The following is a 72,089-nucleotide window of genomic DNA, read 5'->3' as shown; positions in this document are numbered from 1 at the left end:
TGATTTCCTCTTTGATTTCTTCAGTGATCTCTTGGTTATTTAGTAGTATATTGTTTAGCCTCCTTGTGTTTGTATTTTTTACAGATATTTTCCTGTAATTGTTATCTTGTCTCATAGCGTTGTGGTCGGAAAAGACACTTGATACGATTTCAGTTTTCTTAAATTTACCAAGGCTTGATTTGTGACCCAAGATACGATCTATCCTGGAGAATGTTCCATGAGCATTTGAGAAAAATGTGTATTCTGTTGTGTTTGGATGGAATGTCCTATAAATATCAATTAAGTCCATCTTATTTAATGTATCATTTAAAGCTTGTGTTTCCTTATTTATTTTCATTTTGGATGATCTGTCCATTGGTGAAAGTGGGGTGTTAAAGTCCCCTACTATGAATGTGTTACTGTCGATTTCCCCTTTTATGGCTGTTAGTATTTGCCTTATGTATTGAGGTGCTCCTATGTTGGGTGCATAATATTTACAATTGTTATATCTTCTTGGATCGATCCCTTGATCATTATGTACTGTCCTTCTTTGTCTCTTCTAGTAGTCTTTATTTTAAAGTCTATTTTGTCTGATATGAGAATTGCTACTCCAGCTTTCTTTTGGTTTCCATTTGCATGGAATATCTTTTTCCATCCCCTTACTTTCAGTCTGTATGTGTCTCTAGGTCTGAAGTGGGTCTCTTGTAGACAGCATATATATGGGTCTTGTTTTTATATCCATTCAGCCAATCTGTGTCTTTTGGTGGTAACATTTAGTCCATTTACATTTAAGGTAATTATCGATACGTATGTTCCTATTCCCATTTTCTTAGTTGTTTTGGGTTCGTTATTGTAGATCTTTTCTTTCTGTTGTGTTTCTTGCCTAGAGAAGTTCCTTTAGCATTTGTTGTAAAGCTGGTTTGGTGGTGCTGAACTCTCTCAGCTTTTGCTTGTCTGTAAACGTTTTAATTTCTCCCTCAAATCTGAATGAGATCCTTGCTGGGTAGAGTAATCTTGGTTGCAGTTTTTTCTCCTTCATCACTTTAAATATGTCCTGCCACTCCCTTCTGGCTTGCAGAGTTTCTGTTGAAAGATCAGCTGTTAACCTTATGGGGATTCCCTTGTGTGTTATTTGTTGTTTTTCCCTTGCTGCTTTTAATATGTTTTCTTTGTATTTAATTTTTGACAGTTTGATTAATATGTGTCTTGGCATATTTCTCCTTGGATTTATTCTGTATGGGACTCTCTGTGCCTCCTGGACTTGATTAACTATTTCCTTTCCCATAATAGGGAAGTTTTCAACTATAATCTCTCCAAATATTTTCTCAGTCCCTTTCTTTTTCTCTTCTTCTTCTGGAACCCCTATAATTCGAATGTTGGTGCGTTTAATGTTGTCCCAGAGGTCTCTGAGACTGTCCTCAGTCCTTTTCATTCTTTTTTCTTTCTTCTGCTCTTCGGTAGTTATTTCCACTATTTTATCTTCCACGTCACTTATCCGTTCTTCTGCCTCAGTTATTCTGCTATTGATCCCATCTAGAGTATTTTAAATTTCATTTATTGTGTTGTTCATCATTGCTTGTTTCATCTTTAGTTCTTCTAGGTCCTTGTTAAATGTTTCTTGCATTTTGTCTATTCTATTTCCAAGATTTTGGATCGTCTTTACTATCATTATTCTGAATTGTTTTTCAGGTAGACTGCCTATTTCCTCTTCATTTGTTAGGTCTGGTGGGTTTTTATCTTGCTCCTTCACCTGCTGTGTGTTTCTCTGTCTTCTCATTTTGCCTATCTTACTGTGTTTGGGGTCTCCTTTTTGCAGGCTGCAGGTTCGTAGTTCCCTTTGTTTTTGTTGTCTGTCCCCAGTGGCTAATGTTGGCTCAGTGGGTTGTGTAGGCCTCCTGGTGGAGGGGACTAGTGCCTGTGTTCTGGTGGATGAGGCTGGATCTTGTCTTTCTGGTGGGCAGGTCCACGTCTGGTGGTGTGTTTTGGGGTGTCTGTGGACTTATTATGATTTTAGGCAGCCTCTCTGGTAATGGGTGGGGTTGTGTTCCTGTCTTGCTAGTTGTTTGGCATAGGGTTTCCAGCACTGTAGCTTGCTGGTCATTGAGTGAAGCTGGGTGCTGGTGTTGAGATGGAGATCTCTGGGAGATTTTCACCATTTGATATTATGTGGAGCTAGGAGGTCTCTTGTGGACCAGTGTCCTGAAGTTGGCTCTCCCACCTCAGAGGCACAGCACCGACTCCTGGCTGCAACACCAAGAGCCTTTCATGCACACGGCTCGGAATAAAAGGGAGGAAAAGTAGAAAGAAAGAATTAGTAGAAGTAGAAAGAAAGAAAGAAAGAAAGAGGGAGGGAGGGAGGAAGGAGGGAAGGAAGGAAAAAAAGAAAGAAAGAAGATAAAGTCAAATAAAATAAAGTATGATAAAATATAATGAAGTTATTAAAATAGAAAATAATTATTAAGAAAAAAAAAACAAAAAAATGGACAGATAGAACCCTGGGACAAATGGTGGAAGCAAAGCTATACAGACAAAATGTCACACAGAAGCATACACATACACACTCACAAAAAGAGGAAAAGGGGAAAAAATCATAAATCTTGCTCTCAAAGTCTACCTCCTCAATTTAGGATGATTCGTTTTCTAAAGGAGGGAAGGAAGGAAAGAAAGAAAGAAACAAGATAAAGTAAAATAAAGTAGGATAAAATAAAATAAAGTTATTAAAATAAAAAATAATTTTGAAGGAAAAAATTAAAAAAAAAACAAAAAAACGGATGGATAGAACCCTAGGACAAATGGTGGAAGCAAAGCTGTACAGACAAAATCTCACACAGAATCATACACATACACACTCACAAAAAGAGGAAAAGGGGAAAAAATCATAAATCTTGCTCTCCAAGTCCACCTCCTCAACTTGGGATGATTCGTTGTCTATTCATGTATTCCACAGATGCAGGGTACATCAAGTTGATTGTGGAGCTTTAATCCGCCGCTTCTGAGGGTGCTGGGAGAGATTTCCCTTTTTCTTCTTTGTTCTCACAGCTCCCGGGTCTCAGCTTTGGATTTGGCCCCGCCTCTGCGTGTACGTTGCTGGAGGGCATCTGTTCTTCGCTCAGACAGGACTGGGTTAAAGGAGCCGCTTCAGGGACTCTGGCTCAGTCAGGCTGGGGGGAGGGAGGGGTACGGAGGCGGGGCGAGCCTGCGGCGGCAGAGGGCGGCGTGACGTTGCAGCAGCCCGAGGCGCGCCGTGCGTTCTCCTGGGTAAGTTGTCCCTGGCTCTCGGGACCCCGGCAGTGGCGGGCTGCACAGGCTCCCCGGAAAGGGGGCGTGGACAGTGACCTGCGCTCGCACACAGGCCTCTTGGCGGCGGCAGCAGCAGCCCCAGTGTCCCACGCCCGTCTCTGGGGTCCGCGCTTTTAACCGCGGCTCGCGCCCGCCTTGAAGCCCCTTTAAGCAGCGCTCTTAATCCCCTCTCCTCGTGCACCAGGAAACAAAGAGGGAAGAAAAAGTCTCTTGCCTCTTCGGCAGGTCCAGACTTTTACCCCGGACTCCCTCCCGGCTAGCCGTGGCACACTAACCCCCTTCAGGCTATGTTCACGCCGCCAACCCCAGTCCTCTCCCTGCGCTCCGACCGAAGCCGGAGCCTCAGCTCCCAGCCCCCGCCCGCCCCGGCAGGCGAGCAGAGAAGCCTCTCGGGCTGGTGAGTGCCGGTCGGCACCGATCCTCTGTGCGGGAATCTCTGCGCTTTGCCCTGTCCAGGTATGTGGGGAGTTTCTTGCCTTTTGGGAGGTCTGAGGTCTTCTGCCAGCGTTCAGTAGGTGTTCTGTAGGAGTTGTTCCACGTGTAGATGTATTTCTGGTGTATCTGTGGGGAGGAAGGTGATCTCTGCGTCTTACTCTTCCTCCATCTTCCCCGGAAGTCTCACTTTTTCATCCATCCACAAGAATATGATCTCCGAGACTTCTGTCTTGTTCGTGGCTGTAACTGTTGTGCCCAGAGCAGCGCCAATCACAAGTCTCTAAATCCACTGTATTTCACTCCAAAGCTTTCTTCCAGTTCCCTCCTCTTGACTCCTTTCTCTTTTATTTGAAGGGGCCCAAATTGGAGCATGATTGTAAACGTCAAATTTCAAGCAAATAGTTCTGGAGGGGATGAGTCTGAAATCAAGGTATTGGCAGGGCCGTGCTCTCTCACAAGACCTCCTTGTTTCTGGTGGCTGCTGGCAATCCTTGATGTTCTTTGGCTTGTAGATGGATCAGTCCAATTTCCGCCTTAATCTTCACAAGGCCTTCTCTCTGTGTCTGTGTTCATATATCCCTCTTCCTCAAGTCACCTTTGCCAGCAGAAGCCTTCTTTCTCTGCTAGGTTCTTGACAAGTGCTACTTCACTTAATCTTTATTCAGCTTCAAGAGGAAGATGGTATTATGCCCATTTTGCCGGTGGAAAGACTGAGAGTCAGAGTGAGGTTGGAGAGCAGGAAGTGCTCTTGGCAAAACTCTGAAGAAGGTGTTATTTTTCTGATTTGTGCCTTCCTCTCTGAGACCATCATCTCTGGGTTTCCAGTGTTGTTCTGCCATGACAGCTCAGGGCAGTCTCAGAAGAACCCCCATATCTTAGGCTAGCTTTCCCCAGCAGTGGGCGATATAGTAGTCCTTTTTCTAACTTTTATTTTCATGAAAACTTACCCACTCTTGGTTCCATTCATTCAGCATCCTGTCTCTTTGAAAGCTAATCTAATAAATGAATTCCAGGTAGAATGCTGATGGCTTAAGGTGGATTCTCTTGTGTAAAATTATAATCTCTCCAGAATGTTCTGTACTTTGGCTGTTAAAGTCCAGAGTTGAAATGACAGGTCTGAGCCACTTGGTCACCACGGACCAGAATGGGGAAATAATTCTTGTTCTTCAATTTAGAGCACAGTGATTTTAATCTATGGATGTGAGTACTGTCAGAACCTGGGCTGCTGTGGTTCAGACTGCAGGAATGGTGTTTTCATTTCAGGTAAGGTGCAGAGGACGGCTGGTGGTAGAAGGTGTCAGACCATCTGTGTGGTTACCTCTGACCCATATGAGCTGCTTTTCCTCCTCTGCCTGCTTTCTTTTTCTAGTATGAGGGTGAGGTGATGCCTTTATGCCACATTGTTTTTCTTTTTCTTTTTTTTTTTCCTTTGAAATCCTTTTTAAGAAATGGAGTATAGTTAATTTACAATGTTGTGTTTAGTTTCAGTTGTACAGCAGAGTGATTCAGTTATACATAGACGTATATTCAATGGGAGACATAGGAAGTATTTCCCCTCGCAGTACACCCTATGGAGAGTGTAAATGCAGTCCTTCCCATAGATGCTCCACTGCCCCTGCTGGTTTGGAAACTAATCTCAGTTGTGCAGCTGGTGGTCAAATCCGTATCTCCCACCTGAGTCCCGAACATGCCACAGTCCTTTGAGTTCTACCTCCACGTCCCACCTGCATGTGGCACAGGGGATGCTGGATTTCTTCCAAGAGGAGGGGTGCCTGGGGCCTCCTCATATGCCTTTATGCTGGTTGCTACTTGCAGATTTCTTTCTAATAAGCACAGATTACCTGACACCTGCACCGTATGCTAACAACTAATTAGAGCATAACCAAAATATTGCAGAACTGTGCAGCTCCCCAGGTGGAAAGCCCAGGCTTAAATCCTCTTTCTGTTATAATTTCAGTGGTGCGTGCAGTGGATTTTATGAAGGCCTTTTGTTTAAGTATCACATCCCAGCTAGGCCCCTAATGCTATTCCGGCCCTCAGCATCTTCAGCATGCTAAGTTCTGGGAGGGGTCTGACAGGGGAGAATTGCTTCTGATTGTTGAATACTGATTTGGCTGCTGCTTGGAAAGGGCAGTGACAGGCCTAAGGTCACCTGAGGGCTAAGGGTAGAGTTCCCTCCTTGTCTGCACATGGGCTGCTCATCGACCCTTGGATTATCACCCCCTCAGGGAGGATCTCCATCACCATCTGTCCAGCAACCAAGAGGCTCCCTGCCCATCATTCCCTAGTCAACCCCAGTGGATTTCCTTCCTAGCACTTCACAATTTACAACCATGTATTGGTTTACTTCCTCTCCCCACCTACCCCCACCAAGATTTCCCCCTCTGTTTATTTAGCCAGCAGATTCTTCATTGAGTGTGTACTGTGGGCCAGGCACCACTCTTGGGACTGGGGATATAAAAGTGAACAAGCTAGAGAAAGTCCTACCTTCATTGAGCTTACATTATAGCAGGGGACGGGGAAGAAAATAAACGAAACATAGTATGTGAGGGAATGGAGGAAAATAGGCAAGGTTGAGGCTGTGACAGGGGTATAGGCTGCTCTGTTGGGTAGGGTGATAGGTCGGGGGAGCTTCTTGGATAGGGTGACATTTGAGCAGAGACCTAAATAAAGTGAGAACAAAAGCCATCCAATGTGCTTTACTCTCCACTCTTCCCAGGTCCTGGCCCAGTACCTGGCCCAGAAAAGGGGCTCCATAAATACTTGTGATTGTGAAATGAACAAATGAAGGAATAACTGAGTGCATGGGGAAGAATGGAATCTAGATCTGTAGCTTTTCTCCTTGTGTTGTATTAGCTTCCCCAGGGTGGGCATCAGGCCAATTTGCTCTCAGAAGCCCCTCTGGCTCTCCTGATGCCAGGGCAACATTGTGAGAGGGAGGCTGATGGGAAACAGAGCTTTGGACTCATGGCTGAATGACCTGAATTTTGTTTCCATGGCAATTGACCAAACCTTTGCCTTAGTGTCTTCATCGGTGAAATGGAGGAGGTAGTTTGACTACGGATTTCGTGCAGTGTTTTATGAATATAGAAGAAATAAGAAATGAAGAAATAAGCCACATACGTGTACAAATGTGGAATTAAATAATACCAAGGTCCCTAGTTGAGACCTTGCATTGTATTTTCATTTAATTGTTTTAACAACCCCATGATACTGGAACCATGGGAAGATGTAGCTCTGAACGTTACTTAAGTAACTTGCTCAAGGTAATATATTAGTAATTGGAAGGGCTAAGGATTCAAACTCAGTACTGTTTTATTCTGGAGCCTGGGTTTTTAGCATCTTTTGAGACTCCCTTCTCTCCCTGGAAATTTCTGTATGAGGCCTTACTCTTTGTAGCTCATTCTCCATTGCTTTGATAGAAAGACTCTCTTTAAGTAAAATTCATCAGTAGTGTCCATTAATGATTTACTAAGAACATTAATGAAGTGAAGGAATGCCGGCATGAATTTTCTCCTGGCATCATGCCTAAGTGCTTCTCCAGCTTATTTGATTTACTAATACAAGTATTTATGGAATGGAAAAGGCTTCCCGTGACACATTCATAAAATACAGAGAGCAGATCACGTACCATTATGATGCTTGAAAGACTGCCATTGGGAAGGATGAAGCGCTTGAAATCTGCTCTCCCACCTCCCTTCCCCAACCTTTCTAACTCAGCCTCTGATGTAGGGACACCATCTGCTACCTCTTTTGCTCATATTGAAAGCTTAGTGAATGCTTGATTCCCTTTCCATCATTATTAATGTGCGTTCAATATTTAGACAGTATTTTGTCACCAGTTTAGGAGTTAGGTCTCAACCCACCGTGTGATCTGAGAAGAAGACAGACTGAACCCCTGTCTGCAAGAGAGAAAACTGAGATTAGTGATGTCTTTGTTTCTTGAAGAGTGGTCTGTGGACCTTGCAAGGCTGAATGCATTGAACAGCTTGTGAAAATAAAGATTCCTGGGTCCCAATGCATACCCGTGGAGAATCGGAATCTCTGTGGGTGGGGACCCCCCACAGAGCATTTAAAACAAATTCCCCAGGTGATTTTAATGTTCAATAAAGTTTAAGAATGTAATTTTACATCTCATACCAATATGCATGTTCGAAGTCTTTAACAGAGGATCCCAAGGGTTGATTCTGAACCATGTCCAGAAAGAAGGACCAGAGCTGTGAGAGGGACTCAGGCCCCAAGTGTCTGGGCATCTGTTTAAGGAATGTATGGTGTGTACCCTGGAGAAGGGAAGCCTTTGCTTCTTTAAATATTTGAAGGGTTGCCACATGGGAAAGATTAGACTTACTCTCTGTAGCTCTAGGGATCAGAGCTAGGACCAGCGAGTTGGTGGAAGTTATAGTCAAGCAAGTTGCAGCTCATCATGAGCAGGAACTCGCCAACACTCAGAATAGCCCAAGAATAGAAAAGGTTGCTTCTGGGTGTGGCGTGTTCCCTGTCAGTCACTGGAGATGTGAAAGTTGAACACGACTGGGTTGATAAAGTATTCACGTACAGAAAAAGGTTAGACTTTAAGAAGGTACTTTCGAATGCTGACATTTTATTGTTTTATAATTCCTTTCCTCTCTTTTCAAAAGTTGTCATAATGGGTGTGTGTATGTGTGTGGCTGTATGTGTGTATATATGTATGTGCAAGGTTATGTGTGTGCTCGTGGGTGTGCTTTAAGAGGAATTATGATTTACTTTGGGAAAAAATAGAAGCTAATTTATTCATTATTCAAGAAATGTTCTTTGGGTGCCTCCTAGGTGCCAATTTCTGTGCTAGGCATTGGTGATCCAGAATTGCCTGAGAACACAGTCTGGTCCAGAAGGAGGTCTTTGTCTAGTGGAGGGAGCTGACTAATAAACAGAAAATGATAATGACCTGTGGTGAATGCAATGAGGGCAGCAGGTACAGGGCATTTGGAAACACCAGAAGGAGCCCTTACCTAGCCTGTGGACATGAGGGGTGGAAAAGAGGGGTTAGGGAAGGATTCCTGGATGGAATGGGTATGATTCGGACTATTGAAGTGGTCTGTGGAGGTCAAACAGAGGGGAAGAGAATGAGCAAAGGCACTGGAGCAAAGAATCATTGGGAAATGAGTAGAAATGCTGAGAAGTCTGTGCTTTTGGCGAGAAAAGCATGAGTCTCTATGGGTATGAGATGAGGCTGAGTGTAGAGGTCCCAGATCACCAACAGCCCTGTGTTCCATGTTGGGAAATGTGGCCTTTTTCTTGTAGGAGGTTGGGGTTCCTTGAAAATTTTAAAGCAATAGAGTGGTACAGACTAACCTTCTCATAAATAAGATCACTCTGGGATATTTTGGAGTTGTCTTATTAACGTGACCTGATGTTGAGCAGATGTTGGGATGGCATTTGTCATCTCATTGGCTGATAATCATGGTCACCGTGGAGCAATATCAAAAAGGCCTGTGAGGAATTCCCTGGTGGTCCAGTGGTTAGGACTCCGTGCTTCCATTGCAGGGAGCAAAAGTTTGGTCCCTGGTCTGGGAACTAGGATCCTGCATGACATGAGGTGGGACCCCCCCCACAAAAAAGGCCTGTGAGACATAGAAAACAAACTTATAGTTACCAAGGGGAAGAGGGATAGGGATAAATTGGGAATTTGGGATTAACAGACACACACTACTATATATAAAATAGATAAACAACAGGGACCTACTGTGTAGTGCAGGGAACTCTATTCAGTATCTCGTAATAAACTATAAATAGAAAATAATCTGGAAAAAAAATATGTGTAACTGAATCACTTTGCTACACACCTGAAACTAATACAACATTGTAAATCAACTACGCTTAAAAAAAGGGGGGGGCCCTGTGAAACTCAGAAGGCACAAATACTGTTGTTGCACAGACTCTCCTTATCATGGGGACCTCTTCACAGTGTTAGTTCTGACTTTCTGCCATGCTTCCCCATGGTACCACTAATGACCCAGTGTCTCTCTCATTAAGGGAGACCATTTACTAACCTTGAATGCAGACCTATAAAAACAGGGAACAGGGGTAATATCCTCAGCATGTTTTTTTTCCCCCTAATTCCAAGCACTTGATTGGTATCTACAGATATACTGGTGCCCAGAATACACATGAACATTTTGCTTTAGTATTCCATACCTCCCTGCCAATGCACAGGAAAAAGACCATACTTTAAAATGTATTCCAAATACTTTTTCTTTAAGTCTCCAGTATGTCATATGGACGTAGTGGGATTGAACAATTAACTGAGAGGTTTAGAAATATTGCAGATTTGCTATAGACTCCATTTGTGTTGGCTCCCTGTTTGTACACAAACATCTCTTTCAACGCCGACAGAGAAAACATACGTATGGTAGCAATTCTGTTTGTTTTGCTTATCAGTAAGTGACACGCTTGTTGCAAGTAAATAAGTATGACAAAAGACCAAATTTTTCCTGCTTCTTTTTGCTTGTGGAGGTGTTTTATCATGTTGCTAAGTTACCACTGCTGAAGGATTCTACTTTGGGGAATGGAAGTTATTTTAAAACATCTAACGAACATCCTACCAGCGACCTTCTTTGCACTTTAGTGAGGGTCTGCAGTGGGCTGAAGAAGATAGATATATGAAGAAAGAACCCAAAAAGTCTCGGAGACAAACTCCACTGAAACATAAAAAGCATTCTAATTACAATACATAGGTGAAAACTGGAGTATATCACCAAGGAAAAGAGTCAGGTTAGGAAGTATTTAACCAATAAATTGTCAGGTGTCCTCTTGTAAATCTCATACAGTAGACTAGAATAAAGACAAGGAATGGTACTCTTCCTCCAAGAGCAAATGGTGATTACTCAAATGCTTGCTGAGGCTCTTGCCTCTTGCCTCTTTGCTGCTGGACCATTTCCTGCTGAGGTGTTTATGTTTCCAGAGATGTATTCGTTCCTTTACCAAATAATTATCAAGCTGGACACTAGGGGTATGGCCATAACAAGACAGATGTGGCCCATTCCCTCATAGAGTACACTTTCTGTTCCTGCTAGGTCACTCTTGTATTTATCAGGATTCTGTCTGTGCAAGTGACAGAAACCCACATTATACTGGTATAAGTGAAAAGAGAATGAATTTGCTCCAGAAACTGCGAAGGCCAGGGGTAGAAGGTGGATTCAGGCATGGCTGGGTTCTTTGGCTCAAATGGTGTTAGGGAAGCTGTCTTTTTCCTTTGTCCTCTTGTCTTTACGCCCCTATGTTTGTGAGTTCATTCTGTCATACCACAGACTGGATTATTCCATATAGCCTTGGAAGATGGTTGCTAACAGACCCTGGTGGGCATGGTCCCACACACAGGAACCCCACACAGAAAGAGAACTTATCTTTTTTAATGGATATCTATTAACCTTAGAAAGGGACTCTGATTGGCTCTGCTCAGACCATGTGCTCATCCCTGAACCAATCAAAGCAAGCCATGATTGGCCAGGCCTGTTGCTTGGGGTGGGAGATGATGGGTGGCAGGAGCAGCTGGGTCTGTGCAAGATACAGTAGCTGGAGAGAAAAACGTATTGAGTGACTAAAAGCCACAGAACTTTATGACCTAACTGAACTAGTCAACGTAGAAAGCTCAAGAGCCCTTTAAACTCTATTCTGGTTCACCTAAACCAGTGCCTGCCAGACACAGCCCTCCCTGTTTCCTCTTTCTTCGGTCACGCACAAATAAAAGTGACTTCCTAGGAAGAGGGGCCTCCTGGCTTATCAGGGGAAGAAGACTGGGACCTCTTCATTCTTCCCCTCAGAAGTTCCAGCCTAGATAACTGTGGCTCCATTACTTTTTCTTGACTCATAACAGGACAGATAAAAGCTGATGAAGCTACCACAAGTTTGGCAAGACACAAACACAAATGGTGTCACCTTCAAGTGACCCATACTCCCTAAACTGCAATTTTGTACCATGAGTCATAGTAGGTAATAGGGAGTACAAATAAGCAAGAAAATTGGTCCCTTTTCCTCAGTGAGCTTACAATCAATTTAAAGAGAAAAGATACACATAAAAGTCCAACAATGAGGGCTTCCCTGGTGGCGCAGTGGTTGAGAGTCCGCCTGCCGATGCAGGGGACATGAGTTCGTGCCCCGGTCCGGGAGGATCCCACATGCCGTGGAGCGGCTGGGCCCGTGAGCCATGGCTGCTGAGCCTGTGCGTCCGGAGCCCGGAGCCTGTGCTCTGCAATGGGAGGGGCCACAACAGTGAGAGGCCCGTGTACTGCAAAAAAAAAAAAAAAAAAAAAAAAGTCCAACAATGAACTCAAGAACATGATAAATGTATTTGTGAGCATTCAGTGATGATAAAACAATGGACTGAATTATTATCATCATAGAATAGAACGATAAAGAATTAGGGGCCAACTGAAAATGTTTCTAAGAGTTTTTATGGCCTTCTTTGGCTGGAGTTATGCCTTTGGTCATTAGGAAGGCTTTCTGGAAAAGGTGGAACTTAAAGTGGGTCTTTTTGTTGTTGTTGTTCTCTTTCTTTTTTTGGCAGCCTGTGCAGCTTGTAGGGATCTTAGCAGCTTGTGGGATCTTAGTTCCCCGACCAAGGATTGAACCCAGGCCCTTGGCAGTGAAAGCACGGAGTCCTAACCACTGGACCGCCAAGGGAATGCCTTAAAGTGGCTCTTAAGAGATAAGCTAAAGAGATTACATGCAGAGGGTAGAATTCTTCCCTTGTGCTGGTTGTGATTTGCTCAGCTTCCTCTTAGATGAGCTTTGTGTTAGGATGCTGCTGCTTCTTACTGCTGATAAAGGTCCCTGGCGAGATGTGAAGAAGCTTAGCCTCTTCTGCAAGAGAAAGGAGCTTACAAACGTTGGAGACTAGAGGGGTATTTGGAACACTTACCATAAATGTATGATCTGCACACGTAAAGATTATGAAAGGAAACTGGTATCTTTTGGGGGCCATTTCTGGCCTTTGAAGTTGATATTAACAAGATAATGATTTCCTTCCAAACTTGTGGAATCAGGGATGCCAGAGCTACTTCCTACAAGAATGACACCTGACAGGTGAACTGATAGTTGACCATTTATGAAGTACCAGGTTGCCTCCCTATTAACCCAAACTGTCCTAAGGGTATATATCCCAATGGAGAAACTGGGCTTATATGGAAATCATCTGAAGGATAACAGCTATCTTTCAGACTTTTAATTTTTTCCTCAAAGTTCCTATATCTTCCAAACTAGATTTTCATAATCTCTGGGTCTTACCACACCTTTCTGATATTGGGGTCCAAGCTGTGCTGAGGGAGTCTGCTTCCTCGAGCTGTTCCGGCGTGGTGCATGCGATGGTCTGAGCCTGCGCTAGGGGTGGGTGGCAGTAGCTGGGGTGCAGGAGAGCTGCCTATTGCCAGGCAGTGATCCAGCTCTTGGGTGATGTGCAGCCCCACGGCTTGCTCCTCCGGGCTTGTGGGAGAACTCCTACTCTGTTCTGATTCAGGGCGGAACCTCTTGGAGAGAGGCTTCCTTCCTTGTGGGAGGTATCAGAACAGTCTTGAAATGCAGGCTTTTTCCTCTGAAAAGGCTCCTTCCTTAGAAGAATGACTGGAAGTAAATCTGAGAGAAGCACCAGAGACAAGTTCGGAGAAGAGACATCCTAGTCTTGACACCATCTTGAAGTAGATGTGAATCCTGGCTCTTCCAATAATGAGCTATGTCCTTGGGTAAAATAAATGGCCTTCCCTCTGAGTCTTGGTTTCTTCAGGTGTAAATTGGGATTAATAATACCCACTTACCAGCTCAAATAAGGTAATTAGAATGATATAATCAAAGCTGTTAATGTCCATTCTTTGTACCATATGTTGCTGTAGGGGCTTTAGTCCTGTAATCCTTCTGTTCATAGGGTTATTATTATCGTAACTATCTTTTTTCTTTTTTTTCGTGGTACGCGGGCGTCTCACTGCTGTGGTCTCTCCCGTTGCGGAGCACAGGCTCCAGACGCACAGGCTCAGTGACCATGGCTCACGGGCCCAGCCACTCCACGGCATGTGGGATCTTCCCAGACCGGGGCACGAACCCGTGTCCCCTGCATCGGCAGGCGGACTCTCAACCACTGCACCACCTGGGAAGCCTGTAACTATCTTATAGATAAGGAAACTGAGAATCAAAGGAGTTAAACAACTTGTTCGAGACCACACAGGTGGTAAAAGGCAGAACCCGCTTTCTAATCAGGGCAGTCTCACCCCAAAAGTAGTACTCCTAACCACTACCCAATGCCCCATAGCATCTGGCCCGGAGTGCAAACTCCATAAATGATACAATGAGTGGCGTTTGGGGTAAAGGCTGTGGAGAGGCTAGCTGGTCATGAAAATGAGTGAGATGTTGGGTGAGCTTTGGTACTGGGGCATGAGGTAGGCAGGGAGCAACCCCCAACACCCCCTGCTTTCCTACTCCAGGGAGACCCCTCGTTGCTGTGACTGGTCATACCCACAGTGCCCAATATGAGGCAAAGACAGCCTTTTCTAAAGGCTTTGGATCCCATTACAGCTTTGTTTGGCTGAGATAAGTGCAGGGGCTTTCTACAGTGGAACCCATCAAAGGAGAGTTGGTTTCTGAGGAATTAATGGCAATTCCCTTAGCATTCCACTGGCATCAGCCTGAACATTGTTCATCCCCAGCAGATTATCATTAACTGGGTGAGCAGGGAGACAGAAATGGCCTCTGATCCCTAATTTATTAACTTCTCCAGGATGAAGGAATGGGAGTGAGCTGAGGAGCTTGAATTTACTTTGAGGGATTTGGGGCAGAAAGCCCAGTGCTGGTACCATGACCCTGATCTAAATAGAGAGATTAATGACTTCTGGTCTCAACAAGGTTTAGGATGAGAATTTTCTGAGACCCATAATTTTTATTACATTTTTCTTCTTTTTTCAGTTCTGGGTTTTCCCTCGCCTCCTCTCAGAAATCTTTCCCATAATAAAAATCTCTTAAGTGTGTGTTTCTTCCCTTCCAACTGGGGTGTTTGGGGGATACTGGTTTTCCAGTAGCCAGGAGCCATTTTTTCCAATAGTAGATGTAACTTCTGACACTTTATACTTCTCTACATTGTCTTCATACCACTCTACCATCCATCCTTGTTGTTTAAAATGGCCTCCAGCTTTGGGCTGCCAGGAGGTAGTTTTGATACCTAAAATAATGATTATGAGGCTTTAACGCTGGTAGACTTAGGTTTGAATGCCAGACTAGGCACTTGCTTTCTTTTTTCAAAAATTAATTAACTAATTAATTATTTTGGCCACGTTGGGTCTTTGTTGCTGTGCATGGGCTTTCTCTAGTTGTGGTGAGTGGGGGCTACTCTTTGTTGCGGTGCACGGGCTTCTCATTGCAGTGGCTTCTCTTGCTGTGGAGCATGGGCTCTAGGAGTGTGGGCTTCAGTAGTTGTGGCACATGGGCTCAGTAGTTGTGGCTCGTGGGCTCTAGAATGCAGGTTAGTAGTTGTGGCTCATGGGCTTAGTTGCTCCACAGCATGTGGGATCTTCCTGGACCAGGGCTCGAAACCATGTCCCCTGCATTGGCAGGCAGATTCTTAACCACTGCAGCACCAGGGAAGTCCAGGCACTTTCTAGCTGGGTGGTCATAAACAAGCTATTTAACTTCTCTGAGGACTGATGTCTTCACTGGTAAATGGGGATGATCTTAACTGCTGCACTGGGCTGCAGTGTGGATTAGGTGTGATCCTGTGTGAGTTCCTGTCTACATCATTGCTGGTGCTGCATGTCTGCTTATTTATTCTCCATTTTTCCTCCTTAGAAAAGAGAAAGAGGGACTCTCATGCCCAGATGCAAAGGGGAATCCTGACTGCAGCCCAGTGTTAACATGGCACTTAAGGAGTGAGCACCAGCTAACACCTTTTAGCTGGCTGTCCTCTGAAGGCACAATTTAGGCTGGCCTGCAAGAGCCTGCTGGCTTCAGCTCTGGTTAATGGGCTCCAGGTATTAAGATATCTTTTCATAGCAGCAGCAAAAACTCCTTGAAGCCGACCTACCAGGCATGACTTGTAGAGACGTGGGCTGCTGGTGTCTCTTCCCTCAGCCTCCTTATGCACTTGAATTCCCTCCATAGTCACCTCTGCAGTGTCCTTTCATGAGGTCAAGGTGATTCATGGATGGATCCTTACCTGTAGCCGCTTCTGTATCCCTTTGTTCTGCTCCTACTGGCCCTGCTCTCCGCTGAAGATAACAGGCTTGTGTTTGAGTGATAAGCTCTGAAGTCAAACTGTTGGGCTTGACACGGGATTTAATTTGGCATGTTTTAAGATTTTATGTAAATGGAATCATACTATATGAATTGTTGTACAGTTTGCTTTCGTTGTTTCACGCCATGCTCTTGAGGCTCATTCGTGTTGTAACTTTAACTCCTTTTCCCCATTCTATAGGTCTTCACATTGTGAGTAGATCACAAACGATCAGCTCTATAGTTGATAGACATTTAGGTTGTTTCCTGATTTTTTCATTACTATAACCAGTGCTGCTATAAATATATATTGAATGCTGGTGTACATTTGCAAGACTTTTTTAAGAGCAAGTACCTGAAGTAGAAACTTGGAAATTGCTGGGTCATGGAGTATGCCCATTTTCAAGCTTGTTACTAAACAGTTCAACAGTTCAAGTTTAACGCCAAATAATTTCTTTTCTTTTTTTAATGTCTTTATTGGAGTATAATTGCTTTACAATGGTGTGTTAGTTTCTGCTTTATAAGAAAGTGAATCAGCTATACGTATACACATATCCCCATATCTCCTCCTTCTTATGCCAAATAATTTCTTAAAGTGATTATAATAATCCACTTCCATTAGCAGTGCATAAATATTCCATTGTTCTACATTCTTGTGACCACTTGGTATTCCTAGACTTTTTTCCCCCTCCCATTCTGAATTGTGAATTAGTATCTCAGGATTTCATTTGGTTTGCATTTCAGTGGTTTGCATTTCTCCAATTTCTAACAAGAATGAGCATCTTTTTGTGTATTTATTTGCCATTTGGATTTTCTTTTTGTAAAGTGCCTGTTCAAGACTTTTGGCCATTTTTAAATTTGTTTTTTTTATGTTTTCCTGTTGTTTTCAGGATATCTTTATATATTTTGTATACTTGATTTTTGTTGTTGTCGTTATGTCGATTGCAAATAGCTTCTCCACATTTGTGGCTTGTCTTTTCACTCTCTTGATGGTGCCTGTTAATGAAGAGACGTTGTTAATTTTAACACAATCTACAAGAGATGAAATTTAGGCTTAGAGTCTTTAAGTGGAAGGTCTTGTGGAAGGTCTTTTTTTGTTTTTAATTTTATTTATTTTTTATACAGCAGGTTCCTATTAGTTATCCATTTTATACATATTAGTGCATACGTGTCAATCCCAATCTCCCAATTCATCCCACAACCACCAACCCCACCACCACTTTCCACCCTTGGTGTCCATACATTTGTTCTCTACATCTGTGTCTCTATTTCTGCCCTGCAAACTGGTTCATCTGTACCATGTTCCTAGGCTCCACATATATGCGTTAATATACGATATTTGTTTTTCTCTTTCTGACTTACTTCACTGTGTATGACAGTCTCTAGATTCATCCACGTCTCTACAAATGACCCAATTTCGTTCCTTTTTATGGCTGACTAATATTCCATTGTATATATGTACCACATCTTCTTTATCCATTCATCTGTCGATGGGCATTTAGGTTGCTTCCATATCCTGGCTATTGTAAATAGTGCTGCAATGAACATTAAGGTGCATGTGTCTTTTTGAATTATGGTTTTCTCTGGGTATATGCCCAGTAGTGGGATTTCTGGGTCATATGATAATTCTATTTTTAGTTTTTTAAGGAACCTCCATACTGTTCTCCATAGTGACTGTATCAAGTTACATTCCCACCAACAGTGCAAGAGGGTTCCCTTTTCTCCACACCCTCTCCAACATTTGTTGTTTGTAGATTTTCTGATGATGTTCATTCTAACTGGTGTGAGATGATACCTCATTGTAGTTTTGATTTGCATTTCTCTACTAATTAGTGATGTTGAGCAGCTTTTCATGTGCTTCTTGGCCATCTGTATGTCTTCTTTGGAGAAATGTCTGTTTAGCTCTTCTGCCCATTTTTGGATTGGGTTGTTTGTTTTTTTAGTATTGAGCTGCATGAGCTGTTTATATATTTTGGAGATTAATCCTTTGTCTATTGATTCATTTGCAAATATTTTCTCCCATTCTGAGGGTTGTCTTTTCATCTTGATTGTAGTATCCTTTTCTTTGCAAAAGCTTTTAAGTTTCATTAGGTCCCATTTGTTTATTTTTGTTTTTATTTCCATTACTCTAGGAGGTGGATCAAAAAAGATCTTGCTGTGATGTATGTCAAAGAGTGTTCTTCCTGTGTCTTCCTTTAAGAGTTTTATAGTGTCTGGCCTTACACTTAGGTCTTTAATCCATTTTGAGTTTATTTTTGTGTATGGTGTTAGGGAGTGTTCTAATTTCATTCTTTTACATGTAGCTGTCCAGTTTTCCCGGCACCACTTATTGAAGAGACTGTCTTTTCTCCATTGTATATCCTTGCCTCCTTTGTCATAGATTAGTTGACCATAAATGTGTGGGTTTATCTCTGGACTTTCATCCTGTTCCATTGATCTATATTTCTGTTTTTGTGCCAGTGCTATATTGTCTTGATGACTGTAGCTTTGTAATATAGTCTGAAGTCAGGGAGTCTGATTCCTCCAGCTCCGTTTTTTTCCCTCAATACTCCTTTGGCTATTCGGGAACTTTTGTGTCTCCATACAAATTTTAAGATTTTTTGCTCTAGTTCTGTAAAAATGCCACTGGTAATTTGATAGGGATTGCATTGAGTCTGTAGATTGCTTTAGGTAGTATAATCATTTTCACCATATTGATTCTTCCAGTCCGAGAACACAGTATATCTCTCCATCTGTTTGTGTCATCTTTGATTTCTTTCATCATTGTCTTACAGTTTTCTGCATATAGATCTTCTGTCTCCTTAGGTAGTTTTATTCCTAGGTATTTTATTCTTTTGGTTGTCATGGTAAATGGGAGGGTTTCCTTAATTTCTCTTTCAGATTTTTCATCATTAGTGTATAGAAATACAAGAGATTTCTGTGTATTAATTTTGTATCCTGCTACTTTACCAGATTCATTGATTAGCTCTAGTAGTTTTCTGGTAGCATCTTTAGGATTCTCTATGTATAGCATCATGTCATCTGCAAACAGTGACAGTTTTACTTCTTCTTTTCCAATTTGTATTCCTTTTATTTCTTTTTCTTCTCTGATTGCTGTGACTAGGACTTCCAAAACTATGTTGAATAATAGTGGTGAGAGTGGACATCCTTGTCTTGTTCCTGATCTTAGAGGAAATGCTTTCAGTTTTTCACCATTGAGAATGATGTTGGCTGTGGGTTTGTCATTTATGGCCTTTATTATGTTGAGGTAGGTTCCCTCTATGCCCACTTTCTGGAGAGTTTTTATCATAAATGGGTGTTGAATTTTGTCAAAAGCTTTTTCTGCATCTATTGAGATGATCATATGTTTGTTTTTTTAATAAATTTATTTATATTTGGCTGTGTTGGGTCTTTGTTCCTGTGCAGGTTTTCTCTAGTTGTGGCAAGTGAGGGCTACTCATTGTGGTGTGTGGGCTTCTTATTGGCTTCTCTTGTTGTGGAGCATGGGCTCTAGGTATGTGGGCTTCAGTAGTTGTGGCATGTGGGCTCAGTAGTTGTGGCTCATGTGCACTGCAGTGCAGGCTCAGTAGTTGTGGTGCATGGGCTTAGTTGCTATGTGTCATGTGGGATCTTCCCGAACCAGGGCTCAAACCCGTGTCCCCTGCATTAGCAGGCATATTCTTAACCACTGTGCCACCAGGGAAGTCCCGATCCTATGGTTTTTATTCTTCAATGTGTTACTATGGTGTGTCACATTGATTGATTTGCGTATACTGAAGAATCCTTGCATCCTTGGGATAAATCCCACTTGATGTTGGTGTATGATCCTTTTAATGTGTTGTTGGATTCTGTTTGCTAGTATTATGTTGAGGGGTTTTGCATCTATATTCATCAGTGATATTGGTCTGTTCTTTTCTTTTTTTGTAGTATCTTTGTCTGGTTTTGGTATCAGGGTGATGGTGGCCTCATAGAGTGAGTTTGGGAGTGTTCCTTCCTCTGCAGTTTTTTGGAAGAGTTTGAGAAGGATAGGTGTTAACTCTCTCCAAATGATTGGTAGAATTCTCCTGTGAAGCCATCTGGTCCTGGGCTTTTGTTTGTTGGAAGATTTTTAATCACAGTTTCAATTTCATTACTTGTGATTGGTCTGTTCATATTTTCTATTTCTTCCTGGTTCAGTCTTAGAAGGTTATACCTTTCTAAGAATTTGTCCATTCTTCCAGGTTGTCAATTTTATTGGCGTAGAGTTGCTTGTAGCAGTCCCTTATGTTGCTTTGTATTTCTGTGGTGTCCATTGTAACTTCTCCCTTTTCATTTCTAATTTTATTGATTTGAGTCTTCTCCCTTTTTTCTTGATGAGTCTGGCTAATGGTTTATCAATTTTGTTTATCTTCTCAAAGAAGCAGCTTTTAGTATTATTGATCTTTGCTGTTTTCTTTGTTTCTATTTCATTTATTTCTGCTCTGATCTTTATGATTTCTTTTCTTCTACTAACTTTGGATTTTGTTTCTATTTTCTTTCTCTAGTTCCTTTAGGTGTAAGGTTAGATTGTTTATTTGAGGTTTTTCTTGTTTCTTGAGGTAGGCTTGTATTGCTATAAACTTCCCTCTTAGAACTGCTTTTGCTGCATCCCATAGGTTTTGGATCATCGTGTTTTCATTGTCGTTTGTCTCTATGTATTTTTTGATTTCCTCTTTGATTTCTTCAGTGATCTCTTGGTTATTTAGTAATGTATTGTTTAGCCTCCATGTGTTTGTGTTTTTTACGTTTTTTTTCCCTTTAATTGATTTCTAGTCTCATAACGTTGTGGTGGGAAAAGATGCTTGATATGATTTCAATTTTCTTAAATTTACTGAGGCTTGATTTGTGACCCAAGATGTGATCTATCCTGGAGAACTGTGCACACTTGAGGAGAAAGTGTAATCTGCTGTTTTTGGATGGAATGTCCTATAAATATCAATTAAATCTATCTGGTCTATTGTGTCATTTAAAGCTTGTGTTTCCTTATTAATTTTCTGTTTGGATGATCTGTCCATTGGTGTAAGTGAGGTGTTAAAGTCCCCCACTATTATTGTGTTACTGTTGACTTCCTCTTTTAGAGCTGTTAGCAGTTTCCTTATATATTGAGGTGCTCCTATGTTGGGTGCATATATATTTATAATTGTTATATCTTCTTCTTGGATTGATCCCTTGATCATTATGTACTGTCTTTCCTTGTCTCTTGTAACATTCTTTATTTTAAAGTCTATTTTATCTGATATGAGAATTGCTACTCCAGCTTTCTTTTGATTTCCATTTGCATGGAATATCTTTTTCCATTCCCTCACTTTCAGTCTGTGTGTCCCTAGGTCTGAAGTGGGTCTCTGTAGACAGCATATGTACGGGTCTTGTTTTTGTATCCATTCAGTGAGCCTGTGTCTTCTGGTTGGAACATTTAATTCATTCATGTTTAAGGTAATTATCAATATGTATGTTCCTGTTACCATTTTCTTAATTGTTGTGGGTTTGTCTTTGTGGGTCCTTTTCTTCTCTTGTGTTTCCCATTTAGAGAAGTTCCTTTAGCATTTGTTGTAGAGCTGGTTTGGTGGTGCTGAATTCTCTTAGCTTTTGCTTGTCTGTAAAGCTTGTGATTTCTCCATTGATTCTGAATGAGATCCTTGCTGGGTAGAGTAATCTTGGTTGTAGGGTCTTCCTTTTCATCACTTTAAATATATCATGCCACTACCTTCTGGCTTGTAGAGTTTCTGCTGAGAAATCAGCTGTTAAGCTTATGGGAGTTCCCTTATATGTTATTTGTCATTTTTCCCTTGTTGCTTTCAATAATTTTTCTTTGTCTTTAATTTTCGTTAATTTGATTACTGTGTGTCTCGGCATGTTTCTCCTTGGGTTTATCCTGCCTGGAACTCTCTGTGCCTCCTGGACTTGGGTGGCTTTTTCCTTTCCCATGTTAGGGAAGTTTTTGACTATAATCTCTTCAGATATTTTCTCGGGTCCTTTCTCTCTCTCTTCTCCTTCTGGGACCCCTATAATGTGAATGTTGTTGCATTTAATTTTGTCCCAGAGCTCTCTTAGGCTGTCTTCATTTCTTTTCATTCCTTTTTCTTTATTCTCTTCTGCAGCAGTGAATTCCACCATTCTGTCTTCCAGGTCACCTATCCATTCTCTGCCTCAGTTATTCTGCTATTGATTCCTTCTAGTGTATTTTTCATTTCAGTTATTGTATTGTTCATCTTTGTTTGTTTCCTCTTTAATTCTTTGGTGTTAATTCTTTAATTCTTCTAGGTCTTTGTTAAACACTTCTTGCATCTTCTCGATCTTTGCCTCCATTCTTTTTCTGAGGTCCTGGATCATCTTCATTATCATTATTCTGAATTCTTTTTCTGGAAGGTTGCCTATCTCCACTTCATTTAGTTGTTTTTCTGGGGTTTTATATTGTTCCTTCATCTGGTACAAAGTCCTCTGCCTTTTCATCTTGTCTATCTTTCTGTGAATGTGGTTTTCCTTCCACAGGCTGCAGAATTGTGGAAGGTCTTTTTGTACGTAGTGGCTGAGACAGTTAAACGCCTCTGCAGAAGCTGATCTCTGTCAGATTGCACTGCCTCCAAGCAACAGTGTCTGGAAGAGGATCAGACCTAGAGTAGGAGTTCATGAAAGTTTTGTTAGATTATTCAAAGGTAATTTATTCCCTGCCAGAATTATTGTCCAAATAAAATAAGGAGTTCTTTATGGTAGTAGAATTCAGACGTATCCTTTTCCACTCCTTCGGAAGTCGAACCCCTTTCTTTTCCCCCATGGTGGTGGGATTTTTGTTAAAGCTCTGTTTATATAGCTTACAAACAATTTCAGCCAAATCCAGTTATCACTTGTGTGTCTCTGTGTCTGTGTGTAATCCTGACTGATAACACCCCAGATAAAGAAAAATCAGAGTTGTCTGTCTAAAGGAGCACAAGGAGATTTGGGCATCTGTTCCTTTTAAACTGAGCATATTTTCAGTGTCATAAAACATTTGATACTGAGTTGGTGAATGGAAATACAAAGGAATTAGGAGTGCAATGTTTCAGTGAATATCTCCTTAATCACAGAGAGTGGGACTTCTTAATTTAAATTCCTGATTAGGCGTGTTGTGCGAGGACAGCATCACTCTGATCTCATTAGCTCAAGTGATAATGTGCACTAATTACCCCTCTTTCAAAGTCAGGTGTTCATTTATCACCTACATGAATGAAGTTTTTTTCTCTTCAGCATCAGAGTTAAAAATGAGCTTGGGAAAATGATGGAGATGCTGGGGAGGACTAAGAGATGCGGCAAGTGAAATGGTTTCAGGTTTCCAGTGCCAGGGGCAGAGGCGCCAGACAGTTTATGCTAATGCCAAGCAGGGGAAACCTGACTGATAGGTTTTACCTGTGGCCGAAATAATGCACAACTCTTACACATGTTCTTTCTGTCTAGTAAGTTAGTTTCTCCTTGGCCACTTGGCATAAAAATGTGATAACCAAATGCTAAAGCCTGTGATGCAACTTAACAGTAGGGATTTTGGATCCACTCTACTCGGGTTACCCTGGCCTCCTCTGTTCGTGCACTCGTTTTCTAGCCACTGCAGGCATCTGAGGTTGGAGCCCTAGGGTTTGATGCACCCATGTTAGCAAGGCTGTGTGTGGGATTGAGGAATGGGTGAAGTGGGAATGGAGAATATTTTCTACCCCTTCTAAACATGGAGGGGGGTGGCAGGTGAGGCACCTTTGGGATTCACCTGAATTCTTCTAGAATCCTAGGGTTATGATCTCAAAGGAAGGATTTCTAAATTGGTTTTCTAACACTTACCACCCTCTCCACATAGATTTGAAATCTAGACCAAATTAGAAACCAAAGCTCCTAGGAAAGAAGTTTTTTGCCTGGATCACACTCCCCAAGGTGTTCTTTTCATCATGTGTAGTACATGATGGGAGTATATATTAATACAGTTTCTTTGAGGATAATTTGTCATATCCATTCAAACTAGTTATGCATGCCTATTGACCCAGAAGTCTCACCCCAGAAATATATACTGCAGATTATTTGCATATGATTCAAAGGTATATATCTATACCATCTATATGTATATGCAGATATATATAATCGTATCTATGTCCTCTACATCCCCATGTACATTTCTAGAGAGATCTTTATTACAGCCTTGTTTTTAATAGAAAATAATGGAACCAGTTGTAATACTTATCAGTAGGAGAATGGTTAAATAAAGGTATATCTCCACAGTGAAGTATGATGCAGATACTAACAAGAATGAAAAAGATTTTGAACAGACATGGGAATATGTCCAGAACTGGTTAATTGAGAAAAGCTGGTTGTAGGACTGTACATAGTGTAGTATCCCCTCTGTGTAAAGGAATATATATTTATTAGTGTGTCAGTGGTTCTTTGTGGTTTTCTCCAAGGGAGGGATGGAGTGGAAGCTGGGAGAGAGGCAGTGGAACTTAAACTGTGTAAGTTATACATTTCAGCATCATTTGAAATCTTGCAGCGAGCTGACTTTATGTTGGTCATTGGCAAAAGCAATAACGATAAGGTGCTTGCCGTACACTGCTGTTAAAGATGGGGGTCTGCTCTCAGAATTGCAAAGCAATTGGAAATCATTGCCCTAAGCACATTGAATGGGTCTGGCTCAGTGTTAAAAAATAGCATTCCCTTTAGAACAAGATTGCCCTGACTACTAGATAATATCCTTCAAAGTGTTGTGTTTGTAGCAGATAGAAGGTATAATCTGTACCGACACTGTTTAATGTTAATGTGATCCTGCCACTGTGTTTGCAGTTTAGAGCCTGTGCCTGACTGTGTTCGTCTTTGCAGAGCTTGTAACACAGCTCCAGGACCTATGTGTGGATTCACTGGGTGGAAGCACTAAGATATCCCCCCACCACTTGCCATCTCTTTGTTCATCAAATCACTTTTATTCCTTGCTTCTTTCCTCTCTTCCTCTTTTTATTCTCTCTCCTTTCAGCAAACTTTTACCTAGTGTGAGCCATGCACTGTTCTGGACACAGTGGGAAATGAAGCAACAAATATAACAGAATTCCTGCTTCAAGGAAGGAGTTCATGGTCTACCAGGGAAGATGACCATAAAAGCAGTGGATGATAAAATCTGATAAGGAATAGAGCTTAAAGCCAGATTGTATTAGATGGCCACCAGGGTGGAGTCTTGGCTCTGCTCTGTATATGTGACCTTGACAAGTTACTTAGCATCTCTAAGGCTGTTTATTCATAGGTAATTTGGAAATAATGTTACCTACCTCTTCACAATACTTCCCACGTGAACTAAAGTAAATGGTGCCTTTCTCCTCCTCTCTTTCCTTCCCCTCTTCTTCTCCTTTTCCTTTTAAAATTCAACATCAATAAGATGATCAAAGGATATACAAAGTGCAATGGGGGTAGGAATGCAGGAGCCATGTGGAAAGGTGAGGGAAAATATACAAAGACCCATTCACATAGGGTCTTGGAGGTTGAGCAGGAGGAAATTGCATAATAAGACGGGAAAGTCCGGGCAGGGAACCCTCCCGATAATACACAGAGGCAAGGCGTGGAGTCTTGAAGGTGAGGCCGGGAGGGTGCTTGGGGCCTCATTTGTGAAAGGGGGTGGCTTCCTCCCCTTTTCCTCTTCCATAGGAACCCCATTCCTCCCTGTCTCATGTCTTCTATTCACAAGGCCTCTCAGGAAATGCTTCGATAATAGCTCTTTCCTCTTTAATGTGAGTTGAAATCACTATATTTCATCTCTCATGCATTTTTTGCATGTAAGCCCCATCTGTCATTGTGGAATAAAAGTTATTTTTCCCCTCTTCGAAGAGTTTCTGGCTTCACAGAGCAGGAAGGATTGGTGTCCCCCCTCCCCTTTTTCCCAGGAAAGAGCCTTTCCCACCCACTGAAATCCCATCTCCTAGGCAACTGCCTACAGTGCTGCAGGGAGGAGCCTGACTCTGCCTTTGAACTTACAAGGTCAGGAGAAGTGAAGTCTTACAGGCACATCTCTGCAAGACACATGTTTAAGAAACCCACTAAATCATGGCCCAAATCAGCCTTTCATTAAAATGTAGCGGGGTGAGTACAAGGAGAGGAGGCAGGTAAAAGATGAGAAGGCAGTTGCTGTCTCTCATACGCTGTTCCTCTCACATCCAGTATCCCCCCCATTCATCACTCACCATTGGCTCCATTTTCTTCCTCGTACTGGAATCTAGTTTTACGGTTGGGGTCTGCATAGCTTCCCCCCCGAAGTCACTGCTTGGGAACTCAACAACAAGAGTTATTCTAAGAGCAGAGAAGACACACTGTTACTTCTCCAGTTGGGGATGGAAAGTCAACTTGATTGATGCCCATGGTGAAACTGTGAAGGAAGTGTAACATGTGCTGAGGTGCTTATCAGAGTGGACTCTGGTATTAAAACCGTGCAACTCAGATTGGGACTTGAACCCATAGTCTTTTAATTGAGATCACACAACTGGTCTCAGGACTTAATGAAGCTCAGGTTCTTTTTTATTTAATTTTTTAATTTAATTTATTTATTTTTGGCTGCGTTGGGTCTTCGTTGCTGCGTGCAGGCTTTCTCTAGTTGTGGTGAGTGGGGGCTACTCTTCGTTGAGGTGCGTGGGCTTCTCATTGCAGTGGCTTCTCTTGTTAAGGACCACAGGCTCTAGGCACGTGGGCTTCAGTAGTTGTGGCTCGCGGGCTCTAGAGCACAGGCTCAGTAGTTGTGGCACATGGGCTCAGTTGCTTCGTGGCATGTGGGATCTTCCCAGAGCAGGGCTTGAACCCGAATCCCCTGCATTGGCAGGTGGATTCTTAACCACTGCGCCACCATGGGAGCCCTGAAGCTCAGGTTGTTGATGTGTCCTCACAGAAAGAATTCAGTGAGAGACAAAGTGTTGGGTAAGAAGTGGATTTATTTAGAGAGAAACACATGCTGCAGATACAGTGTGGGCCATCTCACGTGAGAGACCTGGAAATATGGCGTGGTTAGTTTTTATGGGCTGGGTAATTTCATAGGCTAATGAGTGGGAGGATTATTCCAACCGTTTTGTGGAAGTTGCAGGAATTTCCAGGAATTAGGCCACTGCCCACTTTTTGGCGTTTTATGGTCAGCCTCAGAACTGTCAAGGCGCTGGTGGGTGTGTCATTTAGATGCTAGTGTATTACAATGAGTGTATAATGAGGCGCAAGGTCCACTGGAAGTCATGTTTTCTGCCATCTTGGACCTAGTTGGTTCTAAACAGTTTTTGTCATGTCCTATGGCTATCTCATTCTTTTAAAGGTTGTGCCCTGCCCCCTCCCCTCCTTTTTCAGTATCCCACCACCTGGGTTTGAATACTGGCTCTGCCACTTTTCTTAATCCCTCTGTGTCTCAGTTTCCCATCTTGAAATTGGAAATAATGATAGTAATCAAGGGGTGGATATTGATGCCAAAACCCGGCCTCTGTGCACTGGCACCAAATTAAATCTTGGAGACAGTGTTTTGGGTGAAGTAGAAAAAACATAGCTTGGACTTCCTAGGTGACACAGTGGTTGAGAATCCACCTGCCGGACTTCCCTGGTGGCGCAGTGGTTAAGAATCCGCCTGCCAACGCAGGGGACGTGGGTTTGAGCCCTGGTCCTGGAAGATCCCACATGCCACGGAGCAACTAAGCTTGTGAGTCACAACTACTGAACCTGCGCTCTAGAGCCTGCATGCCACAACTACTGAAGCCCGCGTGCCTAGAGGCTGTGCTCCGCAACAAGAGAAGCCACTGCAGTGAGAAGCCTGCGCACTGCAACGAAGAGTAGCCCCTGCTCTCTGCAACTACAGAAAGCCTGTGTGCAGCAATGAAGACCCAACGCAGACAAAAATAAATAAATAAATTTAAAAAAGAAAAGAATAGCTTTATTTCTTTGCCAGGCAAAGTGGGCCACAGCCGGCTAATGCTCTGAAAACTGTGTGTCCCAACCCGGTGTGTGTGGGGGAGGGCGGTTTGTGAGGAGTCTTATAGTCAAGGGGTGGGGTTTCTGATAAGGATCAGGGTGTGTGCAGGGCCCTCATTCCTTCAATCCAGAGATCATCTGGGTCAGATGGTATCGAACTGTGACTTTCTCTCTGGAATGAAGAATGCTTCATCAAATAGTTAGCATCTTCCATTTAGTGGGGGCTTTAGTTCTGCAGAAGAACTCCAAAATATTGCTATGTGTATCCCTTGAGGAAGAACCAGGACTCCGCCCCAAAGCTGCACTATTATTTCTTGGCAGCTCCCCCCTTGTCTCTGCATCCCTTCCCTTCCATGATTAGCAACTGTTTGAACCTGCCCTTTGGAACTCAGGGAAGGTCATGGAGGCTGAATAAAACCTGTTTCCTACAAACAAGAAATGGGGACACAGAAAGGCTTTTGTGCCCAGGAGCCCCACAGGGCCCTGCTTGGTTTCAATATGAAGATTGAAGGAATTACTATGCAAAGTACTTAGCTAGGTACCTGGGACTTGGTAAGTGCTCACTAAGTGTTAGCTTTTGAGAAAATTAATAATGAACATTGACCTTTGACAAAACCTTAGGGTGTATAGATTCCCAAGTGAGCAATCACTGAGACACATGACTACCCATTATTAACAAGAAAGGCAATGAGTGTAGTGGGTGAGCCCCACAGTGCTGAGTGCAAATCCCAGGTTTCTCAGCTCATTCAATCAACACATCTGTACAGTATCCACTATGTGCTCATCACTCCTCTAGGCACTAGGATGGTGAACTATTGGACAAGGTCCCCTTGGTTATAAGACTTGTTATATGACCTTTGTTGCATGCCCTCTCTGTGCTTTACTTACCATATCTGTAAAATGGGACTATCCATTATAGCTGCTTCATAAGGTGTTAGCTATTTTAGTAGTTATTTATTGCTTGGAAAATTGGATCAGAACAGATCTTATATCACTCTGGCTGAATTGAGTTACATATAGGAACAAACACACCAAGCAGAAGATGGGAGTGAAGGATATTTTTCATTCTCTTGGGCTCCCATGGACTACTGTGTTCTCTGATTTTAACCTGATACATCTTATTCATTATATTCATTAATTGCTTGGCAAGTTAGCCTCCTGACCCTGAAAAGCACCAGAGTCTGCCTCAGTGTCCTGTGGTCATCACATCACCCAAACTCCTTTGCCAGTTATGAATTTTAAGACTTTTATGATGCTAGAGAGGTTTTATTTTGCAAATGTTGAAATAACTTGAGGTTTGATCTTGGGTCTCAGGAAAAAAAAGAAGTCTGAACTTTATCCTTCTCTACTTTCTTTCCCTTTTGCATGTTGTTTTGAGCATCCTTACTGTAAACTGTTGGCTTTGTTTCTCCTGCCTCTGTGCTCCCCTGACAGTTTGCTTGTACCTTTACTATAATGCTTACTCCATCTTGCCTTTGATTATATTACCTGTTTGATTTTTGCCTTGCCCACTATTTATAACATTTATAATCTATATAACATATAAATTCATATTTATTGATAATTCACTGTGCCTGAGACACTGCCAAGTGCTTGAGGTGCATTATCCTCTGTTATTATCACCTCCATTTTACAGATGAGGAAATGGAGGTTTAGAAAGATTAAGTTACTTGGCTAAACTCACAAGACTAGTAGGAGGTGAAGTCAGGAAGGAATGCAAAACTCATGCTCTTAATGACTAAACTCTATTGTACTATGAACACAGGGATGGGGACCAAGTTGAACCCTTTTAGCATCCTCCTTAGCTTTGAGCACAGAGATTTGCACAATCTAGAAACTTAATAAAATTTGTTGAATCAAGTTGATTTCCAGCCCGGGTTCTATTCCAAATTTGGGGCATAGTTCTCCATTCATAAACTCGACTATGTATCCAGAAATGTTGTTTGGGGGCTTACTCGCAGATTTTTCATAAGCTTCTAAATGTCTCTTCTTCGTACTAACTTTCACATTGTTTTGGATTATGATATTTTCACGGCTTTTGGCTAGCCCAACCTGGTTCCTTATTCCATTAGGAAGGCCAAATACTCATAGTTTGTGTTCTACTGGAAAAGAGATCTCAGTTCTAGCTGTTCTACACTTCAGTTAAAAGTGCATTTTTGCAAGTTAGTGGTCATGCTTACAGGAATAAGTGGATAAACTTAAAAAATGAGGACTAATGATATAATGATATAGAATATTAGAAATGGGAAGAACTAAGAAAGAAACTTTTAGGATTATCTGGGTTATTCAATTCCCTCAATTTTCAGATGTGAAAACCAAGGACTGGAAGAGAATGGAGTTCTCTGAGGTCTATGGAAGAGCTGCAGTTCATTCTAGGCCAGTTTTAATAATCAAGGTTCCTTCTGACACACCAGGCTTGATGCTTTGTGGATTGTGATTGAGAATCATTGTTATTCAAGTCTTTGATTCATTGCAAGTGAAAAAAAAAAGGAAAAGAAAAAGGAAAAAGAGTACTGCTAACCTTTCTCTTTTCTGTATACTTTTTTTTTAATGACAAATTATGTTTCTCTCTACTCAAGTATATGAATGTCTGTGAATCTCATCTGTTCAAGCAGCAGTGGCTTCATGGCCATGAACAATATGCTAAGAGCTCTTATATTTTTATTTTTCAAGTGAAGGAAACATTTCTTTGGTTCAATGGATTTGGTGGAATTTTGTTGAAGGAACTATAAATTCAACATCAGATTTTTCCTTATGTGTGTTTGGAATTTTATATGTAGGAGGAATTTTTTTTGGTGGTGGGGGGAAGATTTTACTGCTTCTGGATTCCATGTGAAGCCCTTACCTCACTGCTGTGCTTACGCTAGTAATGAACTGGGAGTCAAAAACCCAGCTCTACCACTGTGCAATGATGTGGCTACTGTCCAATGATGTGGTTTTTCTGCTGCCATTGTCCAGTGGTGTGGCTTTTCTGCTGCCACTGTCCATTGGTGTGGCTTTTCCACTGCCACCGTCCAATGGTGTGGCTTTTCCGCTGCCACTGTCCAGTGATGTGGCTGTTCTGCTGCCACTGTCCAATGGTGTGGCTTTTCCGCTGCCACTGTCCAGTGATTTGGCTTTTCTGCTGCCACTGTCCGATAGTGTGGCTTTTCCCACTGTCCAATGATATGGCTATTCCACTGCCACTGTCCAATGGTGTGGCTTTTCCGCTGCCACTGTCCAATGATGTGGCTATTCCACTGCCACTGTCCAATGGTGTGGCTTTTCCGCTGCCACTGTCCAATGATGTGGCTATTCCACTGCCACTGTCCAATGATGTGGCTATTCCACTGTCCAGTGGTGTGGCTTTTCCACTGCCACTGTCTAATGATGTGGCTGTTCCACTGCCACTGTCCAATGGTGTGGCTTTTCCGCTGCCACTGTCCAATGATGTGGTTGTTCCACTGCTACTGTCCAGTGGTGTGGCTTTTCCACATCACATCATCTTCTTAGTCTCAGGGAGGGAGTAGGTCTTCTCATTCTAAATTTGTTAATGTTGACTGATACTTCTTGAAGATAATGGATAAGAAAAGAGGAAGCCGATTAATAGGCCCTAAGGTGGGGTGATCAGTTGCCTATTTGGAAGACCTTTCAGAGGTGGTGGGAATGTTCCTTGTCTGAGGCAGCTTTTCTCCTTATGCTTGAAAATCCAACTCCTAATACTTTATTTCTTTGAATCATGTCATATCCCTTTTATTGCATCTCAAGGAAGGGGAAAATTTTTTTTTCTCTACCCTCTTTATTTTTTTAAATATGTAATAGTTTATAGATTTTTGTTCTTTCTTTATGCTGTAATTAATGAGACCATTCCTACCACAAGTCCATAAATACATTCTCCTATATATATTTTAAAATTTTTATTGGAGTATGGTTGGTTTACAATGTTGTTTTAGCCTCCACTGCACAACAAAATGAATCAGCTGTACACATACAGATATCCCCTCCCTTTTGGACTTCCCTCCTATTTAGGTTATCACAGTGCATTACGTAGAGTTCCCTGTGCTATACAGTATGTTCCCATCAGTTGTCTATTTTATACATAGTATCAATAATATATATGTGTCAATCCCAGTCTCCCAATTACTCCCACACCAGCCCTTTCCCCCTTGGTATCCATATGTTTGTTCTCTACATCTGTGTCTCCATTTCTGCTTTGCAGATAAGATCATCTATACCATTTTTCTAGATTCCACATGTATGCATTATTACACGATATTTGTTTTTCTCTTTCTGGCTTACTTCACTCCGTATGACACTTTCTAGGTCCATCCATGTCTCTATAAATGACCCAATTTCATTCCTTTTTATGGTTGAATAATATTCCATTATATAGATGCACCACATCTTCTTTATCCATTCCTCTGTTGATGGACATTTAGGTTGCTTCCATGTCCTGGCTATTGTAAATAGTGCTGCTATGAATATTGGGGGTGCATGTATTTTTTTGAATCATGGTTTTCTTTGGGTATATGCCCAGTAGTGGGATTGCTGGGTAATAGTAGTTCTATTTTTAGGTTTTTAAGGAACGACCATACTGATTTCCACGGTGGCTTCTCTACCCTCTTTTGTTCAGTCCATGGCAGCCTGCAAATTAAATTGACAAAAGACCAAGACATACAGGAGAGAGGGCATATGAGTTTTATTTGATATTAATATTTTTTACACAGTGGGGGGCTTCATAGAAAAGAAGTGAAAGCCCCAAAAGAGTGGTTAGACCTGAGAGCTGATCTACTATCTTAACAAAGAGTGATAAATTGTGAAGATGTGACAAGACAAAGAGAAAAGAGATTTGGGCTTCCAGAGTGGGGAGATTGTGAGAAGGTAAATATAAGGGAGAAACTAATGGAAGATAAGAGTTATATTGGTAAGGTTTGTTTATGTAGATTCAAGTTGGTGCCATTCCCAGTGATGAGTTTCCTCTTCGTGCTATGGGAGAAGAGACTGGGACACTTTTGTGAAGGGAAATAAGTGTTACCTTGATGAATGGAAATTTATGCCCTGCTTTTATATAGAAAGGGAGAGAATAGAGAGCTTTTTCTATATCTGCTGTTTCTCAGTTACTTTAGCTCAAAATAATCCTTAAGTCAAAGTGGAATATTCTGATCCCCTTTGTTTCCTCTTTTAAAACCTGGATAACAATGTTCATTGCAGCACTATTTACAATAGACATAGAAGCAACCTAAATGTCCATCGACAGATGAATGGATAAAGAAGATGTGGCACATATATGCAATGGAATATTACTCAGCCATAAAAAGGAATGAAATTGAGTTATATGTAATGAGGTGGATGGACCCTGAGTCTGTCATATAATAAGAGTGAAGTAAGTCAGAAAGAGAAAAACAAATACCATATGCTAATGCACATATATGGAATCTAAAAAAATGGTACTGATGAACCTAGTGGCAGGGCAGGAATAAAGATGCAGATGTAGAGAATGGACTTGAGGGCACGGAGGGGAAGGGGAAGCTGGGATGAAGTGAGAGAGTAGCATTGACGTATATATACTACCAAATGTAAAATGGATGGCTAGTGGGAAGCTGCTGCATAGCACAGGGAGATCAGCTCGATGCTTTGTGATGACCTACAGGGGTGGGATAGGGAGGGTGGGAGGGAGGCTTAAGAGGGAGGGCATATGGGGAAATATGTATACATATAGCTGATTCACTTTGTTGTACAGCAGAAAGTAACACAACATTGTAAGTCAATTATACTCCAGTAAAGAAAAAAAAAAAACCTGGATAATCTTGCCAACTAGCCTCATTCTCCACAGATGTTTTCTCTAATTACTCTACAGTGCTTTTTTGAGGTTTTGGACCAGAAGGTGGGTGGTTAAATTCCTGGCATTAGGTGGGTGGGGCACTGGCTGTCAATCAGCATGTTTTTGTTCTACTCCCCACCCCCCATCCTCTGCTATAGATGTCTAGTTCCCCTTGGCTTCAGCTTCTTTCTCTCTGCTCATCACCCACCACTTGCCCATCTGTCTGTGTTCAAGAAGTCTGTGAACATATCATTCCCTTTCTTTTTTTTTAAGCTTAAAAATCATTTTTATTATTTATTATATATATTATATATATATAATATATATATATATATTTTTTTGGCGGTACGCGGGCCTCTCACTGTTGTGGCCTCTCCCGTTGTGGAGCACAGGCTCCAGACGCGCAGGCTCAGTGGCCATGGCTCATGGGCCTAGCTGCTCCATGGCATGTGGGATCTTCCCGGACCAGGGCACGAACCCGTGTCCCCTGCATTGGCAGGCGGACTCTCAACCACTGCGCCACCAGGGAAGCCCTATATGTATTTTTTATTTGGTTGCGCTGGGTCTTAGTTGCAGCAGGCAGGCTCCTTAGTTGTGGCATGCAGTTTCCTTAGTTGTGGCATGTGAACACTTAGTTGCGGCACGTGAACTCTTAGTTGCGGCATGCATGTGGGATTTAGTTTCCTGACCAGGGATTGAACCTGGGCCCCCTGCAATGGGAGTGCAGAGTCTTAACCACTGTGCCACCAGGAAAGTCCCCTATCATTCCCTTTCTACTATTTTAATGGGGTCTCAGAATGGGAAAGCTATTAATAGATTTGTTAATGCCCAGAAGACTCCTGGGAGAAAAAGATTCAGTACAATTTGTATTAGGTGTAAAGATTGATTTTTAAATCTTATTAACTTAAAAATAAACATTCCTCTAAATACTTGTATACTACTTCACAATTGATAAAACAGTACTTATGAATTCAATAAATTGTTTCCCTAAATATTTAAACATTGATTGCAAACTTATTTAACAAACTTTTTACTGTTTATTACAAGTTTGATATGTCTATATTTTAAATGCTGTAAGAACCTAAGATGTAGAAGATAATATACACAAATACTTTTTAATGATTACTAAACTGGTTACTATACAATGATTGAAAAACCAATGTAAAGTGTGAATATCATGGATGAAGATTTGTGTTTTCATTATCTCTAGTCTTCATCTTTCTATTTCTTCCAAAGTTTACCTTCTTAAGGTTACAGTGGTTTTGCCAGATAATCCTTGACATCTTCCTAGTATTACAGTGGTATTTACCAGCCTCAAAAAGAAAAAAATACTATTTCAGATCAATAGAAGTTTTAGAATCTGGGCTGGTATCCAGTTGGTTAGGATGTGTGCATTGGTTATGAGGTCCAAGTTGATTCAAACCCAAGCCACCCATCATTAGGCCAAATCCCCCTTCATGATCAGGATTTATTTATTATGCTATGATTTCTGCCTTTCATATGGATTTTAAGCTTGTTTTGAATCTGGTGTCTTAACCCCAAATGGTGTGCCCTTTATGTTTTACCTGGCCACCATTCTCTATCCCATTGTCCTGCCATCAGGATATATTTTTCTGGTAAGCTCAAGTTATTGGAAATTTATATATACCTTACCAGAACCTCATTATAATTAATAGGGTCAGCTTGAAGTTTAATCTTCTAGGAGATAAGGAGTCAAGCCCGCTTAGTTCCTCTTAGTCTTTGAAATGCAGCTAATTTATCATCTTGGAGTGCTTGGCTGGACTGTCTTTTTAATTAGTAATTGTGTCTGATCGTTGATGCTAATGAAGAGCAGGAGTCTCCTTCCACTTGGTTGTTGTGAATGACTGTTGGCACTGATCGTCCTTCCTGAAATTGTGTCTATCTTATTGGGGACCATTTTCCTCTTTTTTGGAGTTTAGACTTAAAAAAATTTGTGTGTATGTGTGTGTATGCTTTTTAAGTGAAAACGCACTTTAAAAAGGTAAAGACTCAAATGTGTATCAATACACTGTTATGTATTAAAATGATAAAAAATAGTATGCCCTATTGATTTCTGTTTTGTATTACAACTCCCTTTTCGTATGCTTTACAATCTCTTTTGTGTGCCATTATGCACTCATGTTCTTATGGAGGTTCACAATTTTTCAATTAACTATCATTATTATTCCCTTTTTGACACTCACACTGGGCAGTGGGACACCTTAAGCTGACTCCTTTGCTTTTTACCACGTCCACTTCCTAAGCAGTAACATGGTGATCCTGCCCAATTCTGATTTTATTCCTATCCCAATATGTAAGAGAATGCTGTTTAAAGAGTAGTGTAAGGAGCCCTTTCAATGAAAGAGGGGTTTGGAGATCTGGACTTTCTGAGTTCACCTGAGTAGTGGGGGTGAGCAAAACACTACCTCTTGAGCCATGTCAGTGAAGGGGCTTAAAAAGTTACTTGTTTACAAGCTTCTAGGCTCACATTGAATTTTCCCAACTTAATATATGTGGTTTTACTTTTTTTTTTTTTAAAGATGATGTTGGGGGTAGGAGTTAATTAATTAATTTATTTATGGCTGTGTTGGGTCTTCGTTTCTGTGTGAGGGCTTTCTCTAGTTGTGGCAAGCGGGGGCCGCTCTTCATTGTGGTGCACGGGCCTCTCACTATCGCAGCCTCTCTTGTTGTGGAGCACAGGCTCCAGACGCGCAGGCTCAGTAGTTGTGGCTCACGGGCCTAGTTGCTCCACGGCATGTGGGATCCTCCCAGACCAGGGCTTGAACCTGTGTCCCCTTCATTGGCAGGCAGATTCTCAACCACTGCACCACCAGGGAAGCCCTGTGGTTTTACTTTAAAAAATTTTTTATAATCTGAGATTTCAAAGACCACCAGTACTTCCTGTTACAGTGAAAATAATGTTGCATATTCACTCCGCCATCTTGAGCCAGAAAACCCTCTGTGCATGGTTTTAAGTTTGCATCATTGTGATCATTCTGAACAGAAAATCTTGTATCATTTTATGTCATTAATTTTTTTTCACTTTTGTTGCACATCCTCATAAACATGATATTAATGGCTATATAAAATTCTCTTGTTTAGAGGTATTGTGAAGTAAACTTTTCCCTTTCATTGGATGATTGCATGTTACTCCCTGTTTTGTTTTGGTTTTTTTCTATGATAAATATTACATTGGTAAACTTCTTTGTGGGTAAAGGTCTTTTGTATTAACCATTGTTTCCTAAGGAGAAATTCTTACTCTTTGACCCAGTAATTCAAATTGTATGAACAATTAAAAAAACTCTTCATATGAAAACAAGGATGGTAATAATAACCCTAGTTCATAAGGTTGTCATGAGGATGTAATGTCAGTGTGTAAAGCACTTAGTATGGTTTCTGGCACAGAGTAAGGATTTAGTCAATGTTGGCTATATTTATTGTTGATGAACTGCTTTCCACAATGGTCCTACCCATTTATACTTCCATGAGCAGTGTTGGAGAGACCCAGTCAGGCAGCTTCTGAGCACAGAAGCTTTCCAGGAAGTCTGGGGTTTTACTGTGAACAAATATCTCCCCAGTTGTCCAGTGAAGATGGCTGCTACTGTGTTGGCTGCTCACCAAGAGAGGCTGAGATTTCCCATTCAAAACTGCTGGAGCCTGACTCACTGTCTGCTCCTTAGAGTGATGGGTGGTGATAGAAGTCAGCCTGGGGGCCACAGACATGCCTCAGTGCAGCACATGGAGAGATTTAGTTTCCTGAATTTCCAGTAGACAGCTAAAATTGCGAGAGGTTGTGTGCTTCTGCAGGAAGATCTCCACTCCCATCTCAAAGATTCTTCCCAAACAGCCTGAAAAGAGGAGGAAGAGTGGATCCCAGACCTCTAGGTCCTGTGCTGAGGGATGTAGGAAGTTAAAAAAAAAAAACACAAGACCAGTGCCTGCTCTCAAGGACTTGATGATCCTGTAGACTTCGCAGTAGATAAAGAAGATGGTCATTGACTGTTTTGACTCTGCCCAGATCCTCTTCACCTTCCAAAGCACCCCTCCTCTGGTAGCTGTAAGTGTTGTGGCTAACGGAGTCTCCTCTGGAACCTTGAACTTGCCTGAGTCCCTCCCAAGAGTTTACAATCCCCATCTTGCCCCACTGCCAGGAGCAGCCAATGACTGATAGGGTCTCAAGGGGAAAACACTCTCTGGTGTGATTTATGCTTCAGAGCACCCCTGCTCCCCCATCTCTCTCTCTCAATCCAAGGTTGGACTTTACCAGGTACCACATTCCTACTTAGCAACTTCCCTGCTCTATCCTACTTCCCTCCCTCACGTCCATCCCACCCCACTCCCCAGCAGGCCCTGAATAAATCAGATGCACCTGAATCATTTTTGTTTGTTTGTTTGTTTGTTTTGGCCTAAGACTAGGGGATGAAATTGGTTAGCAAGGTAGATTGTTCCTAGAGGTTAAACACAGATGTAAGGGGGAGGAAGAGTGTGTGTGTTTAATACTTGCTGGAGGTGCTAACCTTTGAACTAGGTGTATACATATATATAAATATGTAATATATGTATTTATAAGATAAAATCAGTATATTTATTAAAAATAAACAAGATCATTTCATATAATGATGTATTATTAAAAATCATAATGTGATATTTTAGGAGGATGTGATGTGATGATTTAGAATAATTACTTTAACCTTCTGGTTCTGCTTAGCATGTCCTACATAGCACTCTGGTACTCTAGCTGGTATCCTGGTACTGATTCTATAATTGCAGCTGCCATTCATGTAACAAATATGAGTGTTTACTGGGTGCTGGCCATTGCATTGTGTACTGGGATTAAAAAAAAGAGATTAGGTTTGCTCACCTCTCTATTAAATGACTCATAGGTAAAATGGAGGTAATAAAATCTAGCTGTCTTGGAGAAGTCTGGATCATCCAATGTCCCTCTCCCCATCCCCGTCCCCAAAGATTTTCAGTTTTTGGTGCACAGACAGGAAACTTATTTAATGGCTTTATTTATCTGTTCTCCTATTATTAGGGAAGAGAAAAGTCCCTAGTGTGAGGATTTCTGTAAAGACTTAACAATTTTATTATGACATAAAAGAGTCATCATGTTTTATCAAAGTCGTCCTCCCTCTGTTACCTACATGTTAAAAGAGGGAATTTGAGAACTCTAGAACTTCATTCTGTTTTCCCTCCCAGGACTGGAAAACCCACAGAAAAGCTATGAGAAATATCTCAAAACAAGTTACATAGTGTTTGATGGATAATAAACCCAGAGCCCTGAGATATATAAAGTATACAATTCAATAGAATTTGTTTTTTCAAAAGTAGCTGCAAAAAAAAAAAAAATGACACCAGACAACAGTGGTCTCAGAGCTGAAGATCCACTTCTTATTGTAGAGGAGGAAATCAATATAAACTTTCCAAGAATTGAAGGTCTCCCCTTCCAGAGGATAGAAAGAGACCATTGTTGTGAGCTCAAGATGGTAGCTACAAAATATATTTGATCAAAAATTAATTTTAAGAAAAGTTAAATCATGTGTAATTAATTGACAGGTTAAATGGGTGGGACTCAGCACAATCAAAAAACAACTTTATTTTGTGCACTGTCTCTTATCCTCACCCTCCTTTACACCAGTGTACACAAACACAAGTACACTCTCAGTGTCAATAGATCTTCCTAGGCCTCTGGGTGTGATCAGGCAGGTCCTGTAGCATATCTTTGTGCTCTTAGATTATAAAAACCTCACTAGACCTTTTAATTCCCCAAGAAGTCTCAGTTCAGCAATTAATATGTCTTGTCCCTTAAAATAGGAAAGACTTGGAACCTCAAGGTTAACTTTTTCCCCCTCCTCCACTCTGGCCTGGGCTTGAAACCGTGCAACTTAGATTGGGACTTGAACCCATGGTCTTTTAATTGAGATCACACACCTGGTCTCAGGACTTAATGAAGCTCAGGTTCTTGATGTCTCATCATAGAAAAAATTCAGTGAGAGACCAAGTGATAGGTAAGAAGTGGATTTATTTAGAGAGAAACACACTCCACAGAGTGTTGGCCTTCTCAGAAGGTGAGAGGCCATGGGAGAAACACACTCTACATGGGCCATCTCGGAAGATGAGAGAGGCCCCAGGGTATGGGATTCTCAGTTTTTATAGGGGTGGGTAATTTCATAGGCTAATGAATGGGAGGAGTATTCTAGCTATTTTGGGGATGGGGTGGGGATTTCCAAGAATTGGGCCACTGCCCCCTTTTTGACCTTTGTGGATGGCCTTGGAACTGTCATGGCGCCTGTGGGTGTGTCATTTAGCTTGCTGATGTGTTACAGTGAGCGTACACTGAGGCTCAAGATCTAGTGGAAGTTGACTCATCTGCCATCTTGGACCTATTTGGTTCTAATCAGTTTATGTTGTGTCCGCGGGCTATGTCATTCTTCTAAAGGTTGTGCCCTGCCCCCTTCCCTCCTGTTTCAGGCTGACCACTTCCAGCAGGGAGGGTGAATTTTGGAGGTGGGGGCCTGGTTGGCTTCTCAATTTCTCTACCTCTTTCTTAGTCTCTTACTCCCAACTGGATCCCTAGCTAGCTAGTCTAAGGGAGCTGGGTAGGGGGACTAGTAAAAGGCAAGAAAGAGTTTAGGAGATTGGCATTGGTTTCTTCTTTCTTCTGCCCTTGATGCATGTTTGGAGTTGATTTTCTCTTGGACTTAGCAAACAATCACAGCTGACTCCTTTTCTTGGGAGCCAGTGGTGGGTTTTTTGGACGCCTCACATACTGGGATAATTTGTGCTTCCTGTGAAGCTAGTGATGCTCTTTCATCTTTTATATCTTCTCCATCATTTCCAGGGAATACGTGGTTGACCCTGCTCCCTCATATCTTCTTCCTCTTCCAGATGGTGATTTAGGTCAGGATTTAGAGAAAGCCAAGTGTCAGTTCTCTTCTTCTCCCCTGTGGTTCATGTCTAGCACCCCGGAGACCTTTTAAAATGTGTACTTGTCTTCTGCCTTTTGTGGATGGGCAATTAGAGTCCAGTGCAATTAGATTTCTCTCTGCCCCGTTGCCTCCAACTTAGAGCCAAAGCCTCTAGATTCCTTAATTGTGAGTCTGACAATGGTCCAAGGTTTTTGCAGAACTCTGAATGACTCATATCAATCTCTGTGGGGGCAGCTAAATGATAAGGGGGAACAGAGAGGATAAAAAAATGTCATAGAACTCTGACTTGTTCACAGAAAATACTTTCGCCAGTCTCCTACGTTTCCTGCTGAATTCTTAGCCACAGCATAAGTGTGGGTTAACATATGGATGAAGATGGCTCTCTTCTGAAGCCAGATCTGATGGTAGGAGATACCATTGCAGAGCTAGGCTCACTGATAGCGATGGGAATGATAGAGCCCTTGAAACAATAGAAACCCGGTGGTGTAGTGTAATTGTCAGAAGCCAGATGAATGCAGTGATCATAATGAGTGGCAGGGTCAGTGGTGGTGAAGAGGATCTGACCCAAAGAGAATAGTAATATGCTTAGTAGAACATAGGGTCCCTGGAGATAAATTAGATGGGTGCCAACATGTGTACTACTCATTCAACAAGGGTATCATCAACAGAAGTCTCAGGAGGCTGAGGACAGGTGCCCCAATAAAAAGTCTTGATCGTTTGACCAGTTTTCAAACTTGGTCCAGTTTTCCATTGGCTGAAGAGGAGGTTGAGTCTCTGGGAAGAAGGACCCTGTAAAGCCATAGTAAGTATACATAAGAATGATTTCCCTAGTCTTTTCCCACAGAGACCTCTGGCCACTTACCCTGCTAACTAATGCACTGGGGAAAGGGGAATGACAAACTTTGAGAACCACTGGACACAGGGCTTGACTTGGCATTGATATTTGGAGTCCTGGTACCTAGATGGATACCAAGAGACTGGAGGTATATGGGATTCAGGTATTAAATAGAGTCCTGGCCAAGATCCTTGACTAAGTCCTGACCAAAAGGAGGGTCCATTTGGCCAAAAAACCACCTGGTAGTCAATTTTTCTCTCTCTGAATGCAAAATTGGGATTAACATACTTAGTGATTGTCACAACCTCCACATTGGTTCCTTAGCCTATGAGGCAAGAGGCATCATAGGGGGGAAGGCCAAGACGAAGCTCAGAAACCATAAATCCACCCCAGCCCCAGCCAAAAATAGAGTAAATCAAAGATAATATTGCATTTCAGGATAGTGGGGGGACGGCTGACATTAGTGTCATTTTAAAGCATCTAAATGACACTGGAGTGGTGATACTTAGAATATCTCAAATTAATTCATGATTCTGACACCTTAAGAAACTTGAAGTACCCTGAAGGATTAAAAAAAGAAAAATCTTCGCAAAATCAACCAGGTAGAAGTCCTAATTGTGTCTGCTGTTCCAAGTATGGTATCTCTTCAAGAGTAGCTTAACATGACCTCAGCATGTGGCCATTGATTTGGCAAATGCCCTCTTTTCTATTCTAATCAGAAACAGTTTATATTCACATGCGGTGGTCAGCAGTATACATTTACCCTTTTGCCCGAGAGGTATGTTAACTCTCCTGCTCTCTGAAGCAATCTGGACATCAGGCAGAATATCACGTTAATCTACTGCATTGATTTTATTTTAATCAGGTACACCAAACAAGAAGTGGCTAACGTGCTGGAGGCTTTGGGTAGGACACATGTTCTCCATGGGATGGGTGTATAACCCTGGAAAGATTTAGGGACCTGCACATTAGTAAAATATTTAGGAGTCCAGTGGTAGGGGCACTCCAGGCCTTCCCTCCAAGGTAAAAGACAAATTATTGTATCTTGTACTTCCTATCACTACAAAGGAAACTAAATGTCTGGCAGTCCTCTTTGAGTTCTGAAGGCAACCTACCCCACAGCGGAGAATATTGTTCCAGCCCATATATCAAATGATGCAAAGAGCTGCTAGCTTTCAGTGGGGCCCAGTGCAGGAAAGTGCTCTGTAGCAGGACCAGGCTGTAGTGCAAGCAACCTGCTATTCGGTCCATACAACCTGGAAGACCTTAGGGTGTGAGTGGTGTCAGCAATAGGAAAAGATGCCATGGAGCTTATGCCAAGCCCCAGTGGGAGAAGCACAGCACAGTCTCCGTGGGGGTCTGGAGCAAGCATGATATGCCTTTATACCCCTTTTGGAAGACAACTCCTGCCATATTACTGGACCCTGGTAGTGATCGACCATGGGTTACACCAGGATACCATGAGTCCCAAACTGCCCATCATTAGCTGGCATGCTTACCAAGTAATGAGGGTGAGAGGGCCCAACAGTACCGTATAAGATAGAAGTGGTATATCTGGGACTGAGCACAAGTAGGAGTAGTGAGTACAAGCAAACTTCATAAGCAGGTAGCCCAGAAATCTGTGTTCTCCACCGGTGTTGCACTAGGGCCCCTTCCTCAGCTTATACTTCTGGCTATATGGGTCATCCTTTTTTTTTTTTTTTTTTTTGGCTGCACCATGCGGCATGTGAGGTATTAGTTCCCCGACCAGAGATTGAACCCACATCCCCTGCAGTGGAAGCACGGAGCCCTAGCCACTGCACCGCCAGGGAATTCCTTGTGGGGTATCCTTTATGACCAACTGATAAAGTAGGGAAAAAGCCACACTTGGTTCATGGGTGGGTTGACATGGTGTATGAGGGCAAGTTGAAAATGATGACAGCTGCATTGCAGTCTTGAGATTGGGCTTGAAAGACAGTGACAAGGAATAATTTTCTGAAGGGACAAAGCTCTGGGCAGTGTACCTGATGGGCTATTTTGTGTATAAGAAGTGGTCAGAAATTAAAGTATATATGGACTTGCGGATAGTAACAAATAGCCTGACCCCCAAAGATAGGGGTTATGTATTTTTCTTGATCCCTCCTTTCTTCCTTGCTCTCTTTTTCTTCTCCTTAGTATAGTACTTGGAACATATTAGCACTCATTATTCATCCAAACATCTGTTCATGTCTCCTCTGCTGGGTATCGTTCTAAGTACTGTGAGGAAGACTAAAGTTAAACAGAAAGCATCATTTTCTTTTTCTCTCCTTTTCCTCCTCACTCACATTTGCCACAGGTTTCCTAGGTACCTGGCACTGTACTAAGTGCTTTGTATGTACGTGATCTTCTTTAATCCTCAGGAAAACCCCATGAAGATTGGTGGTGCTATGAGATGAAACTGACACAGATCTTAAATTACTTGTGTAAGGTTTTACAGCTAATAAGTGGCTTGCTGGTATTTGAAGTTGGGCAGATTGTTTGTTTTGACAAAAGAATCAATGCCAATATCCCATGAGGCTTAACATATGAATTGAGATCAGCCATTAACACCATTAACATAAACAAGTTTTATTTTCTTACTTGCCTTCTTTTTGTTTTAACATTGATGTAGGTAAATTGTTTTAAATTGCCACTGAATCCTCTGTTGTGCTGAGGGCTCATCATGAAATTGGAACCTTCACTGGTCATTCATTATATCCACCCTGCAAAATGGGTCTGGATGGGTCCTCTTTGAGCACTGTAACCTGATACTTTTCAGTTCTTTAGAAGAAAGTCTTATTATCTTTTGATTATAGAATCCTTTTTCCAGCAAGTTCCGGGGAGGGAAGCCATGTAACAGCCACATAGCTGTGTGATTGACACATGGAGAGGCCCAACTGCTTGCCCAAGGTAATTCTGCAGGCTAGTGGTGATGCCAGTACATGAGCTGTAAATCTGGCTCTTCGCCCTTAGTTCTAACTACTGGATCAAAGAGTCATCTTAGAATCAGGGGGCACCTGTAAGCCGCTTCAGCGTGGGGAGTGCATTGTATGTTATTGGGATGTAAGCCACTAACAGTATGATCTGCAGATTTGCTGTGTTGTCAGTGGCCTTTGGTAATTGCCTATCCATCATGGTAACTCGGCATTTTTGCTTAGTTTTATTTTCTTGTATTCTTTTTATTTATCTTAATGTTTATGTCATTGTCATCATTGGTAATAACACAGTATTGAACAACTTCAGAGGAATAGCATTGATATTAATATATGAACAAAAGTTCTATTTTACTTGGTAATAGTGTCTTTAATCAACTCCATGGTGTCCCCCTTGTGACCCGCATCTCAGGGTGGATGTTGGTCATCTAAGCTGCCAGCAGTTATGAGAATTTACTTAAAATGAAATGATTTTACATGATTAGCTGAGGCCTACAAAAATTATCTAATAAATTGGCACATTTTAAGAAATGACTTTTTAATCTGGGAACTATATGTACTCTCAGCAATTAGACAATGAATTAACAAGTCCATGCTCCAAAGTATAAAATCGCCTCCCATTCAGAAATAGACGGGCAACTGTAGAAAATCATAAAGGTTCTCTGAAGATGCATGTCACAGAAGCTTGGTCATTTGTTTTGTTCCTCATTTAAAATTTTTTTTCCTTACAAGGCCAAGACTAGGGTGAGGTGAGGGAGGTACTTGCCTCAAAGGCAAAATATGAGGAGCTGACAAGAAACTCAGGAATCAAGATAAATAATGTTTTAATACAACATTAAAAAAGAAAACTGGGACCCAAAATCCTTGATGAACCAAATGTTGACATTATAATTAAAGTCAGGATTTGACCCCAATTTTCATGAGTCGTCTCCATTGCCTTCCCATGATCCTGGCCTGTGTACTTATCTGAGTACTTAGCTGTATTCCCCCTAGACTGGGAGCCCATGAGGAAGAAACTCTTTCCTTTTCACCATAGTATCTGTAGGGCATGGAGCAATGGATGCTCAGTACATATTTCTTCCATGAATTAATAAAAAAAATATCCTTCAGTGGAAGGAGAACTGGGCTGTGAGTCTAGACATAGGTAGGCTATTCTAGTCTACTCACTGTATGGCCTTAACTAAGTCACTTCTCTGTAGGCCTCCTCTTTAAAAGGAGGAGATGGAACAATATGAGTTTCGTGGTTGCCTCCAGCATTCATATTCTAAGATTTTTTTTTAATTAAAAAAAATTTGAATTGAAGTATAGTTCATGTACAGTGTTGTATTACTTTCAGGTATACAGCAAAGTGATTCAGTTATCTCTATCTCTGTTCTTTTTCAGATTCTTTTCTATTATTGGTTATTACAAGATATTGAATATAATTCCCTGTTCTATACACTAGGTCCTTGTTGTTTATCTATGTTATATATAGTAGTGAATATGTTAATCCCAAACTCCTAATTTATCCTTCATCCCCCCTTTCTGCTTTGGTAACCATAAATTTGTTTTCTATTTCTGTGAGTCTATTTCTGCTTTGTAGGTAAGTTCATTTGTATAATTTTTAAAAGATTCCACATATAAGTGATATATCATATTTGTCTTTTTCTGACTTACTTCACTTAATATGATAATTCCTAGGTCCATCCATGTTGCTGCAAATGGCATTATTTCATTCTTTTTTATGATCGAGTAATATTCCATTGTATTTTTATATACCACACCTTTATCCATTCACCTGTTAAAGGACATTTAGGTTGCTTCCATGTCTTGGCTATTGTACATACTGCTGCTATGAACATTGGGGTGCGTGTATCTTTTCAGATTAGAGTTTTCTCTGATACATGCCTAGGAGTGGGATTAGTGGATCATACAATAACTCTATTTTTAGTTTTTTTAAGGAACCTCCATACCGTTCTCCATAGTGGCTGCACCAGTTTACATTCCCACCAACAGTGTAGGAGGGTTCCTTTTTCTCCACACCCTCTCTATCATTTATTTGTAGACTTTTTTTTTGTTTTGTTTTGTTTTATTAGTTTCTGCTTTATAACAAAGTGAATCAGTCATACATATACATCTGTTCCCACATCCCTTCCCTCATTCATCTCCCTCCCTTCCACCCTTCCCATCCCACCCCTCCAGGCGGTCTGTAGACTTTTTTGATGATGGCCATTTTGACCTGTGTGAGGTGATACCTCATTTCAGTTTTGATTTACATTTCTCTAATACTTAGCAATATTGAACATCTTTTCATGTGCCTATTGGCTATCTGTATGTTGTCTTTGGAGAAATGTCTGTTTAGGTCTTCTGCCCATTTTTTGCTTGAATTGTTTGGGGTTTTTTTTCATATTAAGCTGTATGAGCTGTTTGTATATTTTGGAAATTAATCCCTTGTCGGCATCATTTGCAAATGTTTTCTCCCATTCAGTAGGCTGTCTTTTTGTTTGTAGTTTCCTTTGCTGTGCAAAAGCTTTAAATTTAATTAAGTCCCATTTGTTTATTTTTGCTTTTGTTTCCATTACTCTAGGAGACAGATCCAAAAAAATACTGATGCCATTTATGTCAAAGAGTGTTCTGCCTGTTTTCCTCTAGGAGGTTTATAGTATGCAGTCTTACATTTAGATCTTTAATCCATTGTGAGTTTATTTTTGTGTATGGTGTAAGATAATGTTCTAATTTCTTTCTTTTACATGTAGCTGTTCAGTTATCCCAGCATCACTTATTGAAGAGACTGTCTTTTCTCCATTGTATATTCTTGCCTTTTTTGTGGTAGATTAATTGACCATAAGTGCATGGGTTTATTTCTGGGCTCTCTATCCTGTTCCATTGATTATGGGTCTGTTTTTGTACCGGTACCATACTATTTTTTTTTTTTTTTGCTATACGCGGGCCTCTCTCTGTTGTGGCCTCTCCCGTTGCGGAGCACAGGCTCCGGATGCGCAGGCTCAGCAGCCATGGCTCACGAGCCCAGCCGCTCCGCGGCATGTGGGATCCTCCCGGACCGGGGCATGAACCTGCATCCCCTGCATCGGCAGGCGGACTCTCAACCACTGTGCCACCAGGGAAGCCCTCAGTACCATACTATTTTGATGACTGTAGCTTTGTGGTATAGTCTGAAGTCAGGGAGTGTGATTCTTCCAGCTCCATTATTCTTTCTCTAGAGTGTTTTGGATATGCAGGGTTTTATGTTTCCATATGAATTAAAAAATTTTTTGTTCTAGTTCTCTGAAAAATGCCATTGGTAAATGGATAGGGATTGCATTGAATCTGTAGATTGCCTTGGGTAGTATGGTCATTTTAACAATATTGATTCTTCCAATCCAAGAGCACAGTATATCTTTCCATCTGTTTGTGTTGTCTTCAATTTCTTTCATTAGTGTCTTAAAGTTTTCAGAGTACAGGTCTTTTGCCTCCTTAGGTAGGTTTATCCCTAGATATTTTATTATTTTTGATGCGATGATAAATATGATTGTTTCCTTAATTTCTCTTTCTGAAATTTTATTGTTACTGTATAGAAATGCAACAGATTTCTGTATATTAATTTTGTATCCTGTGATTTTAGTGAACTCATTGATAAACTCTAGCAGTTTTCTGGTAACGTCTTTAGGATTTTCTATGTATAGTATCATGTCATCTGCAAACAGTGACAGTTTCACTTCTTTTTTGTTCTGGATTCCTTTTATTTCTTCTCTGATTGCTGTGGCTAGGACTCCCAAAACTGTGTTGAATAAAAGTGGCAAGAATGGACATCTTTGTTTTGTTCCTGATCTTAGAGGAAATGCTTTCAGCTTTTCACCATTGTGTATGATATTAACTGTGGGTTTGTCATATATGGCCCTTATTATGTTATGTTCCCTGTATGCCCACTTCCTGGAGAGTTTTTTTTAAATCATAAATGGATGTTGAATTTTGTCAAAAGATTTTTCTGCATCTATTGAGATGATCATATGGTTTTCATTCTTCAATTTGTTAATGTGGTGTATCACACTGATTGATTTGTGGATATTGAAAAATCCTTGCACCCCTGGGATAAATCCCACTTGATCATGGTGTATGATCCTTTTAATGTATTGTTGGATTATTTGAGATTTTTCATATTTCCTGAGGTAAGCTTGTATTGCTATAAACTTCCCTCTTAGAATTGCTTTTGCTATGTCCTATTGGTTTGGGATTTTTCTGTTTTCATTTTCATTTGTTTCTAGGTATTTTTTGATTTCCTCTTTGTTTTCTTCAGTGATCCATTGGCTGTTTAGTAGCACATTGTTTAACCTCCACATGTTCGTGTTTTTGCAGGTTTTTTTTTTTTCTCTTGTCAAATCTCATAGCATTGTGGTCGGAAAAGATACTTGATATGATTTCAATTTTCTTAAATTTACCAAGGTTTGTTTTGTGACCCAAGATGTGATCTATCCTGGAGAATGTTCCATGTGCACTTGAAAAGAATGTGTATTCTGCTGCTTTTGCGTGGAATTCCTTATGAATATCAATTAAGTCCATCTGGTCTGTTGTGTCATTTAAGGCCTGTGTTTCCTTATTGATTTTCCATCTGGATGATCTGTCCATTGATGTAAGTGGGGTGTTAAAGTCCCCCACTGTTATTGCTTTATTCTCAATTTCTCCTTTTAAGTCTGTTAACATTTGCCTTATATATTGAGGTGCTTCTATGTTGGGTACATATATATTTACAATTGTTATAGCTTCTTTTTGGATCGATCCTTTGATCATTATGTAGTAGTATCCTTCTTTGTCTCTTTATTTTAAAGTCTATTTTGTCTCATATAAGTATTGCTACTCCAGCTTTCTTTTGATTTCCGTTTGCCTGGAATACCTTTTTCCATCCCCTCACCTTCGGCCTGTATGTTTCTCTAGATATAAAGTACATTTTTTTCAGGCAGCATATTTATGAGTGTTGTTTTTGTGTCCATTCAGCCAGTCTGTGTCTTTTAGAGCATTTAGTCTGTTTACGTTTAAAAGATTATTGATATGTATGTTCTTATAGTCATTTGGTTAATTGTTTTGAATTTTTTTTTTTAGGTATTTTTCCCCTTCTTTTGTTCTCTTCACTTGTGATTTGAATATCTTTAGTGTTATGTTTGGATTCCTTTTTCTTTTTTGTGTGTATATCTGTTACAGATTTTTGGTTTGTGGTTACCATGAGGTTTTGGTATAGCAATCTGTATATATATATGATTGCCCTAAGTTGCTGATCTCTTAATTTCAAATGCATTTTAAATACCTTTCATTTGTACTTTCCTCTCCTTATGAGTACTGTTTTTGACATCGTATTTTACATATTCCTTAACTACTTATTGTGTATACAGATGATTTTATTACTTTTGTCTTTTAACCTCCCTATGTTTACTATATGTTTGCCTGTACTGGAGAGCTTTTCCATTTCGTAATTTTCTTGTTTCTAGTTGTAGCCTTTTTTTTTTTTCTGCCTAAAGAAGTTCCTTTAGCATTTGTTGTAAAACTGGTTTGGTCATGCTGAATTCTTTTAGCTTTTGCTTGTCTGTAAAGCTTTTGATATGTACATGAAATCTGAACCAGAGCCTTGTTGGATAGAGCATTCTTGGTTGTAGGTTTTTCCCTTTCATAACTTTAAATATATTGTGCCACTCCCTTCTGGCCTGCAGAGTTTCTGCTGAAAAATCAGCTGATCATCTTATGGGAGTCCCCTTGTATGTTATTTGTTGCTTTTCCCTTTTTGTTTTCAATACTCTCTCTTTATCTTTGCTTTTTGTCATTTTGATAACAGTGTGTCTTGGTGTGTTCTTCTTTGGTTTCATCCTGTATGGGACTCTCTGCACTTCCTGGACTTAGGTGACTGTTTTTTTCCCCAAGTTAGGGAAATTTTCAGCTATTATCTCTTCAAATATTTCTCAGGCCCTTTCTCTCTCTCTTCTCCTGGGGCCCCTATAATGTGAATATTAATGTGCTTGATGTTGTCCAAGAGGTCTTGTATACTGTCCTCATTTCTTTTCATAGTTTTTTCTTTTTTTTTTCTGTTCTGTAGTAGTTATTTCTATGACTGTGTCTTTCAGCTTACTGATTTGTTCTTCTGCATCATTTAGTCTAGTATTGATTTCTTCTAGTGTATTTTTCATTTCAGTTATTGCATACTTCAACTCTGGTTATTCTTTATATTTTCTAACTCTTTGTTAAAAACTTCTAACTTCTCACTCTGTGCATCCATTCTCCTCTTGAATTCTTTGACCATCTTTACAATTATTACTCTGAACTCTTCCTTGGGTCTATTGCATATCACCACGTCACTTATTTCTTCTTCTGTGATTTTATCTTTTTCTCTTGTCTGGTACATATTCCTCTGCCGCCTCATTTTGTCTAAATTGCTGTTTATATTTTTATGTATGTGGTAGGTTAGTTATGGTTCTCAACATTTGAGAAGTGGCCCTCTGTAGTAGATGTCCTGTGCATCCCAGCAGTGCACTCCCCTCATGTTACCCAAGGCCAGGGGCCAGCTCATTCCAGGGTAGGGTCTAGCCTGAGTTTATGAGCACTGCAGGCTGTGGGATCATAGTTTTCTTGCGTCTGGCGTCTGCCCCCTGGTGGGTGAGGCTTGTCTAGAGGCTTGTGCAGGCTTTCTGGCAGGAGGGGCTGGTGCCTACCCACTGGTGGGTGGAGCTGCGTCTTGGCCCTCGATGGGCAGGACCATGTTTAGGGGCATGTCTAGAGGTGGCTGTGGTCTCAGGAAGACCTTAGGCAGCCTGTCTGCTGATGGGTAAGACTGTGTCCCCACCCAGTTAGTTGTTTGGCCTGAGGCATTCCAGAACTGGAGCCTACAGGCTGTTGGGTGGGGCCGGGTCTTGGTGCCAATGACCCAAAATGTTAGCTGCCAGGAGAGTTCATGCCAGTGAATACTCCCTGATACCTCTGCCACAAGCATCTATGTCCCCAGGGTGAGCTTCTGCTCCCCCCGCTGCCTCCCCAGGCGACACTCCAAGACCAGCAGGTAGGTCAGGTCCAGGCTCCTATGAAACTATTGCTCTTGTCCTTGGTTCCAGTGTATATGAGATTTTGTGTGTGTGTATCCTTTAAGAATGAAGTCTCTATTTCCCCCAGTCCTGTGGCGAGCTGCAATTAAGACCTGCTGGCCTTCAGAGCCAAATGCTCTGGGGGCTCATCTTCCTGATGCTGGGCTGGGGAGCTGATGTGGGGCTCAGAACTCTCATTCCTGTGGGAGAACCTCTGCAATATAATTATTCTCCAGTTTGTGGGTCACCCACCTGGGGAGTATGGAATTTGATTATATCACGAGTCTGCCCCTCCTACCCATCTCATTGTGGCTCCCTCTTTATGTCTTTAATTGTAGAAGGTCTTTTCTGGTTAGTTCCAGTCCTTTTCACTGATGGTTGTTCTGCAGTTAGTTGTGATTTTGGTGTGCTTGTGAGAAGAGTTGAGCTCAGGGTCCTTCTATTCCACCATCTTGGCCACTCTCCCATATTCTAAAATTCTTAATGGATATTAGGGAAAGATACCATCGTGAGGATTCATTCATCTAACAATCCAGCAAAATTTAATCCATACCATCCAAGTGCCTAACCGTGGGCTAAATGCTGGAGAAAGGAAGATTGGAAGCAAGGTTCCCTGCCCTCAGTAAGCTCACAGTACAGCAGGAAGGCAGACATGTGGCTTGTAGTAGTTGACAGAAGAAACATACAGAGAAATGCCTAAGTCTCTCAGGCATGGTTCACATTTTCATGGAGCACTTAACCAGAGAGAGAAGGCTAAGGAGATTTTCATACAGAGCCGTAGGGGTGGGGAAGAGCATGTATATGTGCCTTGATGTGTTTTTACTTCCTTTTCCCAGAGTCTAGCATATGGAAGACAATGGATGCTAAGAATGGAAAGGGGCCTTTAAAAATTAAACTCGAGGGTGAAGGAGGAGAAAGTGATTCTTTAGTATAGAAGACATTCTTTAAGTAGAGGAGTTGCACTATGCGGTGTTAATCTTTGCAGTGTAAACTTTTGATTGTCTTTAAAATAATGCACCCAGAGGACAGACCCCTCCTCATCTTGAGGTTCCCTGGGCCCTTTCTTTGTCTGCCTCACCATCTAAAAGCTCTTCCCATCCCAGTGGAATGATGGCCCCATCTTGGCTACAAATGGGACATAAGAAGCAGCAGGACCTGGACAAGGTAGAGAAGGGTGTGTGTGTGTGCGTGCGTGTGTGTGTGTGTGTGTACACGTGTATACTCATACATATCAAAGTGTAATGAGAGAGTGTAGCTTGCATGATAGAGATGTATATGCTAGAATAAAGGACTTCGCTCATAATAGAAAGGAATATTGCCAGTGTTGGGGGAAAACAAGTTGTGAGAAGTGATCTGATTGGCTCAAAGATCCAGAAAGTATAGGCTGGGCTAATTGTATGAATGTTTAGGTTGGATGAAGGAGAATTAAAACTTATTTCTTTGTATTGGGAAAGTTCCCTTGGTAGTGGTTAAATTTTATAATATATAAGTCATCTTATTGACTGTCTTAATATTACATTAGCAGACAACCTGTGTAGCAGCACTGGAGCATGAGATGCTAAAAGTGGAAGAATGAATGTTGGAGGGGGGACTCCAGTGCTGTCAGATTGGCTTGTTAATGACTGTAATCTAGGTGGGCCCCTTGTGTAGCAGTTAACGAGCTTATAAATCAGCCTCTCTGTCAGAAAACCTGAGTCCCAGACCAAAAAGAAACCCTCTCCCAGGGCTCTTGGATTAACACCTCTGTTTCAGGGACCCCCTGGGGAGCTCCTTTCCATGGAGAGCTGATGCTGAGGTGAAAAGTAAACTCTCCATGCATTGAGAGTCTTCAGTGTCTGGGAGTCATTTGGGAACTCCCTTGGTTTTTTTTTTTTTTTTTTTTCCTGAGAGTATTTGAGGTTGACGAGTTCTGGTGACTGTGACCTGAAACTTTCCAGGTCAAAGAGGAAGAAAACAGAAGCAGATGTTCACTCCCTGTCTCCTTCCTCTTGGTTTCACAAAGGAGATAGCCTTTGCTAAAGGTCAGGTTGTGTTTGGAGATCATCTGATTGCATTCTTCCTCCCTCTGGGAGCCCACTCTCTAGCTGGGAAACTCAGGTACTGTTGTTCAGATTATCTCCTGGACTCCAGATATTATATCTTTCCTTTTGTCCTGCCCTGAGAGAATTTTCCAGCAGTGATAATGAGGCTGGCTCTGTGCTAGGTGAACAGAACCTGTCAAAGAATAGCATTTGTATCCAGCTGCAAATTGGATTGGTTTAAATACAAAGCAACATTAAATTTTATATATCTCTTCTTCCTGTCATGACCTGAAAATTATAATCGACTAAATCAGGGAAGGTACAGAAACTTTATCTTATGGGTCAACTGTAATCAACTGCTGCTTGAAGTACTATATTGAGAAGGGTACTGAGGTTGTTTTGAAACTCAGTGAGGAGTTCTGTGATCAGTTAGGCCTGTCTAATGAGTGTGAGAAATGGTAGTAAAGGCACACATACCACGAACTTGCATCACCTTGATTTTACTTTCTAAACTTTCTCTCCCTTCTGCAACTGTAAGAGCTCTTTTCACTTTTTTAAAACCTTACCTCCAAGTTTCATCTGTTGCCTTTCTATACAATTAGGTATAATTTTGGGTCACAGAGAATATCTTCCCGTATTGGAAATTCTATAATCTATACCCCTCATTAGTGTTTCTCATGCTTAGTCCATATAGTAACAATCAAAGGATTGTCAATCTTAAACCAGAGTACCATTTTCACCAATCAATTTAAAAACCATTTTGGAAATTATATTAGCCAATGTTACTGACAACATATGATAAAATGGGCACAGAAATACATTACTAGTGGGAATACAGCTTGGTAAATCTTTTCTGGAGGGCAGCTTGAAAGTATATATTAAGAGTATTAAAAAATGTGAAAATATCTTTAGTCTTAGGAACGATTTCTCTTGGCATTTAACCAAGGAGGTAATCATGAATGAACAGAGATTTACATTCAGGCTGAATATTAAAGCGCTTATCTATAATAGAAGTGGTAAACAAATATGGTCAGGAATAGGTTACATAATTATAGCATAATAATAAAGTAGTAACTTCCTCTCACTGATCATCTATATGCCAGAAATTTTATATATTTTAGCTTATTAATTCTTATGTCAGATGAGGAAACTCAGGCTGAGAAAGGCCAAAGGATTTCCAATCCTACTAATATGTGTGCATTAGTTAATCTGGAAATCTCCTCTTGCAAAACACCTAGAACTGCTGGAGAAAATGTAACAGTGCTTAAACAATATATTTAAATTCATAGCTGCCCTTGTAAGAATGTAAGAGAAATCTATAGGCCAGAAATGAAGTTATTGAAACAGAGAATGTCAAGCAGAAGCATTGACTGCCTTATGATGGGGTTGGAGGTGGAGATTTCTGGTCTCTGTAACCATGGGGCTTGGGTTTTAGTATCTATGTGTGTTAGAAGAATAAAATACATCCTAGGTAGGATGTAGGATCTTACACTTTGAATAAAATTGGATTCCAGCAAATGGGTGGACTAGGAAAAAAGTTCTTACGTTGTCAAAGGGTAGTTTGTCTCATTCTAAGTATTGGCTACAAAATAAAATGTTCTAATGAGAAACCAGTAATTATAGTTTTATTGATACCATACCAATGAGATACCATAATTACTGGTCTGCTCAATTTTTAAAAAATTTATTTAATTTATATTTATTTTTGGCTGCATTGGGTCTTTGTTGCTGTGTGCAGGCTTTCTCTAGTTGCGGCAAGTGGAGGCTACTCTTTGTTGCAGTATGTGGGCTTCTCATTGCGGTGGCTTCTCTTGTTGTGGATCATGGGCCCTAGGCATGCAGGCTTCAGTAGTTGTGGCACATGGGCTCAGTAGCTGTGGCTCGCGGGCTCTAGAGTGCAGGCTCATGAGTTGTGGCACATGGGCTTAGTTGCTCCGCGGCATGTGAGATCTTCCTGGACGAAAGCTCAAAGCCGTGTTCCTTGCATTGGCAGGCAGATTCTTAATCACTGTGCCACCAGGGAAGCTCCAGTCTGCTCAATTTGTAATGGGGGTTTGAAGGTAAACCTGGAAGATACAGGAATTCATAAACTTAAAGGCATTCTGAGCTGTTAATACTTCGGAGACACCTGACAGAAACAATTGTAAAGCTTCTTTGAAGGGACATACTAAAATCTAGGTTATACAACATTTCTATAGACAAAGTTTATCATCTAGAGTATTATAAAAATATGTATTTATATATAGTACAAAAGTATATATAAAATATATGCAAAAGTATATATATGTACTGAAAACTACGAAATGCATGAAGAGAATAAAAATTTGTCATGAGAAAGAAAGAGCAGACATACAAATGGGAGAATCAGATCTTGAAGTACTTTAAAAAGATTATCAAATGGAGACTATAAAATAAGCATGGGGCTTCCCTGGTGGCGCAGTGGTTGAGAGTCCGCCTGCCGATGCAGGGGATACGGGTTCGTGCCCCGGTCCGGAAGGATCCCACATGCTGCGGAGCGGCTGGGCCCGTGAGCCATGGCCGCTGAGCCTGCGCGTCCGGAGTCTGTGCTCCGCAACGGGAGAGGCCACGACAGTGAGAGGCCCGCGTACGGCAAAAAATAAATAAATAAATAAATAAATAAAATAAAATAAGCATGGCAACACCAAAAGAGATGATCCATGAAAGTAATAATTGGTAAACTGAACTTCAGTAAAATTAAAACTTCTGCTCTGCAAAAAAACAATAAAATCATATAAAGAGAATTAGAAGATGAGCCGCATACGGGGAGAAAATATTTGCAAGACATACCTGACAAAGGATTTTTAGCCAAAATATACAAAGAACTCTTAAAACTCAACAATAAGAAAACAACCAGATTAAAAAATGGGCCAAAATCCTTAACAAACACCTCATCAGTGAAGATATACAGGTGACAGATAAGCATATGAAGAGATGCTCCACATCTTATGTCATCAGGGAAATGAAAATTAAAACAATGAGATACCACTACACATCTATTAGAATGACCAAAATCTGGAACACTGACAACATCAGGTGCTGGTGAGGATGTGGAGCAGTAGGAACTCTCATACTTTGCTGCTAGGAATGCAAAATGTTACAGCCACTTTGGAAGTCAATTTGGCAGTTTCTTACAGAACTAAACATGCATTACCATATGATCCAGAAAATAAAGAAGCAAAATGATGAGAAAAGAAAGAATTATAGAAGGCCATAAGTAAAAAAAAACACACATCAGTACACAGTGACTAAAGCTGGCTTTCAAAGTCGGCTTTGACTTGCCAAGTGGACAAATCAAAAAGAAAGGAAATGCAATCAGGTACACAATGCACATTGTTCATAAGATGAAAAACCCACAAGTCTTACAAAAGTAAACATACTCTTAATAGAGGATCTAGCAATTGTGTTTTGTGGTATTTACCCAAAGGAGCTGAAAACTTATGTTGGCCCAAAAACCTGCACGTGGGTGTTTATAGCAGTTTTATTTGTAATTGCCAAAACTTGGAAGCAACTATGATGTCCTTTAGTAGGTGAATAAACTGTGGTAAGTCTAGACAATGGAATATTATTCAGTACTAAAAAGAAATGAACCATCAAGCTCATAAAAAGACATGGAGGAATCTTAAATGCATATTGCTAAGTGAAATAAGCCAGTCTGAGAAGGCTGCATACTGTATGATTCCAACTCTGTGACATTATGGAAAAGGTATAACTATGGAGACAGTAGAATTGGTTGCCAGGTGTGGGGGATGGAATGAGAGGAAAAGATGAATAGGCAAAGCACAGAGGATTATTAGGGCAGTGAAACTACTCTCTGTGATATTATAATAATGGATACATGCCATTAGACATTTGTCCAAACCCACTTAATGTACAGCACCATGAGTGAACCCTTAGGTAAACTATGGACTTTGGGTGATTATGAAGTATAAATGTAGGCTCATCCTTGGTTAAAAAAAAAGTACCTCTTCTGAATGAAGTTGTTAATGAGGGAGGCTATGCCTGTGTGTGCAGGGAGTATATGGGAAATCTCCGTACCTTCCTCTGAATTTTTTTGTAAACCTAAAACTGGTCTAAAAAATAGTCTTCAATAATAATAATAAAGTATGTACTCCTTACTCACCCTGCTTAGGCTCTGATATTCTCTCAAGCTTGCTTGCCTCATCCACTGTGGATGCCTAGCTTGAGAGGAAGTAGAAAGAGAAGTGAGCAGAGCAGGGTTTTCTCTTTTGGGACAGGGGGCTTGTCAAACTAATTTTAGAAGACATATGAAAGCACAACATAATAAGAATAGTGAAAACAATCTCTAAGGTGAACAAAATTATAGGCTTTACTTTATATCAGAACTTATAATTAAGATAATGGACTACCTTAAAATGAGAAATTTTTGTTTATCAGAAGACCCTGTTAGAGTGAAAAGAGAAAATGGCAAAAGATATTTCCAATAAATATAACAGAAAAGGGCTGGAGTTCAGAATATATACTTTAAAAAAAACCTTAGTAATCACTAAGAAAAAGACAATCAAATTTAGGAAAACGGGCAGGATAATTAACAAACATTTCACAAACGGGAATATTCAAAAGGCTGAAAATTTTGAAAAGGTGCTTAACCTTCTTTGTAAATAGGGAAATACAAAATAAAACCATGATGAGATACAACAGAAAGACTTAGAAAAAAGATGGACATTACCAAGTGTTGCCAAAGATATGCAACATAGGAATGCTTATGCATTGTTAGTGAGTGTATAAATGGGTGCAACCTCTATGGAAAAGATTTTTGCTGTTGTCAAAGTTGAACATATGCTTCATGTATAAATCAGCAACTCCACTTCTAGGTAAAAAACATAAATAAATACATATATGCATTAGAAGACATGTTCACACTAATGTCCATAGCTATTTGTAATAGTTGCAAGCTGCAAAGAGCCTAAATGTTCATCAGCAGTAGAGCGGATAAATACATTGTGCTATAGCCATACAATGTAGAACTCTACAGCAAGCAATAGATATTAACAAATAAATATTGCTACTTTCAACAACATTAATGTATCTTATAAACCTGATTATGGGTGAAAAATGCCAGAACCAAAAGAATATATACTACATTATTCCAGTAACATAAAATTTAAAAACAGACAAAATTAATCTGTAGTTTCAGAAGTCAGGATAGTCATTCTCAAAGGGGGAAGTGAAGGAATAGCAATAGAAAGGGAGTGTAAGAGAGGCTTCTGGGATGTTGTTAAATAATTGACTCAGGTGGTGGTTACATGGGTTATCAATCTGCACATTTAACTTTTGTGCATTTTCTGAACATGCATTATATCAATACATGAAGAAAAAGTTTATAGAAGATCAGAACAAAAGGGTAAATAACAGATTAGACACAACCAAATAGAGAACACATGTATGTTGTATGGTCATTTGAAAAAAATTTTTATTCTGCTTTTGTTGGATGGAATGTTTTACAAACATTGCATAGCTTCTGTTGAATGATGATGTATTTGAGTTCTTCTGTATCTTTGCTGATTTTCTATCTAAGTGTTCCATAAATTGAGTGAGGATTGTTGAACTCTCCAATTATAATTGTGGATTTATTTATTTTTCTTTCCAGTTCTATCAGTTTTTGCTTCATGTATATTGCAGTTCTGCTTTTTGGTGTATACATATTTAGGATTACTATGTCTTTTTGGTGGACCTTTTTATCCTAATGTCTCTCCCTGCTTCTGGTAATTTTCTTTGCTTTGAAGTAAATTTACATGATGTTAATATAGCTATTCCATTTTATTTTAATTAATATTTGCATGATATAACTTTTTTCATTTTTTTACTATCAACCTGCCTATACTGTTATACTTGAAGTGAATTTCTTATGGATAGCGTATAGTTGGGTCATGTTTTTTACATTCACCCTGCTAATCTCTTTTAATTGCTGTATTTTGACCATTTACTTTTAATGTAATCATTGATGTGTTAGGCCTTAAGTCTATCATTTTATTTTTTGTTTTCTATTCTGTTTTTTGTGTATATCTGTCTTTTTCCTGCCTTCCTGTAGGTTACTTAAACATGTTTTAGAATTTCATTTTGATTCTCTATAGCATTTTTGAGTATTATCTCTTTGTATAACTTTTTTGGTGGTTGCTCTAGGTATTACTTTATATATACACATCACAGTCCAGTGGTGTTGTCATCTTATCAGTTTGAGGAAAGTATAGAAAACTTACCTCCTTAAATGTCCTTTTGTTGTCTCCTATTTATAATATTTTCTCAAATACTTTCTGTACAAACTTTTAGGAACACATCGGTGTGTTTCAAATTTTGCTTCAACTGTTAAACATAATTTAGAAAACTCAAGAGAATAAAGAAGGACTATTGTATTTATCCCGATTTTTGCTCATTGTGTTCTTTTTTTCCTTCCTGACATCCCAAGTTTTCTTCTCTTATTGTTTTCTTTCTGTTTAGAGAAGTTCCTTTAGAATAAAAAATTTTTTAACTTAATTTTTTAAATTTTAATTTAATTTTAATTAATTAATTAATTAATTTTAGGGCAGGTCTTCTGGCAACAAATACTCTTTTTTTTCTTTTTTTTCTTTTTTGCTTTATAACAAATTTAATCAGTTATACATATACATATGTTCCCATATCCCCTCCCTTTTGCATCTCCCTCCCACCCTCCCTATCCCACCCCTCCAGGCAGACACAAAGCACCGAGCTGATCTCCCTGTGCTATGCGGCTGCTTCCCACTAGCTATCTACCTTACGTTTGGTAGTGTATATATGTCCATGCCGCTCTTTCACTTTGTCACAGCTTACCCTTCCCCCTCCCCATATCCTCAAGTCCGTTCTCTAGTAGGTCTGTGTCTTTATTCCTGTCTTACCCCTATGTTCTTCATGACATTTTTTTTTCTTAAATTCCATATATATGTGTCAGCATACAGTATTTGTCTTTTTCTTTCTGACTTACTTCACTCTGTATGACAGACTCTAGGTCCATCCACCTCATTACAAATAGCTCAATTTCATTTCTTTTTATGGCTGAGTAATATTCCATTGTATATATGTTCCACATCTTCTTTATCCATTCATCCGATGATGGACACTTAGGTTGTTTCCAGCTCCGGGCTATTGCAAATAGAGCTGCAATGAACATTTTGGTACATGACTCTTTTTGAATTATGGTTTTCTCAGGGTATATGCCCAGTAGTGGGATTGCTGGGTCATATGGTAGTTCTATTTGTAGATTTTTAAGGAACCTCCATACCGTTCTCCATAGCGGCTGTACCAATTCACATTCCCACCAGCAGTGCAAGAGTGTTCCCTTTTTTCCACACCCTCTCCAGCATTTATTGTTTCTAGATTTTTTGATGATGGCCATTCTGACTGGTGTGAGATGATATCTCATTGTAGTTTTGACTTGCATTTCTCTAATGAGCAAAGATGTTGAGCATCCTTTCATGTGTTTGTTGGCAGTCAAATACTCTTGATTTCCCTTTCATTACTAAAGAATATTTTTACTGGACATAGGATTCTGGGTTGACAGATAATTTCTTTTAGTACTTTAAAAATGTGCTACTTCCCGCTGGCCTCCATGATCTTTTAAAAATTTATTTATTTATTTATTTATTTATTTTTGGCTGCATTGGGTCTTCGTTGCTGCATGCAGGCTTTTCTCTAGTTGTGGTAAGCAGGGGCTTCTCTTCATTGTGGTGCATGGGCTTCTCATTGTGGTGGCTTCTGTTGTTACAGAGCATGGGCTCTAGGTGCGCAGGCTTCAGTAGTTGTGGCATGCAGGCTCAGTAGTTGTGGCTCACGGGCTCTAGAGCACAGGCTCAGGAGTTGTGGCACATGGGCTTAGTTGCTCCGCAGCATGTGGGATCTTCCTGGAGCAGGGATCAAACCTGTGTCCCCTGCATTGGCAGGCGGATTCTTAACCACTGCACCACCAGGGAAGTCCCTGGCCTCTGTGATTTCTGCCATTGTTTGAATTATTTTTCTCCTCTTGTAAAGTGTCATTTCTCTCTTGATGCTTTAAAGACTTTGTCTTAAGTTTTCAGAAGTTTGACTGTGATATGTCATGGTGTGGATTTCTTTGAATTTATCTTGGTTGGGGTTTGTTTAGGTTATTGAATTTTAGGTGTATGTCTTTTGTCATACTTAGAGTTTTTAGTCATTATTTCTTGGAATACTTTTTCAGTTTTGCCCTCTTTTCTTCTCCCAGACTCCTATTTCACAAATGTTACATTTTTATCTTATAGTCCCACAGGTCCCTGAGGTGCTGCTCATTTTGGGGGGAAGCACTCTTTTGTCTGTTATTTAGATTATATCATTTCTGTTATTCTATTGTTCTGTGATTCTTTCCTCTATTCCCTCCATTTTGCTGTTGAGCTCATCCACTGAGTTTTAAAAATTTCAGTTGAACTTTTCAGTTATAGATTTTCCATTTGGTTCTTGATACCTTCTATTTCTTTACTGAGACTTGCTATGTATTTACTGGAGGCTTCTATTTTTTTTCTTTGTTTTAAGTTTGTCCATAATAGCTTATTGAAGCTTTTTAAAATGTCAAATTAAAAATATTTGTCGAATAATTAAAAAATATGTCATCCTGGTGATAGCCTTTAATTTTTGTATTTTTTTCATTCATTTTGAGGTCTTACTGGTTCTTGGTATGATGAATAATTTTTGATAGAAACCTGGACATTTTGGTTGCACTGCATGGCATGTGGGATCTTAGTTCTCCAACCAGGAATCGAACATGTATCCCCTGCAATGGAAGCATGGAGTCTTAACCACTGGACCATCAGGGAAGTCCCCAAACCTGGACATTTTGGATACTAAGTTATGAGACTCTAAGTCTTGTTTAAAACTTCTATTTTAGCTGGCTTTTTCCTGACACCACTCTGGTAGAGGAAGGGGGAGCACTGTCTTGTACTGTCAGGTGGGGATAGGAGTTTGGGTTCCCCACTTGACTTCTATTGACATCTACAAGGGTGTTCCTCATTAGTTCTGGGCAGAGGGGTGATATCTGGCTCCCCGCTAGGCTCTACTAATAACTCCTTGCCTGGGGAAGGGGAAGAGTGCCTTGTTACTACTCCTTACATGGCCTCCACTGACACTATGGGACAGTAGTCTTGTTACTGTTGGGCAGTGGTAAAGGTCCTGAGTCTTCATTAGGATTCCTTTGACACTCCCCCAGTGGGGAGGTGGGGAATCTTGTTTATGCTGAGTGGGGGTGGGTGTCTAGGCTCCCCACATAGTCTCCACTGACACAATGAGGGAGCAGTTGTTACTGGCCATTGAGGAAGTTCCAGCTGCCTACCTCATCTTCTCTGATATCACCCCAGTAAGGGGTGTTGATTTGGGATCCTCATAAGAGTGGAGCTACTTGCTCTCATGAGTGGATGTGGGGCCCTGTTTTTTTTCCATGGTGTTTGGCTGAAGTAGAATGGGTATTGTCTAAAAGTTTTCTTTCTTGTTAAGCTGCCCCTTTCCTGGTCTTCGGTTAGAGAGAGTAGGGTTTTGGGGGGTGCATTTTGTTTGTTTGTTTGTGCCTTTTGGCATTTCCAAGTTGGTGGCTTTTTCAGTTCCAAGTCTGGAATATATGAGACAAACAAACAAACAACTGGGGAACTCACCACTCTGTTGTTCCTTGGATCCCAGTGTCCTAGCTGGTCCGTTTTCTCTCCACATTTTAGAGCCTTTTTCCGTATGTTTTCTATATAAAGCACTGGCATTTTAGTTGCACTTAAGGAGAGGAATAGAGATATGTTTGTTTATCTTCCTAGGAGTCTGTTCAAATTTTAATGTGGAATAAAAGCAAGAAAGAAACATCTCAATACAGAGTAAGACCTCTATTTGGTTAAAAAATTTATGCAAACACACATGTACATGTAGCAGCATGAAACAGCCACAGAAAAGGGAAGTGCACCAAAATGTATGTTCCTTTCTTTTCTTGATAGTGAGTTAGCTTCTGAACTCCTCAAAGTAGCCAGTTATTATTTTTATAATTGGAAAAAATAATGTGTCAAAATAGTTTCCTATTAGTTTAACAAATTGTCTTACATGGTTTCTAAAACTGGGCATCCTATTACATACTCTGCCAACCTTATAAATTATTATATAGGTAAATATGTCCTAGGTATTAAATGCTTGAAAAGTATAAATCTCAAGAAAAATACCAAGGATTATTTTTGTATAAAATGAAGAGCTACCACAGGTATGGGGTGGTTACTAAGAGCTTCCTTTTCCCTCTTTGCTTCCATGATTTTCCTTCCAGCCACTTCTAAAAACAAAATGGAACATAGTGTGCCCACTTTTCTAAGTTACCAAATTGATAGTGAAATAGTTCTTCTTACTACCTTTAATCTCTGTGAGCACATATCTCACCTTTTTGACCGAGGAGCCTATTAGTACGATAAATCTGTTTTTAACCACTCTGTAAGAGTGTCCCAGGCAGGAGCCTAACTCTTAGCTTCTATGTTTGGCTCTGTAACTCAAGCTGAGTAAGACCTTCACCTTGACACGCTTCAGTTTCCCCTCCTAAAATCTACACGTGATGACAGTCCAAGTAGGGAAGATGACTCAGTGGCCAAGAAGAAATCTTTATGTTAAAGAGAATCCGTGGGAGACCACAAAATTAAGAATTTCTGCCATTCCCTCCAGTTTGTCCTAATTTTTTTTGTTATTGAATCCAAGAATTAATGCAGCCCAAACAGTATAATGCATATTAAAACTTTTCAAAAATATTTTTTCTTTTTGGTCTGGAAATCAGAATACAGAATTTATCAGATTCTTCTTTGGAATGCTGGTCCTTTACAGCTAACAAGCGAGGGTAGAGTTTGTCTGACTTCTTGGATGAAAAATGAGAAATAATCAAGATTTTTTTTTTAGATACATGTTTCTAGTATTACAAGGCAGTTTGGGAGGCCATCTAGCCTACCCTCCCCCTCTTCTTCCATGGAGATCATTATCATCTAGCAAAGTAATTTACTCATGGATGAAAAAAAAATGCAAAGAGGAATTACTTTCTAACTGCCAGGTGTGAGTTGAGAAGATCCTTCTGCTTGTTTTGGTAATTTAATTTTCCAAATATGCACAGTTCTCCTTCAGCATTAGGGCATTGAATAAAGACCCATTTTTCCAGCTGAGTTAATACATCCCAGGAGGTCAGTTTCTTACTTTGAGTGGTGACAGAGTGGGTCCCCATGGATTGTTCTTTCTGCAAATGTTAACCTAGTAGATTGGAGATCTTGGCTACTTGTTGCTTATGGGCAGATCTGGCATATGCCCTCCTGTTTCCTAGTGAGAAAAAAATGGAGCTACAAACTCCAAACTATACTCCTTGATGCTGGGAGATCTGAGTTGCCATATGTAAAGAGAGACAGAGCCTGGTGAACCCTGAGAGGAAATTTCTTCAGTCTGATCCTCAATCAGCTGAAAGACCAACTTACTTATGACCTAAGCTAGTAAAGAAACAGAGTTCCAAACATCAGAAGCTCTGTTTCTGGCACCATAGCCCTTTGCTAAAAGATGTCCCATGTAAATAGTGATCCATCTTCAAGCAAGCATCGCATAAAAGACACAGGAGGAATTTTGCTCATGTTAATATGGTATTATGGCTAAGGGACCCAAGAATGCATGAATCCTGTTTTGTTGATCACCACTTTCACTGTGGGGTTATAGAAGGGACCTCCCCTACCAGAGGCAAAGAAAATGGGGGTCAAAACTACTCCCACTTGAGCTAACGCATGGTACTCCCATGGGAGGTGTCTTGTTCAGCTCAGTTGAAGCTGTTAGCTCAGGCTCAAGGCCAAGCCTACACAAGGCCTCTCTCCCTCCTCCCAATCTTATCATCAGCTGGCTGCTGGAGACAGAAATACCTGGCATATCAGGTGAGAAAGAGGTGAGAATACAAGGAACAAGATGGTTGAGATTGTTTCTAACATCATATTCTTCAGCGTGTAGACCATAGACCAGCAGCATCAGCATCACCTGGAAGTTTGTTAGAAATGCCGAATCTGGGGCCCCATACAAGACCTACTCAATCAGAATCTACATTTTAAACAAGATCTCCATGTGATTTGTATGCATGTTCATACTTGAGAAGCCCTGTCCTAAGAGACAAGTCTTGCGCCGAGCTCACTCATTCGTGGTTATATCTGTAAGTTTAGTAAACACTGACCCTGCCTTCTACTAATCAGGGACCAATCTCTACCCAAAACCTGAATAATCATATTAGTACTCTTTACTACTGGGGAGCATTAAGGAGTGAGGGTAGGGCAAAAATAGCTGAGACCTCCCAGCTGCATGTGGAAAATGCTGGTTCTAATGAAAGTTAATTGATTTCTTTACTGCAGGATTTTCTCAGCAAGTTTGTCTTAGTTTGCTCAGGCTGCCATAACAAAATACTATAGACTGAGTGGCTTAAATAACAGACATTTATTTTATCACAGTTCTGGAGGCTAAAAGTGCAAAATCAGGGGGCCAGCAGGGTTGGTTTCTGGTGAGAGCTCTCTTCCTGGGTTGCAGATCACCACCTTCTTGCTGTGTCCTCACATGTTGGACAGTGGGAGAGGGCAAGCTCCCTGAGGTCTCTTCATATAAGGACACTAATCCCATCATTAAGGCTCCATTTTGATGACCTTATCTAAACCTAATCACCTAAGGCCCTATCTCCAAATACCATCATGTTTGGGGTTAGGGCACTGACATATGAATTTGTGGGGGACACAGTTCAGTCCATAGCAATGCTAGTGTGCATTGTAACTTTTAAGAGAATATACTATGCAACATTTCCCAAACTTTAAAAATTGGAGACCCCCGTTTTGAAGGAGCACTATTAACAGTGAATGTTTAGGGAATTCCCTGGCAGGCCAGTGGTTAGGACTTGGTGCTTTCACTGTCAAGGGTCAATCCCTCGTCAGGGAACTAAGATCTCACAAGCCATGGGAAGTGCCAATCTAAGGGGGATCATTGTTCTTTTTGAAACAGGTAGAATAAAGTTCCACATCCCCACCCCCAAATGAGATTGAGTTTGTTTAATTGCCTGCACTATGAATTTGTAGATTTTTGAAGGGTTAAGATACCTACAATGAAGTTACATTTTACATGAGGCTCAGAATCCGGGATTAGCACATAAGGCAAAATTGCATTTTAGTCGAAATTTTCTTTGAAAACAACTTGGAGATATTACCAGATGAACAGATAGACCTGCTATCACTCAAGAAGTCCAGTATAGCTTGTGTTACCTCCAGTACTGGCACTTGTCACTATTTCTTCAGGTGAGTACCAGATCAAGTATCTGGATGTCATCTAGTTTGAAGAGCATGTACCTTTAAACACTAGAATCACACTCAACATGATGAGATGCTTACATTTTAAGATGAGTGTGAGAATGAAGACTGACTGAGGGAACAGCCCATTCATGTCTCCTACCCTGAGATGTGGAGGGTGAGCATGTTTAGTGGAATGCCCATGGGGTTATCCATACTAGGGAAATAGTTCTCTCTTTCTCGCTCTCAGCACATATTATTGAATTTACATACATTAAATTTGCATATGCTGCAGTGTCTCTGTGCACACCATTTCAGAGAAGGTTTTTGCCAGGGGAAGACCAGATGCCTGGATTCAAAGGAGTCACAGGTGGCTTTCGGTGAAATCAATGCAGCCCAGAGTCCATTCCTTAAAATGGTGGACAAATCACTTTCACATCCAGCTGAATATACCTTTTTCCCACATGTTCACAGGGAACTGAATTTATGTGGTTTCCAGGGAGAGCATAATACAGTTCAATGCTCAATATTACGGTTTTCCCCTCGTGTTTCCTTGGTATAAAGAGAGGAGGGCCTTTGCTATCTTACCTAACTCACTTTGTTGGCCTAGTCTGTGATCTAAGGAGGAGAAAGTTACAGGCTAAGAGCCACCACCTGATAGCTACCACTAAGATTTTGGGTAGTATTTTCTTTTAGAGTGTTTCCTTTGACAGGATGGAGGATTGAGCACACCAGCATGGCTCTACCCTTTTTTGAGGGATACACACCACCCGTGTAGACAAAATGATACTCAGCTAAGATGAGGCGTGCCATGCCCTTTTCCCCTCTCTTTCCTCCTCTTAACCACATAACCCTCTCTTCTCTCCTCTCCCTGGAAGTTTGGAACTTTGATCATATAAATATTCCTTCACATTCTTATTTCTGAATTGAACTAAGTGTGCTCTAAGGCAGGGGTTGGCAAAGTTTTTCTGTACAGGGACAGATAGTAAATATTTTTGGTTTTGTGTGCCATGCAGTCTCTGTCAACTCCTCAGCTCTGCTGTTCAAGTGTAGAATTGACCATCGACTATATATAAGTGAATGATCGGGGCTGGGCTCCAACAAACTTTATTTATGGGCACTAAATTTGAGTTTATGTAATTTTTATGTGTCACAAAATATTCCTTTGATCTTTTCAACCATTAAAAAATATAAAACCATTCTTAGCTTATGACCCATACAAAAAAAAAAAAAAAAACAGATGGTGGGCTGTGGTTGGCTGATTCTTGCTCTAAGGAATTGACTAGTTTTCCTACCTATGCCACTCTTTCTCCTTCTGGTTTGGTGACAGGGACAACAGGACACACTACTTAATGTTTTTTCTCTTGGTATAGAGAGGAGAGATCATTTAGCAGTTACACGCATGGGCTTTGTAATCAGGCACAACTACATTCAAATCTTAGTCTTACTTCACAGTAGAGCAAATTGGTGCTCAGAAAGGTTATACAGTCTCCATATCCATAAAATTCATAATTCTTGGGGCTTCCCTGGTGGCGCAGTGGTTGAGAGTCTGCCTGCCGATGCAGGGACACGGGTTCGTGCCCCAGTCCAGGAGGATCCCACATGCTGCAGAGCGGCTGGGCCCGTGAGCCATGGCCGCTGAGCCTGCGTGTTGGAGCCTGTGCTCCACAACGGGAGAGGCCACAGCAGTGAGAGGCCCGCATACTGCCAAAAAAAAAAAAATTCATAATTCTTGTACCTCATGATATTAAAATGATACAATATACGTGAAACATGTGACGTAGTGTCTAACACAGTTTTAATACAATATGTAGTAGCTATGATTATCATTATGTTGTTATTATTAAAGACCTGTGTTTTCCACTTCTGATTCTCCTACCTGCTTTTACCTGGGACATGTCAGTCTTTCAGAGCCTCAGCTTTCAAGTGACAGGGCTTTGGAAATTATGGTCAATCCCAGATCTAAAAATATCTGTGATTCATTCTACATGTAACATAATCTTTTGCATTATAAATGTATTATGGATTATTACTATTTTTTAAAAAATATGTGTTCCAAGATTAGACCTTGGGTTTTTGGAAGATACCCCTGTATTTGTGAGAAATGGGGCAGGAAAGACGAGTTTTTATTCTGATGATTTGTATTTAACAGAAGCATTGACCCCTTGCCTCTCTTCTTCCTGGGCCTGTTGACAGTTAACATGAAGTACAATTCTTTTGGATTTCCAGGGGACAGTTGCCATTATCTGGAAAAGAATTTGGTGCTCACTGAGCCCCATGGTACCTCAACTGTGATACTTTGATGTTTATGAAACTCAGTTTAAAGAGCCCAGGTGAAAAAAGACCCACAAAATGAAAAAAAAAAAAAAAAAGCCTGCAAATGCAGATAGCATATCTTCCCCAGCTAAACGAACTGTGCCATCCAATTATTTCCAATTACAATTGCATTTCTTTCTTTAATGTTTTCTATGCTGATATCCAAGTTGCTAATGAAGCAAGCTCCTGCTCTATGATCCCCATTGTTGTGACTTGCTGGGCTTAATTGCTTTGTCTCCATAACAGACAGACATTCTGAACAATTAGACAGTAATAAGGAAACAAGATGGGGAAATGGCTTAGATTCTTTCATTTTAATTATGCTGATAATGCACCCTACAGCTCTGAATCAATGCTGAAGTGCTCTTTTTGATAGTTCTAGTTGGATGTTATTGAATGCTAATAAATTTATTACACAAATTTCTAATACAAAAGAACTCTCTCCTCTGTCTCAACTGATTGTTGCTTTTTTGCAGAACAGTAATACTTTTTGTGCACATGGCATGTTTCACCTTCAGTTTCCTTCACAACAGTCCTGTTATTCTATATTGCTCCTGTTCTATATAGAGCAAAATTGGGGTGTCTAAACTGGCTCAAGTCCTTGTATCATCTTGTGCATGTAGTTGCCCAAATATTTCCAAGAATGCCTTTTAAATTCATGTTTGCTAAAATGCTTTTTAAAGATGACAAAAATATAAATATGAGGCTCAGATTTCAGTTTATTCTGAGTGTTGAGAAGTATAAAACCCTGCATGATCTGGTCCCTACCTCATCTCTAACTACTTGTGTTTTAATCTGCTATATGCCTACTGTCTACAGCCACCTTGGTCTTTCAGTACCATGGACAGCACAAGCTCAGGCTTGCTTGATGGTCTTGTCCTGACTTTGCGTGGCTGGTTCATTTTCATCCTTTAGTCTCAGCTCAAATGCCACCTCCCCAGAGAAGCCTTCCCTGATTCCTTCCTCTATTTTGTTACTGATCTCACACCCTTCTTTCCATTACTCTCTTTCGTTGAATTCAGCTTGTTTCTTTCACAGTACAAGTTGTATCACATATTTCCTTCTCTATATGTTAACTGCCTAATCACTATCAGGGCAGGAATTACATCTATTTTGTTAACTACTGTAAAACCAGGAAATTAAAGATACCTTGAAACTAGTAGGTATTCAATAAATATTTCTTGAATGAATCAGTGAACAAGTAAGTGGATACATTCTTTTCTTTCTTACTATTTAGTCTCAGGGCAGCTGTGGTCTGCTAATATCCTACTCAACTTTCCATTTGGAACTCTGTAGACTAGCCTTCCTCAGAAGACTGTGGATCCCTTGAGGGGAGGAACTTTGTCTTGTAGATACTAGATCCCCAACATCTAACGTTGTATCTTCATATACTTGTGAATCAGCAAATGTTAGTGAAAGATTTAAAAAAAATTTTTTTTTAAAGAACATGGAACTTGCAATCTGTTCTGTAGTGATAGTGGTTCGCAAGAAATTGATATACTTTTAAAAGAGTGCTGCTATTCCTATGGTGGGTGGTGGGAACATGTTCTCACTTGTTTCCTTAAAACAATCAAACTCAGACTAATTTTCTCTTTCTTACTTGAGATTAACAATACTTAAATGTTTATATATACATTTATCTTATTTTGCTTTCATAAGAAATGCAGTATCAATGTAGAAGATGTAAAAATTCAGAAAATGATATAAGAAGAAAAAAATGACCTATAATTCTGCAACCTGGAAACCTTGTGGTCTATTTCCTTATAGATTTTCAAACACACACACAATGTTTATTTCATTACAAATAATAAAAATGAAAATAAATACCTTTGTGTCCTAGTTATTATTCATTTAATATTCTACCAAGACCATTTTCACTTCATTGCCATTCTTTGAAAATATAATTTTTGATGATCATAAAAATACCATTAAAAAGATAAATTACAAAGTATTAAAGTAGTATATACTTCCTCATGTTAAATGTCAAGTTTTTCTAGTTTTCTTGGGCTCTAATAATTAGTTGTGCTGTGAACATTAATTTTTCCAAGTATCTGTTTATACCTCTGAATATTTCCTTCCAAGAGAGTCCTATGTATGGATGTATTAGGTCAAAGAGTAGGAATACTTTAAGACTTCTGCAGACACCCAGATTGCTTTCCAAGAAGTTGTGCCACATCATATTTTCATCAGAAGCATTTGATAACATTAGGTTCATCCCTCCCTCACTAGCATTGAGTGTTTTACATCCTTCCTCTCCCATGAGCTGTCTGTTCATTTATTTAGCCCTCTTTTCTATGGAATGTTAGTGTTTTTTTTTTTACAGATTGATGTGATCCTTTACATACTAAAATGTTTTTATTGTCACATTTATGGAAAAATCTTCTTTGCCACCATTTTTGTTGGTCTCTAAAATATTAAGAATGTAGCTTTTTGAAGTATAATTTACCTAAAATAATACTCAGTAATTTTAAGTATACCATTTACTGAGTTTCTTTTTTTTTTTTGCGGTACGCAGGCCTCTCACTGTTGTGGCCTCTCCTGTTGCGGAGCACAGGCTCCGGACGCGCAGGCTCAGCGGCCATGGCTCACGGGCCCAGCCTCTCCACGGCATGTGGGATCTTCCCAGATTGGGGCACAAACCCGTGTCCCCTGCATCGGCAGGCGGACTCTCAACCACTGCGCCACCAGGGAAGCCCGCCATTTACTGAGTTTTGACAAAGGTACTGAGTCATGTAACCAACATGCAATCAAGATATAGAACATTTTCCTCATTCCAAAAGTTTTCTTGTGTCCCTTTGCAGTCAGTCCATTCCCTTTACCCCTGATACCTGACAACCATGTCTCTGTTTTATCATTTTATTTTTCCTTTTCTAGAATTTTGTGTAAATGGAATCCTACATTAAGTAGTTTTTGTGTCTAGTTTCTTTCACTTAGCATGGTGCTTTCATCTATATTTTAGTATATATCAGAAGTTTGTTCTTTTTATTGCTGATTATATGGCCATACCACAATTTGTTTATCTGTTCAACAGTTAATAGGCATTGGCTTTTTCCTCCCAGCTTTTGTATAATAAGAATTTTTGTTTATTA

The sequence above is a fragment of the Mesoplodon mirus genome (assembly GCF_964341445.2).
Source record: "Mesoplodon mirus genome assembly, chromosome: 5".
In the NCBI taxonomy this organism is placed as follows: Eukaryota; Metazoa; Chordata; class Mammalia; order Artiodactyla; family Ziphiidae; genus Mesoplodon; species Mesoplodon mirus.
This window is presented reverse-complemented; position numbering follows the sequence as displayed.